Genomic DNA, 72,089 nt, shown 5'->3' on the forward strand with positions numbered 1-72,089 from the left:
AGGGACGTATTGTCAGACGCACAGGTAGGCTCCTCCTGCTAACTGCGTCTACGTCAGGTGCAAGGTTTGCGCGTCAGAGCTGAGAAGTCACAATTTGGAATTCTTTTATTGCTTTATGCCCCTGACTAATATGAGAAGGGTCAAAGGGTAAGGTGGGCTTGTATCCAATGAGAGCGTCCTACAGAAAGAACACGCGTGGGGTGGGAATGGCGTGAGAGGCTGGACAGGACCAGCAGGATGGCTGGCTAGCCGAGTCAGTCCGGGCGTGGGTGCCCAGCGAGTCTGAGCGAGGGGCTGGACGCTGTGTGGGCAGGAGGCGGTGCGGCCCCGGCCCCGCCCACTGCAGACAGGTTACACCCGCCCCGACGTGCGTCGCGTCACACCGCCTGCCCCTCGCTGACTGGCTCCTCCAGGGAGCCCCGCCCCCTCAGCTGTAGTGGGGCCGGCTACGGCGTCGCCGCCATCTTTGTTGATGTGTCAGCTCCGCGGGGGATTGGGGAAGCCAAGGAGGAGGGAGCGCGGTGTCGGCCCTGTCCCTGGTCGCTGTTTCCACCCCCGCCCACCCCCGCCCACCCCCGACCTGGTCTGCCGGACCCAGCTATGGAGAAATTAGGCCCTGAGCCTGAGCTTCAGCGGCCTCGTTAGGGGTGCGGCCTGAGGCTCGGAGAAGTGGGGTGAGTGCTCGACGGGCGCCCGGAGCCGACTGCAGTCGCTGTGGCGGCGCTGAGGGACTGCCCACCTCCCCCGCGGTGCTGCGGGTCCCGGGTCGGCTCTCCGCCTGGCTTTTCTCCCGGGCAGGGGAGGCTGGCGAGCGCTGGGGGGACGGACTTAGGAACCCCTCTCTCTCCCTCCCTTGTTCCCTGGGTCCCGGGCCGGCTGGCGAGGCGGCGGCCGAGAGGTCGGCGGGGGTCGGGGGCCGCGCCTCGGGAGCGGTGCTTGGAGAGCTGCCTAATTTGGGCCGATGGCCTGGTCTCCCAGCGCGAGCTGCGGTTAAACCCCACCTGCTCGGCTGTTTCTCCGACTCAATCGCCTATGTCTCTTTCCGTTTTCAAGTTGACTGTGTGTGTGTTTTATGTTTACGGTTGTGCTGACTTTTTGCCGTCTTACGAACTCTTCCGTTACTGGGATTTTAATGTGATTTTAAGTAACTTGAAGGCGTTTGTTTGGGATTTTGGTTATGAGAGATACTGTTACTGGTTTTTATGTTGCCTTTCTTCCAAGGACATCGGGCATTGATAAACCTTGGCGGGCAAGGATATTTCAAATTTGTGCAGACTTGTAACATGGGAAAGCCTCTTGTGCCTGTCCTCCAGCCGCAAGCGGGGGGGATAGCGCAGGTGTAATTGATGCTTAGATGTTAGCAGTTGAACCACTGTAGCTAATAGTCCCATCTTGGTTTTGTTTAAAGAGGTCTGGATTTGGAGTCGGAGCGTCTGGATTAGAATCTGTTTCACTTGATAGTTTTGTTACCTGTGGGGATTAGTATAGTAAAAATAATGATGTGCAGGCATTTGGCAGTTTTCTCCGTGTGTGTTTGTGATGTTCCTTGATGCCTGGTGGTTTTACTTCTCCCTAAATGATAGGCTGGAAGTTTTTTTTGTTTTTTTTTTTTTTTTTTTTTTTTTTTTTTTTAGGAAAAGTGTGCAGTAAATCAGTGGAACAGTATTTCAAAAGGTGTGCCGGTAGGCTTTAAAAAAAAAAAAAAAGATTGCTCAGATATGCTAATTGAGGGTGTAGTTTTCCTAACTACAAACTACACCTTCAGATTCGCGGAGTTAATCTTGTGTGGAAGATTAAGGTTCAAGAGACATTGAGGGCGAAACTGAACTGTCTCCTTGTGAATAAAGTCTCTTCTCTGTACAGATACTTTTCAGCTTTTATTCATCATTACAAAAATAGAAAAGTGATGATTGGCCTCATTCCTTTTTTCATTTTTGGTCTTTTCATTTGATTTAAAATTAGTAAAGGTGTTGAGTAATTCACAAATCTTAAAAAGAGTTAAAACTTTGCTTTGTAGTAGGCAAACATATATAAATACTCCATCTTCTTGGAAATGCCTGGCTTGTGTTTATGTTTTTTCCTGAAAATGCATGGATTGTGTTTATGTTGATGTTATTATTTTGAATCCTTGTCAAATTTAGGATGCCAGCATATAAACCTAGAGATTTCTTTAAACAGTGAAGGTTTCAGAGAGTGTCTCTCGTATTTCAGAGTCTCGTTGCTAACATGAAAGGAGTGGTATAACAGTAACTACTCTGACCTTTTAGTTCCTTCACCCGTAAATGCAAGAGTTGTCCTTTAGGGCTGTTCAATGACAGCGAAGCTGATGTCAGTTGCTTAGTATATTCAGTTTAAAAATGCCTGTTTGCAGCTACATGCTGACATCACTAAGTGCAGAATACTCAATACTGTTTGAAGCAGCCTCATTTAGAAATTTATAAAAATTGTCTTTCTCTTTGAAGAATGACTAGAAATCTGTACTTTCCAAATTTAACAATTTCATATTAAAAGTAAGAATCTGTGACCTCAAATTCTGTGGTTTTTTTTCCAATAAAATTCAGGGTTCTGTTTTTTTGTTTTTTTAATCCCATATTTTTGGCTTTAAACAAAGCTAAGTGTCTGATTTATGCTCACGACATGATCCTCAGGGTTCTGAGATTGAGGCAGCCTGGGGCTCCCTACTCAGCCAGAAGTCTGCTTCCCCCTCTTCTCCCTCTGCCCCTCCCCCAGCTTGTGCTCAAGCTCTCTCTCTCTCTCAAATAAAATCTTGAAACAAAGCTGATTCTTGAACTTCTCATAAACATTCACTGGGCTTGGGGTATTGTAAATCTTATATTTAGTATTTCAGGGCAACAGTGGGAGTATAGATCATTTAAATTTATAAATAACCCTCTATTAGTTTTTCAGACTTCTTTTTTTTTTTAAGATTTTATTTATTTATTTGACAGAGTTTACAAGTAAAGTAAGCAGAGAGGCAGGCAGAGAGAGAGAGAGAGAGAGAGAGAGAGGAGGAGGAGGAGGAAGCAGGCTCCCTGCTGAGGAGAGAGCCCGATGCGGAGCTGGATCCCAGGATCCTGGATCATGACCTGAGCTGAAGGTAGAGGCTTTAACCCACTGAGCCACCCAGACGCCCCAGTTTTTCAGACTTCTTGAGAGTTATTATTTAGCTACTTAGATTATAAAAATCTACTTGGACCAAGTAAACAAGGAGAAATATTGGCATGAAGGGGCAATACACACAAAAGTCAAAATTAAACCCACCAAGGAAAGTATTGAAGAGATTGTGAGTATATTTGTCTGTCAGTAAGACACACGAACTGATAGTCTGCTTTGGGGATGATTATGTAGTCAGTACTAATGAATAATGTTTTTAGTAAACTGTATCATATGAATATTAACTGAATGCAGGCCAAAGTTGGTTTCAAAATTTAAACATTAACCAGAACCCCTTGATAAAAGAAAGACTTAAAACTTACTTTTATAGGGGTGCCTGGGTGGCTCAGGGGGTTAAGCCTCTGCCTTTGGCTCGGGTCATGATCTCAGGGTCCTGGAATCGAGCCCCACATCAGGCTCTCTGCTTGGCGGGGAGCCTGCTTCTCCCTCTCTCTCTGCCTGCCTCTGCCTACTTGTGATCTCTCTCTCTCTGTCAAATAAATAAATAAGAAAAAGTCTTTAAAACTTACCATTAATTTTTTGTATTAGTCTCCCTTTTTGAAAAGGGAACTATAGGTTAGACTTTTTTAAAAAAAGTTTTTAATTTGGGAAAATAATAGCCAAAAATACTTTTTATATTTCCTGAGACTCATTAAAGTTTATATAGTGAGTGCTCTACAGATACATTCAAAATAAAATTTCTGTATTAATAACTTTTTGCTTTAAAACTTGTTAGAGTTCGGGCGCCTGGGTGGTTCAGTGGGTTAAAGCCTCTACCTTCCGCTCAGGTCATGATCCCAGGGTCCTGAGATGGAGCCCCACATCAGGCTCTCTGCTCTGTGGGGAGCCTGCTTCCTCCTCTCTCTGCCTGTCTCTCTGCCTACTTGTGATCTCTGTCTGTGAAATAAATAAATAAAATCTTAAAAACAAAATAAAATAAAAAACTTGTTAGAGTCATAAAATTACATTGTCTAAGAGGGGCGCCTGGCTGGCTCAGTGGGTTGAGCCACTGCCTTCGGCTCAGGTCACGATATCAAGGTTCTGGAATTGAGCCCCTCATGGGGCTCTCTGCTCATTGGGGAGCCTGGCGCCCCGCCCCCGCCTCTGCCTGCCTCTTTTCCTACTTGTGATCTATCGAATAAATAAATGAAATCTTTTTTAAAAATTGCATTGTCTAAAAGTAAACATAATATGGAAGATGACTTGATAATGTGATAGATGGAATGGCCATTTACCTCTTTTTCCTGCAATCCCGATGGATCATAATTTCTCTTTCTCCTGTTATCCTGTCATAGGATTTGGTACTATTTGAGGGGCACTCCTGCTGCATCTGTTGCCCTGAGGTTTTTTGTTTTTTTGTTTTTTTTGGTTTCTTTTAGATCGATTGGTTGGTTGATTATTTATTTAGGAGGGAGAGCGAGTGTGAGCAAGCAAGCGAGCATAGGAATGCTCAGACTCCATTACTGAGTGCGGAGCCCTATTCTGGGCTTGATCTCAGGACTGTGAGATTACAACCTGAGCTGAAACCGAGTGTCAGCCGTGTCAGCCGCTCAACCAGCTGCACAACCCAGGCACTCCCTGAGTTTATCTTTCTAACATCTTTTCTTGTAATGTAATGCACATAACTGTGAAATTTACTCTGCCCTGAGGCTTAGGTGCAAAGCTAAACAAACCCCCAAGGGGATGATTGACTTTGACTTCATACTCTTTAAACTGGTAGGATAAAGGCAAAAATTGACTGATACGTTTTACGTAAAGAAAATTCATTAAAGTTAAATTTTACCTACAAACTTAGAATATAAGTACCATAAAGAATATTTCTCCCTTTTGAAAGAACTTAGAGTTCTTTGAAATAGCTAGCTTAGTTTTTAGTCTTTTTTTTTTTTTTTTTAGGTTTTAATCTGATTTGCATGAATTCACCTTCTTTGAACTTAAGTGTCTGGTATTTTCATCATGTGAAACAAGGTTTTCATGTTATTTACACAGGTTCCTTTTTGTTCTGTTAGTTTATTCCACTTAAAAACGTTATCCAGGAACGTGTTTGTATTTTAAAGGTGACATCCATCAAAAATTACTTATTGGAAAAAAAAATTACTTATTGGGGTTTGTGGTCAGATTATGTTGGACTGTGGATGCATTTTTGATGTAATTTATTGCTTCTGATTTTAATTGCCATGTCACAGCCTTGTTAGGATTGGCCATATAAATTATTCTTTTGTTCATGCTGCTTTTAAAGTATGTGGGGAATATGTGAAAAAGTGTTTAGAGTAATTGGCCTAAAAGGACAGGGAACCATTATAGTGAAGAACAGGAGTGCTCTCACAGACTCAACTTGTTTATCTTAGTGGACATGATTTTGAGAAATACACAGGTGGTGTTTGAGATTCATATGGTATAGTTTGTAATTTAAAAATTTGTTGTTGTAAATAATATTTATGCTGCACTGAGCCAGATTTTTCTGTTGGATTTAAAACATTTATGTATATCTTACATAGCTTCTGAGGGAACTTTGACAGATGTTCATATTAAAATGCTGTAAACACAAAGAGTAAAAGATTTAAGAGAGAGCCTTTTTAAATTTTTTTTTTTTAAACATAGAGCTTTTAAATATATTGGTCCACTATACCCAAATGTAAACTCCCTAGCGGATGCATGTTTTCTTCACTGCCTTGTTCCCAACACATAGAATAGTGCCTGCACATGCTCAGTACATGTTTGGTGAATGAATTAATAGTTCGGAAATGTATTTAAGGCTTGGTACTTTTGTATAGGGCGTGTTTGATAAGCTGTTGTCAAATATCTGTGGATTAGATTCATTCGTATTTGCAGTTTATCGAGTAAGCTTAAGCTTTTTATTTATACTGCTAATTACTGAGAAAACAAGTAACTGTACTAAGAGCTGTTAAAGACAGTGTTTTTATTTGTAAGGCTCTTAATATGGAAATAATTTTGTAGAAACGTGAGTTCTTGCATTAAGAAATGAAACAGGTGGATAATGGTTGGCCTTAAGGCAAGTAAAAAATGTTTCTTGACCAGTTGCCTACAGCTGATGAGCTCCAGTAAGAGCGAAACCAATTCTCACTTCACTGAAACAGTATGAAGTGTGAATTGGTCCTGTAGTACTGTGTCAGAAACAACTTTGGAAAAAAGTGCTTAAACTGAGAGGAGTTTTGTGACTGTTAGGTTTTAAATACAGTATTTTCTCCTAATGAGTAAGAGATGCTAAAAAGTCAGATAACCTGTGTTATTTTTTTTTAACCTCAAAAAAGGAATAGATATTGTAATTTGTATAATCACTATATCTTTATACATGAGTGGGGATTTGATTTATACAAGCACTTCTTATTTAAAACAGTCTTATAAACAAATGTCTAGTTTTATATCCTTTCCCTTTAAACTACCCTGAGGTTATTGGGTCCTCAGGAATCTTGATGACAATTACCCCTGTCCCCCAAAGAAAAAACCTGGACAACAGCCAGACTGGCCCACATCTGTATGGACAACTGGAGTCCCACAAAAGGACTCAGCTGTTCCCTCCCTCCACAATTACCTGGTTAATTGAGGATATAATCAAGCTCATTGTGGTGCCCCTCCCCCCACCAATCTTTTACAGTTGAGCTACTTAATCTTTGGTGATGGCTTTGTTGCATATATGTATATGTCATATATACACGTAAATTTTCCTTAATCCCTCTACCTTTCCTTTTGTGTCCAATTAGTATTCATTTGAGCATCAGAAAGCTCAGTTTGCAAGCTCAGTGGTTACCAGGTGTCTTTTTATTTGAAGACTTTTTCAGAGGTCAGGGACTTTTAATGATCAACAGTATAGAAAGTACTTGTCTTTTGAAGTTAAATTTAGCTATCTTTAATTTACGGAAGGATAATATGTAAGACAGTCTAAGCTGAGGTAATCATAAACACAGGTTTATTTGTTTTTGTTTTTTTAATCTAAGTGAATATTCAGTGGAATGAGACAAACTTTTATTCTTCACATTACAAGTCTCAAATCATTGTATAAACCCAGTGGACCCCACCTCACTGAGAACTGAACAGCATTTAACATTTGCAAGAATGAATGCAAATGTAGTGGAGAATATATTTGTAAATATATATTTGAGAATATATTTATAAATAATGATTTATTATCATTATTGCTGGAGATTTAAGAGTCTTATTCAGAGTTAGTTCAGAGTCATGTTCCTCCTTGCTGATACAGAGATCATTTAAAAAACTGAAGACTGTTCAAAAGTGTTCCAAGGAAGGCTGTGACTGTGTGCTTAATGAGTGTAAATGCAGTATGTTTTCATTTACTGGGGGTATTTTTGTACTTAAATGAGAGAAAATTTGAAGGAAGATGAGGTGTTAAAATTGGACCTTTAAATATAATTAGACTCTGGATAGACAGAAGAGAAGGACATTCTAGATGGGAGCAAAGCCATGGAAATGTTAATGTGAAAATTGGAGGATTCTTGAGTAGACTGGTCAGGGACTGGTAGGTTATATTGAAGTCCTAGGTTTTAGGAATGTGTTGAGAGAGAAGATTGGGAAAGTAGTATGATTGGTTTACCCAGGTATTGCATCTCTGAGGTGTAAACAAAATGGTTTTAGTTTTTCTGTAGTAGGTCTCTCATCCTTTCCACTTCCTTCTGGAATATAGTCCCCTAATAGTATATTAATTTGATGTCTTATCTTTCTGCCACTTTTGATTACGAGAGAAAATTTATTCCAGAAATTAAGAAAGATTTCAATCATTAAAAAAAATAAAACAAAACTAAGCAACCAAAAACATTAATCACAAACTCCTTGTTCTACTTAAAGAAAGATTGAAGGTGTTAGTTCCCAGCTGCTTCGATTAATGAAGAGGTAACTTAGCTCAAAATATGTCCCTTCTTTTTTTCTCTAGCTAGCCCTTTTGGAGTTGGGGGAAGAAGACCAGCCAGGGGAAGTAGAACCTCTAAAGTAGGAACCTCTAAAGAGGCAAGAGATAGCCCTGGTCTCGTTCTCATTTGTCTGTTTGCATTTGGTGGTGGTCTCTGTGGAGGTATTGTGTGGCTTTTTTAGGAGCTTTTTTAGCTTTTTTAGGAGCTTTTTTAGCTGCCCCTTCTGCCATCGAGGGGCAGCCCACTTCATAGGGCAGCTCCTGTTCCCTGTTGGCAGAGCCACTGTAGTACACACTTCAACCCCTTCTCTGGATTGGGTGGCACTTGGGCTGGTTCTGTCTCAAGACACATGCCCGTTTCATGGAGTAAAATTGAGAAACCAACATTTCAAGTGTTACAAGTATGAAGTGATTACACGTGGATTGGGTTGTAAGTCGGGGACAATGGCAGTAGAAAAGAGTTGTATAATTGGAGACATGAAATTGGTAAAAGACTATGAGGGCAAAGGAAAGAAAGGATTCATGACTAGGAAAAATGATACCATTGTGGTGCCTGGGTGGCTCAGTCAGTTAAGCGTCTGCCTTGGGCTCAGGTCATGATACTAGAGTCCTGGAATCAGCCCCACATTGGGTGCTCTGCTCACTGGGGAGCCTGCTGCTCCCTGTTTACCACTCTGCCTACTTGTGCTCTCTGTCAAGTAAATAAAATCTTAAAATAAAAATAAAAATAAAAATGATACTGTTGACAGAAATAGAAAGGATTAACTGGAATTGCTCAATTATGGGAGCTATAATTTTGATTTGGGATTTATGCCATTTTGAGTTTGAGGTTTTCGTGGAACATCCATTTGAAATGTCTTTATTCAGGTGAAGATTTTAATATGGACATAGAGTGAAAGCAAACAGGTAATTTGTTATTTGTAACTCAAGAATGTCAGACTGAAAGTAACTAATGTGGATATCAGCTAGGAGTTGTTGGTTCAAATTATCAAAGTGATTGTCAACTTTATTTTCCCTTCTAGAATTCAATTGAATTGTGGAAAATATGAATGCTGGATAAAAGGATAAGTCTTTTTTTTTTTTTTTTTAAAGATTTTATTTATTTATTTGAGAGAGAGACAGTGAGAGAGAGCATGAGCGAGTCAGAGAGCGAAGCAGACTCCCCATGGAGCTGGGAGCCCGATGTGGGACTCGATCCCGGGACTCCGGGACCATGACCTGAGCAAAGGCAGTCGTCCAACCAACTGAGCCACCCAGGCGTCCCAGGATAAGTCTTGACAAAGCATGACCTACATTATCTAATGATAAAGTTTCTTCTTTATGCTGGAGAGTCATAATCCCTTTATATATTCTAATTTAAATAGATTCTTTGTTCTCTGTTTTGGTCAGCTGCTATAACATTGGTTATGATGTTTAAAACCATTCATTTTTAGATTTCTAAATAAAGATTTCAAATTCAGCAACACATTCACAAGTTATATCTTAAAGTGACTTACTTTATGAGGAACTATATAGAGTAATACCCCTATTTGAAAATTATTTTACTTTGTCCTAGATTTTGGAATACAGCATGCTTATGAGGCCTATTATTAACTTACTACATTAATTTGTATTGTCTATACCAAGCCTTTAATACTAGTGTGGGCTTTGTCTTGTATATAGGATTACATATGCGGCAAGATAATGGTAATTTCTGTTTCGTTGTTTAGAAATATGTTATACAGATAAGTAATTTGTATTATTAAGGCTAATGACTATACTAGTTGATGCCCCAAAGGAAGAGAGAGGAGGAGGAAGTCTATACTACCTTTCTTAGAATAACTCCTCCCCATTTTCTGCATTCCTAGAATAATGTTTCCCAAACACTAGTTTTATCCTATCACTTCTGTACTTTAATTCAATACTTGAGAATCTACTATGTGCTAGAAACTGTGGTATAATAAAGTATACAAATCTATCATGATTAATTGTCATAAAATTCACTTGTACATATCATTCTGAAGACCTGACAGTCTTCTCTTACCCTTTTTCACCACCCCTCGACTAGGACTTCATCACATACCAATGAAAACATGTATGTTTCTGTTGTTAAAAAATTTTATATTTGTTTTGTTTTCCAGAAGTACACCTTCCATCTGAAATTCTTTCTTTTCTAGTTTGTCAAAACTCTGATCTGCCCCCCCCCCTTTAAAAAGATTTTATTTATTTATTTGACAGAGAGATAGCACAAGTAGGCAGAATGGCAGGGAGAGGGAGAAGCAGGCTTTCCGCAGATCGGGGAGCCCAATGTGGGACTAGATCCCAGGACGTTGGGATCATGACCTGAGCTGAAGGTAGCCGCTTAATCAGCTGAGCCACCCAGGTGCCCTTGATCTGCCCCTTTATTAATCCAACCTTATAAGACACTGGTAACTCATCGACCTTATATGTGGTTTGTTGATATGATGAAAGAAGTTGACAATTTTTCATCAAGATTGCTGTAACATTTTATTTTTATTTCTTAGGATAATTTTTGAAGTTGACCAATTTTCAGAACATGGTTACTTCTACATAGTATATACTATATACTACTATACTATATATGTAGTAAGTACAGTGTATATAATACATATATATATATACTACTTTAGTATATATATATAAATATACACAACTATATAGTAGCCATCATAAACAGTCTAAAAATGTATTCTGGTTGTTGAATTAGTTTGTCAGTGTTTCCGGTATGTCCCGGGCAGTGCAAATTGGCTCCATTTGAGTTGCACTGAACATTGTTTATTCTTGATGAGAATGTTTGGAGATACCATGGTACTTCCTGGATTTTTGCCTGGATGAAAAACAAATTCCTGTCAGGGATCCAGACTTCTTTTAGCTCAGCTTTAGGTGCCTGGGCTATAGATAGTTTTATTATTATTTATTTTATTTATAGATAGTTTTATTATTTAGTTTACCTTCTTTTTTTTTTTTTTTTTAAAGATTTTATTTATTTATTTGAGAGAGAGCATGAGAAGAGAGAGGTCAGCAGGAGAAGCAGACTCCCCACTGAGCAGGGAGCCCGATGTGGGACTTGATCCCAGGACCTGAACCGGAGGCAGTCGCTCAACCAACTGAGCCACCCAGGCACCCCTTAGTTTACCTTCTTAGTAAATTTTTATCATCATTAATTTGTATTGTTTTATAATCTTACTCTTCTAGTGTTTCCACTACCGTCTTATTTCCCCAGTATTTTATTATAGATTCTTGAAATTGTCTTTTTCCCCTCATGGAGCTGAAGGTATTCTAAACAATTCAGTTGAAGTCTAACAATTTAAACTGTAGATATTTCATACCCAACATCTTGTGGGGGTGATTAAGGAATGCCAAATTGTAGTTGAAGTGAAGTTGTATGAATGAATTAAAGGAGGGAAGAGTAGGACTTTTGCACCCTGCTGATTGTGGCACACTTGGATTGTCTGTCCTCTTCAGTTTTTGGGTCTCACCCACGCCCCCCAACAAAATAAAGTCTTTTAAAAGAGTTACTAGTGGTAAAATTCATGGCCTTAGTTATTCTGCGTCATGGAGTTTGTGCTAATACATATAATGTCTTGGTTTAAAAAACTTTATTTTTAAAAATTTTGATGTTTTGACTTTGTTTTAGATGTAAAACGAAGATCAGGAGCAGATTTGAAGAAATGCAGAGAGAAGTGGTGTCAATCAGCATGTCAGAGCACATAGCCTCCATTTCTTCTGATGAAAATCTTGGGAAAACATATGAATTAAAGGAAGACTCCTGCAACTCATTTTCTGTTGATGAAAGCAGCAGCTTAGAAAATGAGTCTAAACTGTCATCATTAAACTTTGATAAAACTTCTTGTCAGCCTAATGAACATAATCAAATTGAAGCGCAGGAAAATTGTACTCAGGATCATGGTGGAGATGAGGATTCTTGTGCTAAAATATGCCCAGAAAATTCTGAACAATTAGGTAATTTTCCTGGTGGAGATTTTACAAAGCAAATTTTAAAAACAAATGAAACAGAACAGACAGTAACACAAATACTGGCGGAATTAAGGTCACCTACATTTACAGAAGCAGCGAATCAAAAGACTTATTCAGAAAGTCTCTATGATACAGACTGCACCAAAAAACTTATTTCAAAAATAAAGAATGTTTCAGCATCAGAGGATTTGTTGGAAGAAATAGAATCTGAGCTCTTATCTACAAAGTTTGCAGAAGAACACCGAGTACCAAATGGAATGAATAAGGGAGAACACGCATTAGTTATGTTTGAAAAGTGTGTGCAAGAGAAGTATTTACAACAAGAGCACACCATAAAGAAGTAAGTTTTTAATTTTGGGGGGATTTTCTCCCCCTGCTGTGGTTAAAGATTGAATTCTTTAAGGGAAGGTATCATCTTGGCCATTTTTAATTCCACAACAGACATGCATGTTGTAGTTGATCAACAAATAATGCATTTAAATAATTGAGCAAATATCAGGTTTGTCTAGTTATTCAATATGTGCCTAAAGGAATAAATACTAATGTGAGTTCATTACAGATCTAGAAATATTTATAAAGACAACTCCAGTTTCTCAGTTTCAAAAGAATATAGAGCATAATGTCAAAACTATGGGAAATTCAAAAGAAAATAAGTCATGCGATTCAGAATTCTTAAAATTCCCATTTTAAATTCATTGGTTTTTTTAAGAATGAAAAGTTAGAGAAGAGTTGGTTGGTTATCAGTAATTAATATATTTTTAGACTTCCCTTGGATTTGGGGGTTAATTTCTGTTTCAACGATAGTTTAGTTTTATTTTATCTTTTCTTGATAGTATTATATCATCCTGTATTTTAGTCTGGATTTTTATATCTAAGTGTAACAAATGTTTAGTCTTTTTTTTTCTTTTTTTAAAGATTTTATTTATTTATTTGAAAGAGAGCGCATAAGCAGGGAGGGGAGGGAGAAACAGGTTTCCCACTGAGCAGGGATTGGAGCAGATCTCAGACTCCAGGATCATGACCTGAGGCAAAGGCAGATGTTTAACTGAGCCCCCCAGACATCCCTAGGTAGTCTTTTATAACCTTTAAGAAAGGAAAGTAAAACATGCTACCCTTTATTAAAATACAGACTGATTCTCTCCTTTTTTTTTTTGAATAATACTTAAGAGATTTGGAATGGGACGTACATATACAGAGAAAGTGGAGGAGGAAGTCTATATAGTACAGGAGGCTGACAGAAAAAAATATACCATAATCCAGCTATTACTAGATATGTAACTGGCTTTTTTTTTTTTTTTTTTGGAATAGTTCATTTATTTATTTGATAGAGAGGGAGAGCATGTTCACAAGCAGGGCAAGTGGCTGGCAGAGGGAGAAGCAGGCTTCCTGAAGAACAGGGAACCTGTAGGGCTTGATCCCAGGACCCTGAGATCATGACATGAGCCAAAGACAGATGCTTAACCAACTGAGCCACCTAAGTACCCCATGTAACTGGCTTTTAATCATCTCCTTGCCTCTAGTGTTTTCTCTTCTAGACTTTCTTACTTAGTTGATCAGTCTTCCCCAAACCATCTTTGGTTTATTCAGTGAACTGTAATCTCTCAAGCATTCAGAACCCCTCTTTTTTTCTAGTTTTTGTTTTTGATTGTGACAAAATACACATAAATTTTACCATCTTAACTATTTTTAAATGTACAGTTCAGTAATGTTAGGTTAATTCATATTTTTGTGCAACGAATCTGTGTAGCTTTTTCATCTTGCAAATCTGAAACTCCATACCGTTGGCTTAAATTTTCCTGAATGCATCTATTTCCAGATGTCTTTGTATACACATCCATTGTTCTATTTTCTAACATCAGTGTGTTGTCCAGGGTCCTAACCGGAATTCTTAATTAAGAGTGATTAGTTGTGCATTGGATGTAACAGTTTGATTACTTGTGAACTGCAGCCAGGATCCTTGTGCTACAGGTAGTTTTCTGCAACAACTTGAGTGTACACCAAATCAGATAATCTAAGTTAAACCACTGTGCCAAAGAGCTTGAATAAACTTGCATGTTACATTTTTCTCCTTCCCAAACATGTTCATGATTTGCTTCCTCGCTGTGGTCCTTTGCCCACCCTGACTACCTTATCTGAGTGCACCGCTCAAAGGGTACCTGCGTGGCTCAGTTGGGTGAGCATCTGACTCTCGGCTTTTGTTCCACTGGTGGTCTCAGGGTGGTGAGATCTACCTCATTGCCAGGCTCTGTGCCCAGTGGGGAGTCTGCTGGAGACTGGAGAGAATCTGGTGGGTAGCACCCACCCCTCTACTCCCCCCACCCTTCCACCCCAGACCATGTTCGTAATTGCTCTGTCTCAAATAAATTTAGTAAATCTTTAAAAAAATAAAATCAGGGATGCCTGGGTGGCTCAGTTGGTTAAGCGGCTGCCTTCAGCTCAGGTCATGATCCCAGCGTCCTGGGATCCAGTCTCACATCGGGCTCCTTGCTCAGCAGGGAGCCTGCTTCTCCCTCTGCCTCTGCCTGCCACTCTGTCTGCCTATGCTCACTCTCTCTGACAAATAAATAAATAAAATCTTGAAAAATAAAATAAAATCACTGCTCAAGTAACTCTCTGTCCTCTTGCCCTCCTTTAGTTTTTTTTTTTTTAATAGGATGTGATCACTGTCTGATATTTTACTGTGTTTGTTTTTATTTTCTCCCTTTGAATATAAGCACCATGGGGGGGGATGGTTTGCTGACCTACTTCACACAGAAGAGTATAGGAACATAGTACGTACCCAGTAAGCATTTGTCCAGTGAATGAATGATCCTCAAAGTAGGAGAAAGATGTAGGCTATGGAGCTAGACTTAGGTCCAAATCTCAGTTGAAGCACTTACTAACTCTGTGACCTGAAATAAGTAGCGGGCTTCAGGGTTTTTTTTTTTTTTTTTTTTTTTTTTTTTTTTTAAATTCATAAAACAGTTAATTTCATAGGCTTATTTCATAAACCTGAATATTAAATAATGCACTTAAATTTAGTAGGGGTGCCTGGGGTTGCTCTTTTGGTTAAGCAACTGCCTTCGGCTCAGGTCATGATCCCAGATTCCCAGATTGAGTCGCGTCTGCTTCTCCCTCTGACCTCCCCTCTCATGCTCTCTCTCACTCTCTCTGTGTCTCTATCTCAAATTAATAAATAAAATATTTTTTAAAAAAGATAAACTTAGTTGGGGCGCCTGGGTGGCTAAGTGGGGTAGGCCTCTGCCTTCAGCCCAGGTCATAATCCCAGGGTCCTGGGATCAAGCCCCGCATGGGGCTCTCTGCTCAGCAGGGAGTCAGCTTCCTCCTCTCTCTCTGCCTGCCTCTCTGCCTACTTGTGAGCTCTATCTGTCAAATAAATAAATAAAATCTTTAAAAAAAAGATAAACAGTAAATATAATTGTGCAATAAGTGTTAACTAATAGCTATTGCTATTAATAATTCCAAAGTATTAGCTGTTAGCCTCTTTAGATGTCTTATTTATATTTTTCTAGGGGACACAAAATGAAATTTCTGCTCAAACTTTTATATTTTTTATGTTTTTTTTTAATGTTATTTTGGTTTCTTTATTATTAGAATGTTAATTGAATATTCTTAAAATCTCCCATCCAAGTACTAACCAGGCCCGACCGACCCTGCTTAGCTTCCGAGATCAGACGAGATCGGGTGTGTTCAGGGTGGTATGGCCCTAGACAGAATATTCTTAAAGTCTAAAGCAAGGAAAAAAAAAATCTAAAGCAAGGTTTTTCACCCTTAGCACTGTTGGCATTGGAGCAGATCATTCTTTGGTGCTGGTGGGACTGTCTGTACTGTGCATTGTAAAATGTTTAACATCCCCAACCTCCACCCAAAAGAATCCAGTAGCAACCCCCCAGCCCTGTTGTGGCAACCAAAAATGTTCCCAGGCAAATGCCTGGAAGGGCTTTGCCTCAGACTGAGAACTACTGATCTGGAGGAGTTCAGATCCTGAAGGGATAAAGTACATAGCTGAGATACCCAAAGTGGTAAATTTAAGAGAGTGTGGTTTTCTTTATTGTGATTATAATTCACTTGATTTGAAATACACAGCTTCATAGAGGAAGTTAATAGCCTGACTGCCAGAAAATGTTTTGTAAAGTATAATATATGATTACAAAAGGACTGCTTAGGAATGTTAATATATTAATCATAAGTATCTATAATCTGCAAACATATTTCACATCTCCATTTTTAATTATGCATTACTTATACTGCTCTTTTTATATTTAGGTTAATTAAAGAAAATAAGAAGCATCAGGAACTCATCTTAGACATTTGTTCAGAAAAAGACAATTTAAGAGAAGAACTGAAAAAAAGAACAGAAACAGAGAAGCAGCATATGAGCACAATTAAACAGGTAAAAAGACAAAAATCTTTAAACACTACACTTCAATTTCTAAAATAAATACATTCTTGAAAATTTGTATATAAATTGAAGTTCTGTAACCTAAATTGTATTTTAATTGCAGAGGATTGTTTGGTGTGTAAAGCATTCTTTTTTTATGAAATGGGAATCATAGCCTGATTTTTATTCTCTTATGAAAATTTGTATTTTTATAGGATACATGTGGTGTATTTTTCTATATATAATAGAAGTCTGAGGAAAAAGATTTGATTTGGCAGTCAGACTTCCGACCCCTTAAAGGAAGAAGAAGCAATATGTACCTTACAGGTTATATCTAGCATTAGAATATTTATAAGCTTATAGTTTAAGGTGATTCCATTCTCAGTATTATTGTGAACTCTTTATTTTTCTGAGTTGCCTTTTTTTCCTTCTGTGGACAGGATTAGAAGCATTTTAGTCTTAAGAAGACTTTTGTCTCACCCTTCACCAAAAACTAGGTAATGGGGAAAAAAACCAGTAAACAATTGATAATAAAAATTAAATCAAGTTTTAGTTGCTTATGTCTTGGTATACTTAACACACCATTGCATGGTTGGAAGGTGATTGTATTTGGAAATTTTACTTAATCCTGATTTTTATGTGCTTTAGACCCATACCACAATAAACCAAACTTAGAATTTTAAAATGTGAGGGAAGCTTAATAATGGACGGAAGCCACATTTTGGTAGGTGGGTCTCTGCTGATGACCAGAAACTTCAGAGCAAGTATATGGCAGAGAACCAGAGCTGTTCTTTTCATAAGGTTGTTAGTGGTTGTGCCTGTTCAAAGGAGAAAATAGGATTCTTCTTTCTTCTGCTAGCCAGTATAGCAGGATTTTTTTTCTTAATTTTATCTCTAGATCTCTACCTTTCAGTATGGCAACTACTAGATAGCCTTTGAGCCCTTGAAAGGTGGCTAGTCCAAATTAAGAAACACTGTAAGTATGAAATACGCACTTATTTTGAAGACTTAATATAAAAATATAATATAAAAAAAGTAAAATTATCAATTTTTCAAGTTGATTATGTGTCAAAAATAATATTTTGGATATATTAAGTTTAGTATTCATTCCATGTTTTGCTTCTTTTAAAATGTGTCTAGTAGAGGGGTGCCTGGGTGGCTCAGTGGGTTAAAGCCTCTGCCTTCGGCTCGGGTCGTGGTCCCAGGGTCCTGGGATCGAGCCCCATGTCGGGCTCTCTGCTCTGCGGGGAGCCTGCTTCCTCCCCTCTCTCTCTCTCTGCCTGCCTCTCTGCCTACTTGTGATTTCTCTCTCTGTCAAATAAATAAAAATCTTTAAAAAAAATGTGTCTAGTAGAAAATATAAATTACACATATGGCTTTTATCTTATTGGACAGTGTCATTCTAGGTAATCCTTTCACAAGGAAAATTAGTACCCATATTCTATAAGCTAACATTTAGGGTTTTTTTTTTTTCCATTTGCTTTATTGAGATATAATTTAAATACCATGCAATTCACCCATTTCAAAGTTTACTGTTCAGTGGTTTTTAGTTGTACAACCTTTACTACCATCTTAGACCATTCTATCACTTCTGCCCCTGCAAAGAAACCCCATATCCATTAGTTATCAGTCCATAGGATTTTACGTATACAAGATCATGACATCTGCAAATAGGGAGTTTTACGTATTCCTTTCCAATCCAAGTGCCTTTTATTTCATTTCTTGCCTGATTGCCTGGTCTTGACCTTCCAGTAGGGTGTTGAGTAAAAGTGGCAAGAATGGATATCCTTCTCTCGTTCTTGATCTTAGGGGGAAAGCATTCAGCCTGTTATGATTAAGTTGTGGGTTTTTCACAGATGCTGTCAGTTGTGAAGAAGTACCTTTTTATTCCTACTCTGCTTTTATCATGAAGGAGTTGAATTTTATTAAATGCATTTTCTGAATTTATTGTAATGATTACGTTTGTTCTGTTGATATGGTGCATTATATTAAATGATTTCTGGATGTTAAGCCAGCCTTGCATTGCTAGGATAAATAGCTTTGGGTCATGGTGTATATTTCTATTTATATATTACAGGATTGTTTTGCTGGTACTGTAATTTCCATTGATCAAAAATTTGTCTGTATTCATAAGAGATATGGGTCTTATAGCTCTTTTTCTTGTGATTTCTTGGTTTTGATGTCACGGTAATATTGACCTCATAGAATGAGTTGGGGAGTGTTTCTTCTTTCTTGGGGAAGAGTTTGTGAAAAATCAATTTGGTATTAATTCAGGGCGCCTGGCTGCCTCAGTCTGAGGAGTGTGTGACTATTGATCTTGGGATCATGAGTTTGAGTCCTGTGTTAGGTATAGAGATTACTTAAAAATAAAGTCTTAAAAAAAGAATTGGTATTCTTTAAATGTGTGGTAGAATTTATCTGTGGCGTCTCCTGGGCTTGACTGTTTCTTGGTAGGTTTTTTGTTTTGTTTTGTTTTGTTTTACTAATTAAATCTCTCTCTCTCTTTTTTTAAGATTTTATTTATTTATTTGACAGACAGGGATCACAAGTAGGCAGAGAGAGGAAGGGAAGCAGGCTCCCTGCTGAGCAGAGCCCTACGTGGGGCTTGATCCCAGGACCCTGGGATCATGACCTGCGCAGAAGTCAGAGGCCCAACCAACTGAGCCACCCAGGCAACCCACTAATTAAATCTCTTTACTTAACAGGTCTGCTCAGATTTTCTGTCTCTTCTTGAGCCATTTCGGTAGTTTTGTCCTTCTAGGAATTGTCCTTTTATTTTATCCAGGTTAAATTGGCTGTAGTATTCATTTATACTGTTTTTATTTCTGTAAGGTCAGTATGTCCCTCTTTTATTTCCATTCTAGAAATTTGAGTCTTCCCCCACCCCCTTTTTTTTTTACCTAAAGTCTTGTCAATTTTGTCAGTCTTTTCAAAGAACCATTTTGTTGAATTTTCCATTTTTCTATTTTCTATTTAATTTTCATTCTAGTATTTATTATTTTTTCTTCCTCTTGCTGGCTTTAGGTTTAGTTTGCTTTTCTTTTTCCAGTACCTTAAGAGGAAAGTTTGAGTTACTGATTTGAGAGCTTTCTTCTTTTTAATATAGGTGTTTTTAGCTATAAATTTCCCTCTAAGCACTGCTTTAGATACATCCCCTAAGTTTCAGTATGTTGTATCTTTCTATTTCTAATTTCTTCATATTTTCTAATTTTCCTTATGATTTCTCCCATTTATTGAAGTGTTGTTTGATTTTTACATATTTGTGAATTTCTCATATTTCTTGCTGCTTCTGATTCTAGTTTCATTTCATTGTGGTTAAAGAACATACATTATGGGGCGCCTGGGTGGCTCAGTGGGTTAAAGCCTCTGCCTTCGGCTCAGGTCATGATCTCAGGGTCCTGGGATCGAGCCCCGCATCGGGCTCTCTGCTCAGCAGGGAGCCTGCTTCCCCCTTCTCTCTCTCTGCCTGCCTCTCTGCCTACTTGTGATCTCTGTCTGTCAAATAAATAAATAAAATCTTTAAAAAAAAAAAAAAAAGAACATACATTATAAAGTTTCAGTCTTTTTTTTTTGATTAACATATAATGTATTATTTGCCCCAGGGGTACAGGCCTATTAATCATCAGTCTTACACAGTTCACATCACTCACCATAGCACATACCCTCCCCAGAGTCCATAGATTTCAATCTTTTGGGTTTATTGAGGTTTATTTTATGACCTAGCATATGTTTGGTCCTAGAGAATATTCCACGTGTACTTGATGAGCATGTGTATTCTCCCACTTGTTGGGTGTAATGTTGCACGTGTTAGGTCAGTTGTTTCATAGTTTTGCCTCAAGTCTCCTCTATTTGCTTGTCAATCTTCTGTCTAGTTCTGTTCATTATTGAAAGATTCCCAACTATGAATCACCTCCTTCATTTCTGTCACTTTTTGGTTCATGTATTTTAGTGCTGTATTATTAGGTACATATATACTTAGAATTATTATAAATTAACCATTTAATCATTAAGAAATATTCCTCTCTCTGGTAACATTTTTTTTGTGGTTTATTTTGTATATTAGTAGAGCCACTCCTATTTTTTTATGGTGGTTACTTGCTTGCTGTATCTTTTTCCATCCTTTTTCTTTGATCTGTATCTTTGAAGCTAAGGCATGTCTTACAAATAGATGGTGTATTGTTGGATCTTGTTTTTTTTACTCTAGTCTGACAATCTCTGCCTTTGATATGGTTATTTAATACAATCTAATGTTGTTACTGACAGTACATTTATGTTTGCCTTTTTTTCTATGTCTCATGTCTGTTTTGCTCCTCTGTCCCTCCCTTACTGCTTTCTTTTGTATTAAGTAAATATGTAACATTTGAATTTCTTTCATATTTTCACTATATTTTTTTGAGTTATATCCGTAGTGATTGTTCTAGAGCTTACCATGTCCATCTTATCAGAATCTGCATCAGCTTTATACTGCCTTAGTTCTGATGAGATTCAGAAGCATTATACTACCATTTACTTTTGATTTCTGTTTGAGGTGTATGTTCTCTGTGTTCCCTTTCTTTGTTTATATTTATTTGAAGTATTGGTGGTCTGTTTGGTATAGCTATAAAAATAATATGGAAATAATTTTCTCTACAGTTAGAATCAAGAATAGAAGAACTTAGTAAAGAAGTTAAAATTTCCAAAGATAAACTAATAGCTCAAGACATCGCAGCTAAAAATGCAGTTCAGCAGTTGCATAAAGAGATGGCCCATCGGATGGAACAGGTATTTTTCAAATTATTACCATTATTAACTTTATATTCTGGTGATTTTTTTTCTTGTTTAATATAAACTAATCTGTTAGACTGTTTTGGGTATCAGTGGTATAGAATAGGTAATTAATCTTTCTTAAAATGCTAAAGCAATACATAAATATGTGCTAATTACAAAAATATTTTTAATAAATTAAGGAAGCATTCAGAGGTGCTGGGTGGCTCAGTCAGTTAAGCATCTGCCTTCAGATCAGATCATGATCCCAGGGTCCTGGGATCCAGCCCCGCATCAGGCTCCCTGCTCAGCGGAGAGCCTGCTTTCTCCTCTCTCTCTGCTGTTCCCCCTGCTTGTGCACATTCTCTCTCTCTCTCTCTTTTCTGTGTCAAAATAAAATCTTCAAAAGATAAAAAAATAAGGAAGTATACAGAACAAAAAGTGAAAATCCTCCTTCATTTGTACTTCTCTCTTCCTACACCCAAATCCTTGCTATTCCATTCCTTGTTCCGGGGCCAATTATTGGTATTTTGTTTATGTATTTTAGTACATATACATGTATAAGTCCCACAAGCTTTTGTGTATGTATTCATATACTTACTCTCCTCCTACTTGATTGGAATCTTACTTTGCATCTTTTTGGGGTTTTTTTCCCTCTACTTAATACACCTTGATCATCTTTTTGAGTTGGTATATATGGATTTCAGAAGAGATCATTTTTTTTAAATTAACATATAATGTATTATTAGGCCCCAGGGGTACAGGTCTGTGAATTGCCAGGTTTACACACTTCACAGCACTCACCATAGCACATACCGTCCCCAGTGTGCATAACCCCACCACCCTCTCTTATGGTTTGTCTCCCTCCTGATCCCATCTTGTTGCATTTATTCTTTTCCAACCCCCCATGTTGCATCTCCACGTCCCCATATCAGGGAGATCATATGATCATTGTCTTTCTCCAATTGACTTATTTCACTAAGCATAATACCCTCTAGTTCCATCCATGTCATCGCAAATGGCAAGATTTTATTTCTTTTGATGGCTGCATCAGAAGAGATCATTTAAACACTGTTTTTGTTACTATTATTACCTGAGAGCCTCCTTTTTTTATCCCCCCTAAGATTTTAAGACAGCGCCTCATGTGGAAGCAGGAGCTGGAGGGGGCAGGGGCAGTACAGAGGGAAGAATCAGACTCGCAGCTGAGCAGGGAGCCGGAGGCCACGGCCCCAATCTCAGGATCCTGAGGTCATGCCTTGAGCCAAAGGCAGATGCTCAACGACAGAGCTTCCCCTGAACACCTCCTTAAGTGTGTAATCTTAGTCATCTTCATTTCCTAGCACCATGCCTGACAACTGTTCGTCTTTATGGTGAATTGAATCAGAAAGTATTAACTGATTGCTAACACTGTTAATGAGATGGATCCTGTCCTCTCTACCCTGAAGCTACTATCATAGGTAGCTTTCTTTCCTTTTTTTTTTTTTTTTTTTAAAGATTTTATTTATTTATTTGATGGAGAGATAGCACAAGAAGGCAGAGCAGCAGAGGGAAAAGGAGAAGCAGGCTCTCCCATGAGCAGGGAGCCTAATGTGGGACTCAATCCCAGGACCCTGGGATTATGACCTGACCTCAAGGCAGACATTTAACCGACTGAGCCACCCTGGTGCCCCATAAGTAGCTTTCTGGAAGGACTTTAGGAAACAGATGAACCTCAACCTTTATTTCAGTGATTCTTTTCAATATGATGATTTCAAACCTATGCTATTAGTTCTCAAACTTTTTGTACTAACTGAAGAGAAATAAGATGAGACCTTACGATGTCAGTAAACTCAAAAATAGCCGCTAACTAGAACCAATTGGTAAGCTTTTTAAACAGTATATTCTTTGAAGTTTGTTTTAGAATAAAAACAGAATAGTAGTTGGATATACACCGTAACAACTCAAAGAGTTAAAAAATGAGTCTTCTTCCAAACCTTTTCTTCCATTTTCCCCCTTCCCAGAGGTATCCATTGCTGCCACTTTCCTGTGTGTTCTTCCCCAAATGTTTGTTGCGTAGACAAGCATGTATGTATTCCCGGATTTACTCCTTCATTCCACTCCTTTTAAAAAAATGGCCAACATGTTGCATTCACCACTATGTAACTGTTGCTTCTATAATGATGAAGAATTTAGGTGAAGTTACTAATAGAGGCTAATATTTTGAGATTTAGCTATGTGCCAGGCCTTGTTTAAAAAACACTTTGCAATTTATTTCATCTTCACAATGATGCTAAGAGGTGGGTATTATTATGTAGATTTTCGAGATTATTTCATTTAAATATTTCTACATCTCCTTCCTTCTTTTTTACCCCTACCTTTTCCTCTCAACTTTTTGAGTTTTCAAGCCCATAAAAAGGTAAAGGAATAGCAAAATGAACACTAGTTTATCCTTCACGTAGAGTCACCAAACCTTATAAATTTTACTTAGAAATAGATTCCAAGTATGAGTGTGCATATTTACACACACACACACACACACACACACACACACACACAGTACATTCCCCAGTTTAATTTTCCAGCTTGAAGTTTTTCCATTTCTCAGACTAGATAGGTAGAATGAATTTGAACCTCAGACTTACAAGGGTATAAATTTATAAATTCTCAGGGAATTTATGGCATGTTCCCTTTATCTCCCCATGGCCTGGTATTGAGAAATGTCTGCAGGGCAATGAAGAGTTCAGGCGCGTAGCATTCCATTCTGGATTCCTGGTTCCTCTAGCTTCTTTGGCCCTGGGGAGTTTCTCATACTTTCTTGAGAGCTCAACTGTTTATTAAAAGGATGTTTGTGGGGCGCCTGGGTGGTTCAGTCAGTTGAGTGTCCTACTCTTGGTTTCATCTCACATTGTAGTCTCACGGATGTGAGATTGTGGGATGGAGCCTCCAGTGGGTTCCAGGCTCAGTGGGGAGTGCTTCTCTCCCTCTCCATCTGCCCCTCCCCCGCACGTGTGTGCATGGTCTCCCTGTCTCTCAAATAAATGAATCTTAAAAAAAACCAAAAGAGGGGCGCCTGGGTGGCTCAGTGGGTTAAGCCGCTGCCTTCGGCTCAGGTCATGATCTCAGAGTCCTGGGATCGAGTCCCGCATCGGGCTCTCTGCTCAGCAGAGAGCCTGCTTCCCTCTCTCTCTCTCTGCCTGCCTCTCCATCTACTTGTGATTTCTCTCTGTCAAATAAATAAATAAAATCTTAAAAAAAAAAAAAAAAAAAAAAAAAACCAAAAGGATGTTTCTTATATTTCATCTAAAACTTTTGGTGTTTTGATGGGGATAGTTTATCTGCCATATTTCATTATTTTAATTTTAACCGGCTGTTGAATCCTGTTGATTATCTTATTCATGCTTTCTTTATGTTCTTCCAAGTCAATGGTATATGTCTTAAGCTGGTCAAATCCAAAGATTTACTGGCTCTTCTTCCTTTATCTGTATGGTAAATGGACTGACTTTCTGTGGAAGCTTAAGTAGTAGTTACTGTATCGTCAGTACTCCAGCAGTTCTGGGAGGCAGGTGCTGCCATTGTTTGGGTTGAAACCTAGAAACATGAACTTTTACTCCAGGTTATTCCTTTGCAGCTGATCCATGGATGACTGAGTAACAGGACATCCCTGCTATAGTCAAGAACCTTGTGATATTTTACTTTATCTGTCCCTTTTCTGGTTTTTCTGCCTCTCAATTTCAGTGATGCCTCCATCCTGCCCCCAGTTATCTTACTAAAACATACATTTAATAAAAGTTTCCATTTTATAAATCTTTTGGCTTCCCGTTGCCTATTGGATAAAATTTCAACTCATTAGCACAATAAGAGGAGCCCTTCTTCCTTTGAAGATTTAATCTGTACTAGTCTATTTCAAACTACTTCCTCCCCAGTCCCAACTAACAGGCCAAAATTAAATCCTACGGAATGTCTTGGTATCCTCTAGAAAGTCATGCTATTTTATACCTTTAGGCATTTTCGCATTTCTTTGTACATTTTATGTATATATGTTGTGCATGTAATGTGTAGATGTTTTGTTTATATGTTGTTAACACTGGGGAGTGAGCTCTTCTGGGACAGAAACCACAACTTACCTTATTTCTAAAAGCCAGTATGTTTCTGAGCATCAGCCTATGAATCCAGACTTCTTTTTAATTTGATGTTATAATTAATTACCTTTTCTAAAGATAGCTATTCAGTTATCTAAAAAACATAGCTAATTCTTTAAACCAGTTCCAGTACAGTTTTCTCAGTCCTTGCTCACAATTACATTGTGAAATCCTCAGGGATCTCTGACGTTCCTATTCCAGTGTTTCCCTTAATTTCTCTAGAAAATTAGTAAGCTATTTCAGTGGGGGGAAAATCCCAATTGTACAATTTAAAAAGGTACTTCTATGTATAGTATTCTGTGTTGACTGGATATGCTCATCAGCTTTATAGGAAACTTCATGAGACATTATTTTCAGTTTTCATCAGAGCATGGGAGCTTTTCCTACATTCTCTTAACATTTTACCATCTTCAATTCAGTTATAGTTGGCATTTATTACTAGATACCATTGAAAATCCCTAAAGTTTAAGGTTCTATCTTTTATAATGTAAATATGTGCTCCATCATATTTGCAAATTGTGAATTTAAATGTAGTTAAATGAAGGGTTTTCTGTAAAAGTTTCATTGCATAGAACTTCAGAATATGGAGTATCAGCTTATATTAAAACAGAATTTTAAGTGTATAGATGTCACATTTAGAAAACAGAATTTTAAGAGTATATAGATGTCACATTTAGTCCAATTAGGTATTTTTTTATTAAGTGAAATACTTTTTATTTTTTCTTTTTTAGAGATTTTATTTATTTGAGCGAGAGAGCACATGAGGGAGGAAGAGACAGAGAGGAAGAAGCAGACCCCCTGCTGAGCAGGGAGCCCGCCTATGTGGGCTCAGTCCCAGAACCCTGAGATCATGAACCTACACTTAACCAGTGAGCCTCCCAGGCACCCCATTAAGTAAAATACTTTAGAAAGTTTTTCATATACATGAAGTCAAATGGTTAATTAGCATATAGTTACTTACTTTTTGCAAGGGAGCTAAGATTTTTTAGATTTTAGGAGTTGTCAGCCATACAGTCAGGGTCCTGACAGAAAACAGAAACTGCTGATTTGAAAATTTAATTAAAGGACTCTTTACAAAAGGTATAGATAAGGTATAGGGGGCCCAAAGGGAAAAATGCAGGGTCCTGTGGTGCTTGAGAAGCCATTGTTACTCTTTGAGCTAAAGGAATAAGGAGAGGGAACAGGTAGTGCTACTCAGAGTGGCTAATTGTATGGTAAAGGCACCTGACTTCATCAGTGGCCTTGAGCCAACCTGTTGTGATTTTGGAGGAGCCAGATCTCACTCTTGGTCTGTACTGGTGCCTTCTTTTTGACTGGCTGGAAGTTACAGGGGCAAGGAACCTTATTGATACAGTCCATGGTAGCCATCTTCCCAAAGCATAGTGTGGGATAGGAAGAGTAGAAAAGTAGATCTGGAGGAGTAAACAGAAAGTACCAACTATGTCAGCCAAAGTAAAAAAAAAAAAGAAAAAAAAAGTAAAAACAAGTATTAGTGATACTAATTTGTTCACTGTATCATTTTCCTGTGATTTTTAATTTTTCCTTTCATTAAAAAATTTCATGACACACGTCCTAGGAATGTTGTGCAAAAAACAGAAAATACATTGGTAATATTACAAAAAATATTTTTTATCTTGGTTTCTAAAAAATTTTTATTAATGCTGGATATTTTTCAAAGGCCAACAAAAAATGTGAAGAGGCACGCCAGGAAAAAGAAGCAATGGTAATGAAGTACGTAAGAGGGGAGAAGGAATCTTTAGATCTTCGAAAGGAAAAAGAGATACTTGAAAGAAAACTCAGAGATGCGAATAAAGAATCTGAGAAAAACACTAACAAAATTAAGCAGCTTTCTCAGGAGAAAGGACGGTTGCACCAGCTGTATGAGACAAAGGTATAAATTGTGGTGGTGTACTGAGTTGAAATTTATTCTTTTTGCTTTTCCTTATCATAACTATGTGGTTAAATTCACTATTACACATAAAGTTGTTTTTGTTAATTTACCTTCTGAGAACATGAATGCTTTAGGGTCTTATTATTTATATTATATTACATATTTATATTTTATGTTTGATATATTTGATATATTTTTATATTTTTAATATATATTTATATTATAATTTATATTATTTAGCGTCTAATTTAGTATCTTGTTACATGTTTTGAAAAGGTTTTTGCTGGGAAAAATGAGATATTGATACAGGTTGTTTATTAAATAATTTTTTCTTGATAGTTTTTAAAAACTTTCTTTTAATATCTATCTATTGAAGAAATGAGTTTCTGCTCCAAAAGAACATTTTATTTTGGTAAAATGCATACATAGTAGGATCAAGATATGAAGAGTTTTTCAGTGAGAACCGTGTATTTTGATTGGAATCTTAATGTAACACTTATTTATCATAGAATAGAATTTTTTTTTTTTTAAAGAAAAACATGTTCTCTTTAAATGCTTCCCAAAGAAATTTAATTACTGAGCATTCCAGAGTCCTTGCTCTTAACTAGCAGCCTCATGGCGTGGTCTTATTTCTAGTCAATTATCATTTCTTGATAATGTTATTTTTTTTATTAATTAACTTTTAGTCCAGGAATGTTGTCATTGTTCTCAGGAATTCTAGAAAAATTTAATTTGTATTTCACCTTAATGCCAGCCAGTGAGAAGAATCATAAAGGTGTACTTGTTCTTGCAACATATCTGGTTGTTTGAAATAAATGTTAACCATCTTATGTCTATTGATTGGATTTAGGGTTTTGCTACTCTCTTATCATTTGAACTTTGAATTAGGTTTATGGTGGTCATAGTATGCTAACCCTCAAATATAGTGTTATTAAACTGATTATTTTGAGGAGGTATAAAAGATAAACAAGTAATTGATTGATGGTTTAAATGAAAAAACATGACCTAGTGATATTGTTTTAGGAAAGTGAAACTACTAGACTCACCAGAGAAATTGACAAATTAAAGGAAGATATCAACTCTCATGTCATTAAAGTAAAATGGGCACAAAACAAATTAAAAGCAGAAATGGATTCACACAAGGTAAGTATTGTAATGCAGTGGAAAAATTATCAGAACCAGTTTTAAGAGCAAATGCAGGGGCACCTGGGGGGCTCAGTCAGTTAAGTGACGGACTCTTGATTTCATCTCAGGCTGTGATCCTCAGGGTCAGGAGGTAGAACCCCATATCAGGCTTCATGCTCAGCTCGAAGTCTGCGTGGGACTCTCTCTCCTTCTCCCTCTGCCTGACCCCTGCGTGCGTGGACATGCACTTTCTCTCTAAAATGAATAAATCTTTTAAAAAGCAAATGCAGGGGCGCCTGGGTGGCTCAGTGGGTTGGGCCGCTGCCTTCGGCTCAGGTCATGGTCTCGGGGTCCTGGGATCGAGTCCTGCATCGGGCTCTCTGCTCGGCGGGGAGCCTGCTTCCTCCTCTCTCTCTTTCTGCCTGCCTGTCTGCCTACTTGTGGTCTCTCTCTGTCAAATAAATAAATAAAATCTTTTAAAAAAAAAAAAAAAAGCAAATGCAGTAAAGATAATAAGGCATAAAGCTTAATTTAGTGACTTCTATGGGATAGATTGGGCTTAAATGTTTGGTGATTGTGAAAAGATATTTCCTTGTGTGATTTACATCTTAAATTAGAATGTTATATTTTGTCATAAATTATAAAAAAAAATACTAAATTTTATCATTCATTATTTACAATTCCAAAACTGACTTTGTTCTTTAAGCAATTCTTGGTATCTGTATTTTATATTACACATTGTCAGAAATTTGGGGGAAAGAGGAGAGTCTGTAGGTTGTCAAAATAGAAAGCAAACTCTGGAAATTTAAAAAATATCAGTGATGCTAAAAGAGTGTTTCCATATCTGTTTATTATAAATATAATTCTATTGGTATTATGCCTAATGAATATCATTAAAAAAAAAGTAATGTAATGAAAAATGATCATAAAGGCTGGTACCTTGTGCCATTTTAAGCACTAACTGAACTTGTATAAGAATTAATAAAAATCTGAAGATGATAGAATGTGAAGGAAAAGAACAACTCTGAAATATTTAAGTAGAAGAGCAATGTTATAACAGTTCCCAAGTTTTCAAAAATAGGGCTAATGGTATTGTTTCAAATCATAATCATAGATTATCTCAGTAAATACTTTTTTTTAATGTTTCCTCCAACCTAATCTTTTTTTTTTTTTTTTTAAGATTTTTATTTATTTATTTGACAGAGAGAGATCACAAGTAAGCAGAACAGCAGTCAGAGAGAGGGGGAGAAGCAGGCTCTCCGCTGAGCAGGGAGCCCGATGTGGGGCCTGATCCCAGGACCCTGAGATCGTGACCCGAGCCAAAGGCAGAGGCTCAACCCACTGTACTACCCAAATGCCCCTCATTAAATACTTCTAAGTCAGCAGAATTGTTAATAACATTTGGACATTTTTGCATATAATATTATCAGATATTATCACAGAAAACTGTAGGGAGAAATGTCTGTGTTGACAGTAATCAAAGAATAGAGAACAGCAGCTCTCCTCAAGTTCTGGACTGACTGCTGATCTCTACCAAATATTGGGGAAGGAATTGTCAGAAGGGAGTAAAGGCAAAAATCCTTGCAGTTCCCATAGAGCTATAAATCATTTAAAATTTTCCTTTACTTTCAGTTACAGAATGAAGAACTAAAACTCCCTGTTCTGCAGTATGATAATAATTTCTAAACTACCTGATTTCCTTCAAGATCAGAACATAATACTGGGTCATATCTAATATCTGTGGCACTTTTCTCCTCATCATCTATAGCCCTAAGAGACAGGATCCTGAAACCTATTAGAATGCTAGCATTGGAGAGTGAAAGACTAAAATTTGGTCTTCTGTGACCATATGTATTAATAAATGGGTGATAATAGATATTTAATAACGACTTTCAGGTCAGATGAAACCAGATACTCTGTAAGTAGGTTAAGACTAATGTCTTAAGACTGACATACTTTAAAAAAAAAAAAAAAAAAAAAAAGACTGACATACTAAGGTTACATTGTATGGATTGCTAGAAAGTGAAAATAGCAAGCATATTGCCCTAGTATGTGAAAATTAGAAATTTACCAGTTCTTGGGACGCCTGGGTGGCTCAGTTGGTTAAGCAGCTGCCTTTGGCTCAGGTCATGATCACAGTGTCCTGGGATCGAGTCCCACATCGGGCTCCTTGCTCAGCAGGGAGCCTGCTTCTCCCTCTGCTTCTGCCTGCCATTCTGTCTGTCTGTGCTCGCTCTCTCCCCCTCTCTCTCTCTGATAAATAAATAAAATCTTTGGGACGCCTGGGTGGCTCAGTTGGTTGGACGACTGCCTTCGGCTCAGGTCATGATCCCAGAGTCCCGGGATCGAGTCCCACATCAGGCTCCCAGCTCGATGGGGAGTCTGCTTCTCTCTCTGACCTTCTCCTCGCTCATGCTCTCTCTCACTGTCTCTCTCTCAAATAAATAAATAAAATATTAAAAAAAAAAAAAAAGAAATTTACCAGTTCTTTTTTTGTTTGCACGTTTACATTTTTTAAAAAGATTTGTTTTATTTTAGAGAAAGTGTGCATTCAGTGGGGAGGGGCAGAGAGAGAGGGAGAGAGAATCCTCAAGCAGACTCTCTTTCAAGTGTTGAGCCCAAATTAGATCTTGATCCCAGGACCCTGAGTCCATGACCTGAGCTGAAATCAAGAGTTAGCTGCTTAACCAACTGAACCACCCAGGCATGCCTTTACCAATTCTTTTTAAAGGCATTTATTAACCAGCAAGTGTTTTATTGGGTTTTCTCCTGTGAACAGCACTGTATTAAATAGTATGGACACTCTAAAAGTCATAGAGGACAGAGTAATCGCTTTCAGAGAGTATCTGGAATGAGATCCTGGCTATCTGTTTTATGTATTTACCTAATAGATGTGAGGAGGAGTCTCTGGATCAAAGAATACAAGATTTAATGACTAAGCAGTGTTGGCTACCTGTTAAAATGTGGACAAGAGCCAAGACTCCTCTTCTTAAATTTTTCTCCAGGTATCCTCTAGTTTCTAGTCCCTGCACACCCAGTCGTAGGTGTTTATACTGAGATTCTGGAGGCTACTGGATTTATTGTGATCATTAACGTCTGATCAGGCCTCCAGGTCTGATTACCAGAATTAAAGTCTAAGACTAAGTAGATTGGATAGCTCTGTCATTAGTAGAATCATCAGTTGGGTCAAACAATAGAAACAATTTCATTTATTCCCCTTCCTAAATTCCCTTGGAAGTTAAACTAAAATGTGTTTTTAACACCTAGCCCATAAAAATAAAGCCTTTCAGGGCACCTGGGTGGCTCAGTGGGTTAAAGCCTCTGCCTTCAGTTCAGGTCATGATCCCAGGGTCCTAGGATCGAGTCCCGGGTTGGGCTCTCTGGTCAGTGGGGAGCCTGCTTCCCCCTCTCTCTTTCTGTCTGCCTATCTGCCTATTTGTGATCTCTCTCTCTGTCAAATAAATAAATAAAATATTGAAAAAAAAAAAAAACCCAAAACTTTCATTTTGAGTGTGGTAAAGAACTTCCCCCAGTGTGCCTTATATACTTGCTCACCTAGTGGTTGCTACCTATTTACCTACTTGGTCCCAGGAAAAAATAATCTCACTGGATCATAGATAACAGCCAGAAAGAGATGTGGTAGTAAACAGTGGTTTGACTGAGCTGGGTGCTTGCCAGTCATTTCTGCTTCAGAGAAAGCTTGAGGAATAGAGTCTGGGATATTAAGACAGTATCCAGACCGGTAGGATGTAAGAGACTGTAATATGCTGTAGACCAAATGGGCAACTAGGGGTTGGTATATTTTATGATATATTCCTTCAACAAGGCACTTCTACTTATTATTTATGCTGTTCTCTGAAAGTTATCACGTTGTCAACAATAGCTTCATTCTTAAATGGTTAACTCATAAATCCCACTTATTAGAAGCTAGGGCTCCCTTTAACTATGCTATTATTTCACTTAGTAAAACTGTATTCTATGTTCAGTTCTATAACTCTCCCATGACTGTCGTGTTTGCATTATGGAATAGCAGGGTCTAGGTTTACCCTCCCACCTTAAAAAACCTAAAAAAAAAAAGAAGAAGAAGAAGAAAATAAATGAAGATTTTTAGGCTTGGGGCAACAAAGGCAGGACAGGGCAGTGATCTCTGAATGAAGGAAAGCAAGCAAGATGTAATGCTTGGAGAGTTTCCAGGTTGCAGCAAAAGAAGAGTAACCCAGACAGATCCCAGCAATCTCCAGGAATTGAGGAGACAGAGTCGGAAGTATAGAAAGTCGGGCAGAAGAGTACCACAGAAGGGGAAGATTTGGAGAGCTGCAGTATGTTCCCTTCAGTTCTTTATTTAGCTCACTACTTACTGATCAGTATATATGTGTGAGAAAGTTAGAGGTGGAAAAAAAACAATCAGAAAGGAGTAGGGACAACAGTCCCGTAGGGGGTCACAGAGGCCTGGTAGGAACTGTTCCTGTTTTCCCAGCCAAGAGAAAGCCCTCTTAACATATGGGGCATCCAGTGACCCTCAGAAGGGTGTTGTTTCAGCAATGAGTACTAATTAGCCTGAGACTACAGTCTGTTATGGACCCATCTTGCAAAGCTTTGAAAGAAAGCTTCAAATCAGATTGTTTCAAATAATGATGTTATTTGCAGAATAGCCCAAAGAGTAGCTGGAAGAAAGCCCAAAATACTCAGGTGCGTGAGTACTCCAGGACCTACGAACATAAAATTCACAATGTCTGATATCCAATAAAAAATTACCAGACATGGAAAGAGACAGGAAAATATAGCCTATAATGAGAAGTAAAGAAAAATCAACTGATAGAAACAAAGCCAGAAATGACATAGATGAAAGAAGTCGGTAAAGATGTTAAAACAGGTATAAAAAATATACTCCAGGGGCACCTGGGTGGCTCAGTGGGTTGATCCTCTGCCTTAGGCTCAGGTCATGATCTCAGGGTCCTGGGATCGAGCCCCTGCATCGGGCTTTCTGCTCAGTGGGGAGCCTGCTTCCCCCCTCTCTCTGCCTGCTTCTCTGTCTACTTGTGATCCTCTCTCTCTCTGTCAAATAAATAAATAATAAATAAAATATTAAAAAAATATATATATCCTCCAGATATTCAAGGAGATAGATAAAGGTATGACTTTGTTACAGAGACACATTGAAGATTTTAAAAAGGCCCGATTGATACACTGAGTGAGATGAAAAATATATTAGAATTAACTGAAGATTAGATGCTGCAGAAGACAAGATTAGTGAACTTGAAAAACATGTAACTTTAAACATAGGAAAACCTAGCATAGAAAACTGTGCTAGTGATTCCTAGATTTATAACTTCTACACAGAATTCCAGATTCTTACATTCAGGTGACTACTTGACATCTGGTGTCTGGGTGACTCACAGGCATCTTGAACGGAGCATGTGTAAAACAGAGTGGGTAATGTGCCTGCCCTCCATCGCTCTCACATCTCAATAAATGGTAGCTCATCCCTTTAGTTGCCTGGGCCAGAAACCTTAGGTTTATCCTTCAGTTCTCAGTCACCATATCTAGTCCCTTAGCAAATCTTCTTGCTCATTTCTTTTTTTTTCCTTTAAGATTTTTAAAAAATTTTATTTATTTGATAGATCACAAGTAGACAGAGAGGCAGGCAGAGAGAGATGGAGAAGCAGGCTTCGTGCTGAGCAGAGAGCCTGATACAGGGCTCAATCCCAGGACCCTGAGACTATAACCTGAGCCGAAGGCTGAGGCTTAACCTACTGAGCCACCCAGGTGCCCTTTCTTGCTCATTTCGTTCAGGTCTTTACACATCTCTCACCTCTCAGTGACACTTGCCCTGGCTCTCTAAATTTGCGTACCTTCCCTCAAACTTTGTTTTTACTCCTTAGCACTTGTCATTATCTAATGTAACATATTTTTACTTACGTGTTTTATGTATTATCTGTGATCATTAGAATACCAGCTTTCTGAGAGTAGAGATTTTATCTGTCTTACAGTTAAATATTTCCTCAAAGCTTAGAACAGTGCCTTATATGGCAGGTGCTTAGTAAATAAATGAAACATAGTCCCTGAACCAAAACTTTTCTTTTATTCAATCATTTACTTATTAATTATTCAGCATTATAGGAATCTCTCAGTTGCTATTTTTTGAGTGAATGAAGTGAGTACCTACTGTGTGTCAAGCTGTTTTAATTATTGATGATACAGAAGTGGGGGAAAAAAACCCATATAAATTTGGAGCACCTGGGTGGCTCAGTCGTTAAGCAGCTGCCTTCAGCTCAGGTCATGATCTCAGGGTCCTGCGATTGAGCACCACGTTGGGATCCCTGCTCAGCAGGGCGTCTGCTTCTCCCTCTCCCACTCCCCCTGCTCGTTTGCATGCACTGACTCTCTCACACATAAATACAATCTTAAGAGAAAATAAAAACCCACAAGTTCTGATTAAAGGATCAGCAACTGGAAGTACTTAATTGTGTGATAGACTTTCCAAAAAATGACATAAAAGAAGTAGTGTGTGAATATGGATGCAATTTAGCTGGTTCAAAAGATGAAGAGAAACATTCCAAGTGGAGGAACATTAAGAAAAAAGGAAAAATGGGAGATGAGTATTGATGTTTAGGAAGACCAGCCTCCCTAGACCAAAGGCTTATATTAGTGATTCTTTCATAGAGTCAGCAAATACCACATGAACAACGAGTATGTGGCAAGTGCTAAGCTAGATGCTGTCCAGAAGCTGTGTCCTCAGTGGGGGAAACATGTAAGCTGCAGAACAGAGTATCAATTATTCTGATCCAGGACTGGCCTGGACTCTGTCTGTGGAAGGCAGTATAGCAGCTTCTACCCTTTTCTGAAGGGCAGCTACTAGGAGGTGGTACCTAAACCCTCATTTCAAATCCACATGAGAGCCCAGGACCTGGGACTGGGGGGTGATCTGAAGAACTGTGGAAAAAGAGCTGCAGAGCAGGGCTTTATTTGGAAAATTGCCACAGGAATCAGAAAGCCAGTTGAGGCAGAAAAGACAACAATGGAAAGGGGAAAAACAGTAGTATGTGGTCTTGTAATAGAAACAGAGGAAGAATATCCAGCGAGTCAGGTGTGGTCAGAACTGCAGCAAGTAAGTCAAGAATAGCAAATGAGAGAGAGTAATTGAACTTGATGAGAAAGTAATCCCTAGAAAATCTTCAGATTTGATATTTTAGGGGAGTGTTGAAGAACAGAAACCAAATTGCAGCATGGATCTAGAAGACGGTTTTGAATAGGGGGCCTGGGTGGCTCCATTGTTAAGCATCTACCCTTGGCTCAGGTCATGATCCCAGGGTCCTGGGGTTGAGCCCTGAGTGGTCAGCAAGAAGCCTGCCTCTCCCTCTCCCACTGCTTGTGTTCCCTCTCTATCCCCCCCCCCCAAAAAGACATCTTCGAATAGATACCATGGCTGTAAAGCAAAGAATTATATTTTATGTGTGAGCCATTATCACTCACACATGGCTTTATGGAAGATCTATTAACAGTTTGTTCTTCTTGTCTTACCAGCTTAATTACTTCTAGTGATTTACTGAAAACTATCAAATTTAACTTAATGGCTATCGGTTAACTGCACAATCCACTTCGGTTTTTTGTCAGAAGCATTGTTATTTCTGGAATACAATCCAACCCTTCAGTAGCAGTGCCAGGACTGCTCTGGTCGTTGTTCTTACCATCATCACATTACTGGGCTTAACCTTGTCACTGTCTATGAAGGAGGAGGACAGACTGTTTTCCCTCTCCAGTGTAGGGAAGAACCCAGTTCTCCCTACTGTGTGTTTCTTCCCTGTGAATCTCGTTTACTTTTACAAGGAACACTTCATTTCTGACACTTCTGGTCACCAGTCGTGTGGAGGTTTTCCCCTGCCACAAGGAATTCTCTGCAATACCGCCTGGCTGTCCTACAGTTTCACTTGACTCTGACACATCCACCTGGAGATAGCATTGGATCCCACAGATTAAGGCTCATTCGTACAAGAAGGTCCCCCCAGATCCCTGCCACGCACATACTTCAGATGCCAGCCACAAGGCCAGGCACCTGTAGCCAGCTATAGAACAGAAGTTCTAGCAACCCCCCTCTTTGGGTTTGAAGACTTGCTTAAAGAACTCGGAAGCATTTATATTTATCATGTTATTAAAGGGTATGATAAAGGATACAGATGAACAACCAAATGAAGAGCTATGTATAGAGCAAGGTCTGGGAGGGTCCCAAGCGTAGGTTCTTCTGTCCCTGTGGAGTTGAGGGTACATCACGCTCTCAACGTGGTTGTACTTGGCAGCCTGGAAGCTCTCTGAACCCCATACTTTGGGATTTTATGGAGGGTTTATTATGAAGGAATGATCAATGATCAATCATCAACTCCTTCGGGAGCTGGATTCCAGACTGCTAATCATGAGTTGGTCTTTCTGGTGACCAGCCTGCATGCGGGAGCCTACCCACAGGCGCCTCATTAGAACAAAAGACACTCTTGCCACCCAGGAAATCACAAGGTTTTCAAGAACCCTGTGTCAGGAACAGAGGTAAAAACCAGTACTGCAATAAGAGATGGTCTTAGTGTTCTTACAACTTAGGAAATGACAAGGGGTTTAGGAACTTTGTGTAAGGGACTGGGGTAGAGACCAATATGTATCTTTTCTTATCTCACACTATCTTTTTATCAATGCAGGAAACCAAAGATAAACTCAAAGAAACAACAACAAAGCTAACTCAAGCAAAGGAAGAAGCTGATCAGATAAGAAAAAATTGTCAGGATATGATAAAAACATATCAGGTATGCTTAACTTTTCAAATAGATTAGTAACAAAATTGCACCAAATGTCAGTACTCTTGCTTCATTAATGTTTTGTATCTGTAATATTTGAAGTGTGGAATGGATTTGCTAGGGCAGTTAAATAAATGGCAGGTTATTTCCTGTGGTAAAGTACTTGCAGCTTAACTAGAGATCTTATTAGAGAAGTTTTTAACCAAATAAAAACACTAGAATATATCAGCAGAATGAAGAATACAAGGAAATGTGTAACCTAAAACCCATTCTGTATTATGTTATATATCTTAGGTGCTATTCTTGTTCATGAAGAATTGACATATTTAAAATCTTTTGAGTACTAGTAATGTTTAAATACCTAAGATATACATTTCACAATTTGCGAACGCCTTCACTTTCCAAAGTATAAAACTTTAAAAATCCAGCCCCACATTTTCATTTCCTTGCCATTAGGAGTCAGAAGAAATTAAATCCAATGAGCTTGATGCCAAGCTTAGAGTCACAAAAGGAGAACTTGAAAAACAAATGCAAGAAAAATCTGACCAGCTAGAGGTGAGTGGCTTTGTTCTTTACATACCCTGAATTGGGCAATAAATACAGAGGGAGAGAAAGAATGAGCGGTGTCACCCACTTTGAAGGCCTTTTTGAAGGAATAGGCAATAAATTTTAGGTCTTGTTTAGTACATAATGACTTGTGGTTTCTTTTAAACCTTTTAAAAGATGCATCACGCCAAAATAAAAGAACTGGAAGATCTGAAGAGGACGTTTAAGGAGGGTATGGATGAACTACGAACACTGAGAACAAAGGTAAGGAAATCTCCAGTCTTGGTTTCAGAGGAAGGGTAAATATCTTTAATTTTAGATTCCTTCTGATTTTTTTAAGTGTTGGGGAAACACTTTCATTCTGAAAGAAAGAACTCAGAGAGTGGAATACCAATTTCCTAACAGTAAAATGGACTCTTTGTTGAAATGAAAATGTCTTTCACTTTGGTCCCTTTGAAGTATTTGCCAGACATTCCTGTTTTATAGCACATTTTCTGTTTTCTGTCACTTATCCTGGGCCCCTACTGCAAGGCAGTCTTCCGGCAAATTAATTGGTGAGGTAGTTGGACTTTAGAAATGTTATGTGACAGAAAATAATAGACTTTCTATTTCTCCTGTATAGTCTTGTACAGTTTTAATTTCTAACAATCTAGAATAGTGTTCATTGTAAAAATAGCATTCCTTTTCATATGAATGTGAAATATCATTGTATATCGTGCATTTCTTTAGAAATAGGCTTTTAAGTTTCCACCTTGAATTTACCATCATTTAATAATTTTCAGAGTGTCCTTCATGTGCCTTTCCATTTGTTCTCTGTGCCAGTTCTTTGAGGTAGATGGGGAAGGTATATCTTGTTTTCAGGTGAGGATATGGAGATTCAGCAAAAATAATGTGACACGCTGAAACTCCTGTGACTAAATCACAAGAAATCAGAGACTGTTAATCAGGACTGTTAACGTCCCATTACATTTTCTTCACATTAATTAATCCTGTTCCAGAATTTAGCTTAGTTGTTTTTTGTTTTGTTTTTTTAAGCAAGAGCCAGAACGAGTGCACAGGCATGGGAGTGGTGGGGGAGGGTAGAGGGAAAGAAAAGGAAAGAATCTCAAGCTGAAAGAATCTCAGTATGGATCCCGATGTGAGGCGCAGTTTCACAACCCTGAGATCAGGACCAGAGCCAAAATCAAGAGTCTGATGCTTAACTTACCGAGCCACCCGGAGCCCCTAGCTTGGATTATTAATATATAATCACTAATGAAGTAATTAAGGAACAAGAAAATACTGTTGATAATCTACTTTGGTTATGATATTGATAGGTGAAATGTCTAGAAGATGAACGATTAAGAACAGAAGATGAGTTATCCAAATATAAGGAAATTATTAATCGCCAGAAAGCTGAAATTCAGAATTTATTGGACAAAGTGAAAATTGTGGATCAGATACAGGAGCAGCATCAAAGGTATAAACCAAGCAACTTGTGTTTTATGCTAATCAATAGGCTTTTTAATTCTATCTCAAGATTCTGTTATTAAATGTAATTATTACATTAAACAAGAATAATTTTATAATTTTACTAGCTAAAAAATTTAAAATCCCTTAAAAAAATTTAAAATTCCTGTTTTCATTTGAAGTTTTTGGGTTATCTTTGAAGTTCCTATTATTTATGGCTTCTAAAAGTCAAAGTTTATATTCACTAAGTATTTGAAGTAGCGATTTATAAAACAATGGATTTTAGTTTCTTAATCCATTCTTTAATGTTCAAATTATGCTACTTACAGTACTTATTTCTAAAAGGTAGATATATATGTATATGTGTATCTTTGTGTGTATCGTAGCGCTAGGTCAGGAGCTGACATTATTCCTTGGCTTCTTGTAGAGCCATTTAGCTAAACTCTACTCATGACATCACCTGGCAGAGCCTGGATTGAGCCTGAATCCAAATACCTTCTTTTTCATATCGTACCAAAGGCTGCTGCTCAATATTCCTAAAAATCCTCACCATATTCAGGTTGGTGCTGTGATGCATCCATGGTTAGCAACCTCAACTGGAAGTGTTAAATGACCTCTAATCCTATCGTATTTTCTAGTCACCGCCTCTCCCCCACCTTGAAGCATCTATTCCAGACATTCCTTCATTGTTCACACTTCTGGTCTCCCTCTCCTCAGTATTTACTCTTGGCAGGAGGTTACCTCTTTTTTATTTCACAGGAGAAATGGGAGCTGCAGGTAATTGTTCATACAACCTCCTTCTGTCTGTTTTATGAACTTGCATCTGCAACCATTCTTCTTTCTCTTCTGTTGTTACAGAATAAATGTTCCCGTTCCCTGTGAACGGAACTGCTCTCTCTACTTCTGTGGATCCCAAGCTCTTTTGCCTTCTCGGGGGCTTCCTGGATTATTTCTTCTTTATCCTTTATCTTTTACTTCTCTCTACTTTTTGTTTTTCTACCTTTTGTTATTAGAAATGTCAAAACTGCTGTGATGTTTCCCCACTTTTTTCTGTCCTTCAGAGCCAAACATTGTTGTAAAATCTATACCCCTCCTCCATGCTTTCACTTCCTTTGTCTCTCTTTCCCCCTTCACTTCAGCCTAGCTTCTACCCAAGATCCCATTAAAAACTGCTAATGCCTCCTTAAATCTAGCAGATGCTTCTCGGACTAAGCCTTGCTTGAATATTCAGTATTAAAACCATTAAGCCCATTATCTTTCTTAACATTGTCTGTTCCTTTGACTTCATATCATGCTTTCCTGGTGTTCCTCCCCACTTTCTGGCCACTCCTTTTCTCAGTCTCCTTGGCAGCCTTCTCTTTGTCATATACCTATTTTGTTACTATTTTGTCATACCCTGAGTGGTCCTAACTATTCCTGTAGTGTGCTACAGGATCTTCAAGTCATTATCTTCAGCCCTTTTGGCTCAGCCCCAGACATACAAGTGTCAAAAGCACTTCAGACTTTAATATGTTCCAAACTGATTCATCCGTCCCACCCATAAATACACTCCTCTGAGGTTCCCAAGGTGAGTGATGAGTGCAGCATCCACATGGTTTTCCAGCCCAGGAACCTGCGCATCCTCCTTGGTTCTCCTCTCCTTCCCCTCATACATCTAACCAGTCACAGAGTAGTATTGGTGCTAACTCTTCAGTATCTTTCAAGTTCATTTCTTTTTCACACCCCCACCGCTGCTGCCATTATCTGTTCATCTGGAAAACTACCACAGCTTCTAGGTTTTGTTGAGGTTTTTTGTTTTGTTTTGTTTTGTTTTGTTTTGTTTTGTTTTTTGCTTCCCTTGTAATCCATTTCCTACACTGCAGTTAGCATAATCTTTTTTCTTAAGATTTTATTTATTTATTTGACAGAGATCACAAGTAGGCAGAGAGGCAGGCAGAGGGACGGGGGAAGCAGGCTCCCCGCTGAGCAGAGAGCCCGATGTGGGGCTCGATCCCAGGACCCTGGGATCATGACCTGAGCCAAAGACAGAGGCTTTAACCCACTGAGCCACCCAGACGTCCCAACATAATTTTTTTAAAAAGAAATCTTAAAACCTTTCAGTGCTTTCCCATTGCCTCAGGGACTGTCCAGTAAGTTCAGATGCCACGGCATGATTTTGAAAGAGCATCAGTGACCTTGCTTCTCCCTCTGTGCCTTCCCTTTTTGCACTCTTGGGTTTCAGCAATAGTTGTTTCCAAATGTGGATTGGTTGTCTTCTGTGAGCATGTGCTGTATTAAGTGCTGGGAATATAGTGCCATCCTAATCTTCATCAGCGTAGAACATGTATTTGTTAGTGCCAACAAGAAAGTCATTCTCGTTCTCTCCTAGATCTAGCACATCCTGTTTCTTCTACCTGGAACATATTTTGTTGTTCCACTCACTCCTACTTTTTCTTCAGATCAGGAAGTAGCAAACTGTGGCCCATGAGCCAAATCCAGCCCACTGCCTTTTTTTGTAAATAATTTTTTTTTTGGAACACAGCTACTCTCATTCCTTCATGAATTATCTGTGGCTGCTTTCACACTGCAGCAGCAGGGTTTGAACGCTTGCCGCAAAGACGATATGCTGTAGAAACTTAAATTGTTTACTGTCTGGGCCTTTTACAGGAGAAGTTTGCTAGCCCCTACTTTATTCGTTTAAACATCACTTATACTAGGTTAGGCAACCCACTCTGTGCTTTCATCTTCAAAAATGTTTTATCGGGCGCCTGGGTGGCTCAGTGGGTTAAGCCGCTGCCTTCGGCTCAGGTCATGATCTCAGGGTCCTGGGATCGAGTCCCGCATCGGGCTCTCTGCTCAGCAGGGAGCCTGCTTCCTCCTCTCTCTCTGCCTGCCTCTCTGCCTACTTGTGTTCTGTCAAATAAATAAAAATTAAAAAAATCTTTAAAAAAAAAATAAATAAATAAAAATGTTTTATCACCTATGTAATTTCCTTACTTGACTAAAAGCTCTTTGAAAGCAGGGCCCATGTCAGTCCTACTTATCTCGCAGCTCTTAGTTTCTAGCGTGTATTATTAGGTAGTCCTACAAATCCAAATAAATTGGATGAATAAAACTATCTTTATAAAGTATTTTATTAGATGGAAATCCCAAGCCATTAATGTAATGTCTTTTAGTAGTTTATTTTTTCTTAAGTATAAACTTTGTTTTTTAGAGGTAAACAAGAAATTGAAAATTTGAAGGAAGAAGTGGAAAGTCTTAATTCTTTGATTAATGACCTACAAAAAGACATCGAAGGCAGTAGGAAAAGAGAATCTGAGTTGCTACTATTTACAGAAAAGCTCACTAGTAAGAATGCACAACTCCAATCTGAATCCAATTCTTTGCAGTCACAATTCGATAAGCTTTCCTATAGTGAAAGTCAGTTACAAAGTCAATGTGAACAAATGAAACAGACAAATACTAATTTGGTAAGTATACATTTACATTTAACTTCTAAAGCAACCTACAAGAAGCACAAATTAAATTTTCCTGTTAGCATTAACCAACTGGTAGTTAAGTTGAACTCTTTTTTTAATTTTTTTTAATTGGTCTGATTTTCTGGAAATTTCAAATGCTGTAAGAAGTGTCAGTTTTTCCTTCCAACTGGTTTAGAGTGTCCTTTTTCCCTCATATTTATAGAATTTATAACCAAATACCTCCTTAAAATGCTTGAAAAAGTGTTTCACTTTTGAATATAAGAAAAACATGGTTTTTGTCTTTAGTAACTGGAATTACTACATATGTGTGTGTATAAAAAAAGATTTATTCATTTATTTTAGAGAGTATGCATGTAAGAGGGGAGGGGCAGAGGGAAAGAATCTCAAGCAGACTCCCGCTGAGTACAGAGTCTGACACAGAGCCCGATCTCCTGACCCCGAGATCGTGACCTGAGCCAAATCAAGAGTTGGACATTCAACTGATTGAGCCACATAGGCACCCCTGGAATTACTATATATTTTTTAAAGTATTTCAAATTTCTATATTTTTATAGTTTAAAACAGTTTAATATTTCTCAGTTATCAAAGTATCTTCAAGTTACTCATGAAAATAATTTGAGATGTTAGTCCAAAATAGAGACCTCTGACATAGACTGTTTTGCATGTATAAAGTGGCAGATGTGTTAATATGCCCGCTCCGTTCTATATTAAGGAATTTGAGGAGGGTGGGAAACAAAACCTGGTAAGGAGCAATTCTGAAAGAATCTACCATCCTATTTTCAGGTTCTGAACTAGGAGTGGTAATGGAAACAAACAGGTTTTAAAATTGGTGTTTTTTGTTTGATCTTATTTGATATTTAGGAAAGTAGATTGTCAAAAGAGGAAGAACTGCGAAAAGAGGAGGTCCAGACTCTGCAAGCAGAACTCACCTGTAGACAAACAGAGGTTAAAGCATTGAGTACCCAGGTCGAAGAACTAAAAGATGAATTAGTAACCCAAAGACGTAAACATGCCTCCAGTGTCAAAGATCTTACCAAACAACTCCAGCAAGGTATAATATTCTCGAATACTTAGACCGTAATGTTGCACCATTTAGTCATTAAGGATTTATAGAAAAAATATATTTTACACCAGGTTCTATCACACTGATTAGTGCTGTATGTTCTTAATGTATTAATGTTTATAAACCAAATCGTTAAACCTCTTAGAGTTCCATGAATAGTTTATAACATAATCTTCTTTAAAGGACATTTATTCACAAAATCCCAAAATGTGAAAGTTGGGAATATACTTGAGGGCAGTAGTGTCTAAACTTTTTTGATCCCATACTTCAATCTGTAAAAAGTATTTAAGCATTTGTTCTCAGATTTATATATATTTATTTATAAATCTTAAATGTATCTCTCTACCTTAAAAAACCATGAAAAATAGAATCTGATTAAAATAAATGTAATAAAAATAAATAAAAATTTTAAAAAACAGAATCTTTTCAAAGATCAGATGAAATGCAAGTGGAAGTGGAAGTTCAATACTTTCTCCCCATACATGCATCGAGTTGTTTTGTGCAGCACCTTGGGTACCTGCACCCACCTTATCGACCTCTACCTTGGAGATCGTTGAGCCCTAACCTACTTCATCTCAGAGGAAACTGAGACCCAGACAGATTATGAATGACCCGAACACAAGGATTAACAGCTGGGACTGGAACCCAGATTTCTTTCATTTAAAAATTTAAACTGTGCTGTGTGCTTGATACAAAGATGCCTAAGATACGTATTCTAACTTCCTAATCTCTACTATTCTCACTACTTTGTGTTAAAATAGGGTGAAATATAATATAAAGAGATTTAGTATTTACTTAATATGAATATATTCAGATGTTTGCTATAAGGGTTCAGTTTGTTTTATAGCTATAATAGAAGGGAAATTGCAGGTATCATAGAGATCATTTAAACCCATCAGGACTCTGAACATTAGATTGCTGTGCCTAAGTGATGTCATCCTGGTGTTTCTGTGTATGTTGTATGCAACCTGTACATTTCTAAATATCATTTTATATGAGTGACAGCTACAACCTCCTGTCTAAAGTATGTATTCCACAAATTTCTCTTGTGTTTAAGCCATTTTTAACCCACTGAGCCACCCAGGCGCCCCAAAGATTTTATTTATTTGACAGAGAGAGATCACAAGTAGTCAGAGAGGCAGTCAGAGAGAGAGGAGGAAGCAGGCTCCCCGCTGAGCAGAGAGCCCGATGCGGGACTCGATCCCAGGACCCTGAGATCATGACCCAAGCCGAAGGCAGCAGCTTAAACCACTGAGCCACCCAGGCGCCCCTCCTGTTTAAGCCATTTTTGCCTGAATGATTTTAGCAATTGAAATCAGAAATGGTGGGGCAAATGGTCATAATTATCACAATAATTTGTTTCTTTTTTCTGTAGCACGAAAGAAATTAGATCAGGTGGAGAATGGAAGCTATGATAAAGAAGTCAGCAGCATGGGGAGTCGTTCTAGTTCATCAGGTAAAAAACTTCTGGTTTCAGTTGTCATCTAGTGACTGATTGTAAAAAGTAGTAGCATTTTTTGTGTTAGGAAGTATTGATATGCTTTTTTTTTTCCATTTTGAGTTATAAAAAGTATTATTTCTAGTTAAATAAGTTCTCATCATTATCTGGGGTTTCATATTTGCCAACGGGTTCTAGATGATCTGTGTCCCTACCTCCTCTTATCTTACCCACTGCTTCTTTAAAATTCTTTCTGACAATTTCCTTTTCCATTTTTAAATTTAAATTTGTATCCATCCGTATAGAGAGATTTGTTATAATATGGTCTTTCTCTTTTTTTACTTTTGTATTTTTTTTTTTTAAGATTTTATTTATTTGATGGAGACAGTGGGGAAGGGAATACAAGCAGAGGGAGTGGGAGAGGGAGAAGCAGGCTCCCCACTGAGCAGGAAGCCCAATGTGGGTCTCCATCCCAGGACCCTGGGATCATGACCTGAGCCGACGCTTAATGACTGAGCCACCCAAGCACCCCTTTTGTATTACTTTTTAACACCTGAAAACTAATGAGATGATCAATATAGATCAAGATTTTTTTATATATACATGTATGTTTACATCTTTTGGCTTTTCCCATGGTAGATATGTCTGTGCTCAGAAGTGAAATGAATGGAGTCCATAAAATTATGATTCATATCATTGTGGAAATGGTAATTAGCAAAATATTAGTGTATTTGTCATTTTGGAATGCCAGGAATCATGCCAAGCACTTTAAACATATTATTTACTCTACAGAATAGTCCTGTGAAGTGTTACAGTTTGCATTTTAGTGATGAGGAAACAAAGGTTCAGAGTGGTTCCATGACTTGCCCCAAATCCACAGTGACAGAGCTCTCAGACTCTGGAGTCCTTGCGTGCCATGACACTACACTTTCTCCCAGGAGTTGCACACTGGGGAGAAACATCAACTGTTAGAGTAGTGGGAAAATAGCATAGTAGAAAGAACATGGGTTGAAGCTCCACATAAGTGCGTAGAACCCAGGTCTGTCATTTATTAGTGTGTGACGTTGGATAGGGTATATCACTGTCTTAAATCTACAAAATGGAGTTGAAAAAAGACTTAATGTTTGTAGGATAAAGAGGATCAGAAATTCTTCTCAACTGATGTTGATGAAAGTAATAGTAGCTAACATTTACTGAGTGCTTATATGCACTGTTCTAAGCACTTCATATATAAGGATCCTAGGAGGTAAATAATAATATTCCCATTTTAAGATGAAGTGACCAAGGCACAGACAGTTAAATAAGTTGTCTGATGTCACATAGCTAGAAAGTAGAGGAGTGGGATTTGAGCCTAGGGAGACTAGTTTCAGAACTTAACCCACTGGCTGTGTTCTTTCTTCTCTGTCCGTCTTTGGCTCTCAGTTTCACTTCAGACTTCTTGTTTTTACTTTTGCTTGAGTTTCTTCTTTCTTTCGCTGCTTCCTCATCCTGTTCCTGAGAGACATAATAGGCCCTTTTGGTACTTCTGTCATTCATTTATTCAGAAATAAGAACTCAGGCCAGGTATGACTTGTGTTCTGTGCCCGACTCTGTTAGATCGTGTATTTGTAGGTTATACTAGAAGAAATAGTATGTGACATTAGCAGATGACTCTAGACTGAGTACAATATCTAAACTGATTTTTTTTTTTTCTTCAGGGTCCCTCAATGCTCGAAGCAGTGCAGAAGATCGATCTCCAGAAAATACTGGGTCATCAGTAGCTGTGGATAACTTCCCAGAAGTGGACAAGGCCATGTTGATTGAGAGGATCGTTAGGCTGCAAAAAGCACATGCCCGGAAAAATGAAAAGATAGAATTTATGGAGGATCATATCAAACAGTTGGTGGAAGAAATTAGGAAAAAAACTAAGTATGTATTATTATAACACAATCTGTGTTTGAAATACCATTACTTATATAAATTTGCTATTTTCAAAATTAATCATATCAAGAGCCAGTCTTTCAAAAAATAATTCTAAATTTAGTCATTCAGTTCCTAGTCTATTATTGTTCACTTACTATGTTCTAGGTTTTGGGAATACAGAGATGAAAGAAAACACAGGTCTTTAAGGTGATCTGTAGTTCAACAGATCTTAGTTTTGTGTTTTTTTTTTTAAAGATTTATTTATTTGACAGAGAGAGAGCGAGAGCGCGTGGGTGCAAAGGAACATAAGCATGGGGCATGGGAGAGGGAAAGGCAGGCTCCCTGCTGAGCAGGGAGCCTGATGTGGGAGTCAGTCCCAGAACCCTGAGATCATGACCTGAGCTGAAGCCAGACGGTTAACCAACTAAGCCACCCAGGCGCTCCGATCTTTGGCTTTAATAAGAGCACAGGTTTAGCTTCTGATTTTCATGACTGTGGCTCTAAGAGAGATATGGGGTTGTGGATTATCTTTCCTTTCGGGTAGGACATAGTGGGTAATTTATTGGGTACCTGGCAAGTACAAGATACTGTGCCTGTGACTTAACAAAATTTCATTGATTTCTTAAAACTCAGGGACAAATAAATAAACTGGTGGTGTTCAGGTCAAGTCATTAAATGTTCAGAGTCGCCATTAATCCAGTAGGTGACAGACCAAGAGCTGGGGATTTGGACCCAACTGGGACCAGGTCAGTGTGACCTAAAATCAAAAGCTGGATTCTCAAGCTCCCAGTAGTTGGGCACCAGGAGCCTCAAGCTAATAACTGGCCTTTTGAACGATGACCTTCTGGACCTGGGGCACCCTGGCCCCTGAGAGGGATGGTGCTGGTCTCCTGTGGGGTGGGCGGGATGCCTGGTCAGCACAGCCTGGAATCTGCTGTGCGGAGTGTCCTGTGCAGGTTTAATTTGCTCCACTGTTCTTTGTTCTGGTGCCATGCATGAAACCTTACTTCTTCTCAGTTACATTTATGAGATGCATTTTCATGCAGTTTTGTTTTCTGTTTTGTCCCCCTGCTAACTGGCCTCTGACATGGTTTTTTTGTTCATCTCACCTGCGGGTTCTCCATCCTGACCCTGTGGCCTGTAACCTTTCTTCCTCATCCCTCCAGTAGCTTGTTCTTCCCTCCTGAGAGCTGGGCTTTGTGGGCCTTGGGACTTCTTTCCTTACCTGGTAAAAAGAAAAAAAAAAGCAAAACAAAATTGCTGTGCAAAATTCCTTTTACAAATACCGTATTCTTTTAAGAGGTATTTTTTATATATTGCAACTTTTTACCCATAATTTTTATTTTGAAATCATTTTAGGCTTAAAGAAAAGTTGGCCCATGACTTTTAAAAGAAAAAGAGGGGGTGCGTGGGTGGCTCAGTCAGTTAAGTGTCTGACTGGTGATTTCAGCTCAGGTCATGATCTCAGTGTCCTGAGATCGAGCCCTGTGCCGCCTTACCCTCTCCTACATCTCCTGCTCGCACACACATGCGTGTGCATGTGCTCTGTCTCTAAAATAAATAAATCTTATAGGAAAATGAATGAAGTTCTAAGTTTAGTAACAAGAAAGTAGAAAATATTAACAAATGGAATAAAGAAATAATAAATAAAGAAAAATTACTCAAAAATATTTTGATTAGGAGCACCTGGGTGACTCAGTCGGTTGGGTGTCTGCTCTTGGCTGGGGGATGGTGGTCTTGGGATCTGCCCCGCTTCAGGCTCCATGCTCTGTGGGGAGCTTGCTTCTCCCTCTCCCTCTGCCTGCAGCTCCCCCTGGCTTGTGCTCTGTCAAATAAATAAAATCTTTAAAAAATTTTTTTAAAAATATTTTGATTAATAAGGAAAGAACTAGAAAATCAGTGTTTGTATATCTTTAATGTAAATACTATGTTGTGAACAAAAATAAGATTAAGACATCATCTGGGAGCACCTAGGTGGCTCAGTTAAGTGCCTGCCTTCACCTCAGGTCATGATCCCAGAGTCCTGAGATAGAGCCCCGAGTGGGGCTCCCTGCACACCAGCGAGTCTGCGAGTCTGCTTCTTCCTTTCCCTCTGCCCCTCCCCTCTGCTTATGGGCATGCACTCTCTCAAATAAAATCTTAAAAAAAAAAAAAAAACATGTGAATAAGAAAAATTATTTTCTAACATATTACTGTTATTAACCTAATAGGTGCTTGTTTTAATGCTAATCATCTTCATGCTTATGATTCGTTGACTCGTAAATTTTAACGTTTTTAATTCTGCAAGTATATAACTGACAGTGTCATTTTATTTTTCAGAATAATTCAGAGCTACATTTTACGGGAAGAATCAGGCACACTTTCTTCAGAGGCATCTGATTTTAACAAAGTCCATTTAAGTAGACGGGGTGGAATTATGGCATCCTTATATACATCCCATCCAGCGGATAGTGGATTAACCCTGGACCTCTCTTTGGAGATCAACAGAAAATTACAGGCTGTTCTGGAGGATATGTTACTAAAAAATATTACTCTGAAGGTATCTATATTTCTCATTCACTTACCAGCCAGTAGATAAGCATGGCATAATGGTGCCTTTCCTAGTGTGAACCAGCCCGTAAATGGACTGGTTCTGTAACGCGAGGTAGCCTTTTTACCTGGAGATAAGATTTTTGTGTTTTTCTTTAGCTAGTAAGGAAAGGAAAAAGCAAAAAAGCAGCTTAGCTATTGGACAGTTATTTATTTTGCAGCGGGTGGCCTTTGATGTGTATAGTTAGTTATAATTGATTGCTGAGACTCTATTTTAAGATTAAGACATTCATTTTCTAATGTATTTTCCAGCTTGACTTCTTGCAGCTTTTACCCAACCTGACTATTCTTTTTGTGCTATGTTTGGGCCTTGACGGTTAGAAATAAAGTTGTAAATCTAGTAACAAATCTGTGCACTAAAATTTGCCATAGCTTCGATAAAGAGATTCCAGAATGGGCAGGTCTTACTACTGAAAACTGCTGTGCACCCGGTTTATGCCACAGAACGTTGAAGACTAATCCTCACCCCTTCAGTGTCAAAATTTAAGCAAAAACAGTTCAAACTGAATCCATAGACTTACGATACTTAATAGTTCTGTTTCCTTTTCCCCTTTTTCTAATTGGTAAAGGAAAATCTGCAAACACTTGGAACAGAAATAGAACGTCTTATTAAACACCAGCGTGAACTAGAACAGAGGATGAAGAAAACCTAACACACAGCTCTTGGTCACTAAACAGACAAGCCACATAAGGAACAGGTGCCACTGCCCAGTATTGTTGGAAACTTTTCCTGCTTTGTGTGTCAGCCAGTAAAAAATTGTTTTGCTTCATCTGTATAAAAAAAAGTATCCTTTTAATACGAATGCATTGCTGTGTATACTGTAAGAGAATAAGCTTTGATGGAATTTGTGTTTGTATAGGGACAGCCTGTCACTGAATCAGAACAGCTGAAATCGCTGATAGTCCTGCGAAGTGCTCAACAGGACTACAAGGGCTTTTGAAAACCCCTTCTCCATATTTCTTCCTTTGAAAATATATGATGTCAAAAATGATTCAGCTTTTTAAAATTATGCATGAAAGGACACACGTTAATTATTCAGCAGTAATGCTGTTTTTCCAACATGAATAAAACTTGAAGTAATTAAAATTTTGTTTTACATTCCAGGATAACATTTGGTTGTATTTTAGGGATGCCAGTGAGTCCTTAAATCTCTTAATTTTCATGGAAGCTAATAGGAGAGCCAGCTCTTGGTAGCTAGCAGTGATCAGACATTGTATGCCTCTGTCAGGTTTCTTTATCCGTGCTAGGTACATTTTTTTTCCGATTCAAACTGCTTGAGTTAATGTTGAGTTTTTTTTTTTATTTTTCAGTTACACAAAATATGATTTTAAATAACATGCTCACTTAGATTTGTGGACTTCAGTTGTATTTTAAAATGTGAAAGAGATTAGTCATTTGAATAGAAAGATGAATGATGAATTCTTTTGAAACTGAAATACTTTAGTTTTAGTGACATCAAGTATAAAGATAAATGTTTAAGATATTTATGAAGACCCAGTTCCTGAGAGAATCCAGCATATGGCTCTGTTAATCATTTCATTTGAATACCATTCTTTACCATTGATACAATTATATATTCCAATGGAGGGATCTTACAGTTCCCAAAGTGATATGTTTCAGTACATTTTGTTTAAATTATTTTGTTTAAAATATAAAATAATTATATCCCTGTAACCAAAGGAATTTTAGAGCCAAATTTGTGTATCCTTGTGGATTTTTACAATAATTATTTAAGATATGCACTTAAGTGTTGCCAGTCATAGTATCAGTATTTCTACATCATTGGATTTTGTTCCTTCCTCTTGTAATTTATCACTTACCATCATTTCTGAGTGTGGTTTTTCACATTTCATTACATTCAGATCATTTCTGTAATAGGATACCTTGGCTAATATGCAGATGTTGCCCCAATTGTCACTTTTGTTTTAGGTTTTTGCATCCTTTTTTCTCTCAAGAGAAGTAAGCTTTAGGATGATGGTTTAAAAACCTTTAAGGAATTGTATGGCTCTAAAAGTTGGGCTCATGGTGGCAATATCCCTTTAATGTGTTTTAACATTTTTTAAAATCATTGTTTAAAATGATCATTTACAAAATTTTTACTAAGGATTCAATGCAGCATCTTATCTTTTCTGTATATCGAGTTATGTCTTGCCATTCAAAACCAAAATCTTTTCAGAATGAAGGTCTAAGTCCAAAAACATCTTTTTAAAATAACTGTAAGAAGTGTTAGTCTTACCATAAGGTGTCTTGTTCTTTTTACCAACAATTTATCAAAGTAAGAGGGTAAGTGCAATAAAATTTGAATTACCTTCCCATTTTTCTAGACATACCACTGATATTCATAAAGACTACTTAGAGTAGCCAACATAACTAAATTTCTTAACTTCTGTGATAGAGGTTCATACACTACAATATTTGTTTTTTTCCTCCAAGACACAAAAATGTGTGAGTGGAGACCAAATAGGGATCAGATCTATAGTGTCCTATGTCTATACACTTTTCAAAAAATAAATACATTTTATTACATACAAAAGTGAAACATTCCAATATTAACATTTGTGCCACCACCGTTCATTTGGAGAAGTCAAATGGTGGCACTACTTTAGAGGAAAGCTATTATAAAAAATATTCTGACTTGCTGTTATTTTTCAAGCTGTGGAAATTTTTGAAGAAAATGTTTTTATTTTCCTTTTGTTCTTCAGTTTCTACCATATCTTTTTGTGTATGGATTAGAATTGAGCAAAGTAATGTGCAAAGATGTGCATATATCAGATCTTTATACCAGTTCACAAAAAGCTCCTAATGTAAGGATTTAGAGATCTTCTACTCTTAATATATTGAATATATGGAGAGAAGAGTGGGTGTCTGGAAGAGGAAAATGGTCTGGATAAACCTGAGATCTGGGGCAAATTTTATTTTATATGTTCATTGTTAGTTGTACAACTCAGAGGTTGTTTTGGTTAGCACTATTTTGGTTTCTGTGAGCAGGAAATTATTATTTGTGTGTGTACATCTCTATATGCTTTTCTAGGTTTTAATTTTGAAGTGAATTCTTACTGTGACTCCCTTTTTTCCCATACACTTCAAACTTTAGCCTGCTAAGTGTTAAGGAATGAAAATAGTGGGTTTGAGCAAAGAAATGGGTTTGAACTTTGGTGTTTTGCTTTCTTTATTAACTTTCTGTCATCATCACCATTTAAAGTGATTTGTCTTGAATTAAGTTCTCTCAGGCTACCACCATGTAATTTATTCACTTAAAAAACACGTGTATTGAAAACCTGCTATTGTGAGGCAGCATCCGAGTACTGTGATTTTCTTGGTGAGCAAATCAGAGCAATTGCTGTCCTCCTGGTGCTGTGGTCTAGTGACAGTGGTGGAGAGGCAGTAGGAGCAGCTCTTGGAGCCTCTGTAGCTCAAAGCCAGCTGCTGGGGGAAGAAGGCCAATCCACTTGTGCAGGTGATGGCCCAGAAATCTCACTGTGGCATGAACTCTGGGAAATGAATCCTTGCTCTGGGGTATGCTGAGAGCAGACCACTGTTTTCACGATGGTCTACACATTCCCTAACTGTCAGAGTTTGATGTTTAATTATTCTTTAAGAAAAAAGAAAAAAAATCCAAAGACTGTCAAAAGGTATTTGATTTTTGCCATTTTAGTAAACTGTTAATGCCTACTTGATGCTTACAGAGATTAATCATGTTTTGGTGTGTATTCCTAAACTTTGTCTTACCAGTATATTATTTTCTAAAGAGTTTTTTTCATACAGAGTTAGACCAAGACTTACTGGTAGAAAGAAACCAAAACATTAAAAACCATTAATATTGTAAATGTTATATATGCTACTGTGGTGAAAATATTTTTTATCTATCATGTTGCTACTCAGTATGGTAAATTTGCCTTATGAATGTTGACTCTAGTAGGCTGTTTTTCAATATCCTTTTTTTAAAACAAAACAATCCTTTTTTGACACTAAGATTGTTAATTTTTAACACCAGTTGGTGGCACTAGAAACCTGAAATTTTTCAAGGCTCTGAACCAGAGAAAATAATTGAAAAAGTATCCAAACATGAAGAATTTTCAGGAAGATAAATGAAAAATATAATTGTATAATAAAGATGTATTTTCTGGGATGGAATCCTTTTTTAAAATGCATATGGCTGTCCATTTTGACTACAATGATGAAACTTGTTTATCTTCCAAAAGTCCATATACACACAGACACACACACATGTGTGCATGTGTGTTGTACAGATAATCTTTAATTTGATTACACTGTTCATTTTGTAAATATGTTTCTGTATAAAATGAAGCTTTTCAAGAGAATTCTATGTATATATTGTACTTATTAAATAGGTAATGCCTGTTTACCAAGTTGTATTTTAGTAGCATCTTTGATTATTTATTTACATACACCACTTGCTAAACAGACTGATTCTCCAGACTGTTGGCAAGGCTGCCTCAGATTGCTTGAATTTTCTTTTTTAAACCACAGTAGGAATTTTTGCTTTCCACGGTTATCTTTATTATACCAATTATTATTAGAAGTCCTTGAACAATAGTAAGCAGATTAAATTGAATGCCACATTCTATTTTAAATTTGTGTTTTAATTATTGGTAACAAAATTTGGCCTTTTACAAAAGGCAGATTTTCACATGCCTGTTTTCACATAGACATTTTCACATGCCCATGTGAAAATTTGCCATTGAACTTGATAAGCCAGTTATATATTCACGTGTTCCACAAACCTATGTACTCACTTGCCCAAATTATCTAGCCATAATAATAAAGATCTAATATGTTCAATATAAAGGTATCGGAATGGCATTAATTTCATGAAGTTTAACGTGTGTAGATATTTCACATCACGCTGTGTTGTTTTCCATTTCTCTCACAGTTCGGGTACACTTAAATTATGCCACGTACCTTCATGACTTCACTACTGGGAAGAATCTCCTAAAATAGGAACCTTGGAATAAGGGTAGAAATAATAGAATGGGGGAAGCTTCTGTGAGGTCCTCAAGAGTCTGCTTCCCGGTAGCCTACGGGTTTGTCTGCAAGGAAAGGAGTACATGCAGGAAGAGAGTGAGTGAGGGAAAGAGATACTGGCTGTGGTGATTTTTTTTTTTTTTTTAAATTTTTTTGTTTTGGTTTGTTGTTCTTAACTGGTCAGTAGGACCCTCAGGCATGAGATTAGAAAAACCATTCCACTGAATTTACATCCATATCTGTTTTTTGTTGTTGTTGTTGTTTTTTTTTCTTAAAAACTCTGCTCAAATGAATGTAGAAGGAGTACATACTTCGTTAGGACCAGGAGCTTAAGAGGATGCCTGTGGCAGATGAGGGCCAATGTGGTTTTTAATGATTCTCTTTGAGAACAATGTGACCAGGCTTGATGTTCCTGCCTCTGTAGAGATGCAACATTCATTCCTACACTCTACGTAAGAGACTTGATTCTTGTTTTTTGTTTTTAAGCATGGATTTAAGAAGTATGCTATTTCTGAGGAATTTTCAGCCTTCTTTTCTTTTTTGATTGCCCAACGCTGTTTGCCAGATAGACTATCAGCCCCTAGCTGCACTTCCAGAAGAAGGATAGGATGTTATACTCCAGAGAGAACTCTCTGCCATTAACACATTGCAGAAATAGTTCAATTGTCCATTTAGGGTCCACTGAAATAAAAAACTTAAGTTACTGATAGTTGACTGCTAGTTGTATTAACTTGGGGAAGATATTAAATACAGGAGTGGTTTTCCACAGCATTTCACTGTATGGTCTTTGTCTTTAATAATGGCCCGAGGGCAGAAGTAGTGTGTGTGTCTATGTTTTTAGCACCCTCTCAGTTTGCTTGGCCCAGGAAATACCAGTTAAACTTGCCACACGACCTGTTATTTCTTGGGCTCTTTTTATAAGCTCTAACATAGGTGAGACACCGGCTGCCCTTGCTGCAGGTTTGAGCTGTTCCGCCCTCGCCATGGGAGAAACACTCTCCGTGTCTGTTCTTCCACCAGAGCCCCCTCAGATCCCATCTCCCCCAAAACCAGGTCCCCAGGAGCCTGTGCCAGTGGAGGGTGCTGCTGGATTTTGTGTATTGTTACTGTGTGAATTTGGGACCAGGTTGGAGGGAGACCCTACGGGGGAAGCAGGCCAAAGAGACAGTTTCCAGTATCCTGATTGGGATTCAGAACTCACTTTGTCTTAGAAATCTTATTTTAGGGGCACCTGGATGGCTCAGCTGGGAAAGCATCTGACTTGATTTTTGGCTCGGGTCGTGATCTTAGGGTTGTGAGATCAAGTCCCATGGCGGGCTGTGCACTGGGCGTGGAGCCTGCTTGGGATTCTCTCTCCCTCTGTACGTACCTCCCCGCTCACACAGGCTTGCTCTCTCAAAATATAAATAAATAAATACCCAACTTTAAATAAGGAATACTTTGTTCAAAATTTATGGGTAAAAGGGGCTTTGAGTACTTGCCAGAAATGTTTACCTTCTTTCTTTACTTTTACATTTATGAGGTTCAGTGTCTTCTAAGCTCCAAGGCACCAACTTTCAAACATTGCTGAGGCAGAAGCCCCGCGGCCGGGCTCTGTGCTGGGAAGACGTTGCCTGTGCTACAGCTCCCGGCACCTCCCTGAGAAACCAGGAGATCCAGTTTCACAGTGTTCAACCTCCTAGCCAGTACTGGGACCTCGTGCGCCCAAAGCCCAAGATGTCAAGTGCAAAAGCCAAAAAATGGATTTTATTTCATCATTTAATTTTTGTAAGAGGGAGAAGCAGGGGGAGAGAGAAAAACTTTAGCAGACCCCCCGCTGGCCATGGAGTCTGACCTTCCACTGGATCCCAGGTCTCCTGGGATCATGACCCGAGCCGGAGGCAGACGCTGAACCGACTGAGCCATCCAGGCGCCCCCAGAAGTCACTCTTGTTGAGGTTTTGTGGTGCTTTCAAAGCAGGCTAGCTAGCTCAAATATTCCCAAAGCAAGTGATCTGTGTTTTGATAGAACTCAGGCCGTTTGGCGACACTAAGACTAGGCCATGACGCTCAGCAAGACACAGGCAAAGTCATTTCTTTTCATTCTTTCCTAGGTGTTCTGCCTGTCTTTGATTTAACTGCATGTTTTGTATGATGCAATTATATCTCTGCAGTTGGCTTCTGAGTTATGCCTCATTTTAAAATGTTTTCACGGTTGCCTTACAGTTTACGAAATATCTGTAAAATAGGAAATGCTTCGTATATTCATCAGTCCTTGTTGTGCAGGGACCGTGCTAATAATCTGGGATGGGCCCAGACTTGCTACTGATGAAGGGAACCCCTTTCCACTTTCTTCTGCCTTGAGCAGGAAAAACGGGCAGGCCTTTCAGAAGCACAGATTCTAGAGACAAAAGAGGGTTTCAAGATAGAACATCCAGTCCCAGACTGACCAGACTCTCAGGTTCCATGGACTAGTAAAATTTCCAAAACAAAATTCTGACCATGGTGGTTTTTATTTTTGCTAAGTGAGGATCAAAAATCATGAGCACTTATCAGCATAATATCATAAAAGATAAGACGTTTTATCAGTTTAAAAAAAGTGGTTGAACAGTTCAAACTTTTAAAATAAATGAGTGTAGCTCTTTGAAACACACTGTCTTTGTTTTTCTCAGCTCGCTGTAGCCTGGGTGGCAAACCACCCACCCCATGCGGCCCCTCCTACAAAAATCAGGGAAAAGGCCCGACAGTAGAATGTGATTTACCCGAGGTCACCTGTTAGCCTCTTCCTTGCTGTTCCGGGCACTGCTGCCCTGATGGTGCCTCAGCCCCAGGGAATTGAATCCACACACCCCTCCTGCTCCAGTACATCTTTGGAACCAAATGCATTCGGGAAGTCTGAGGTGGAAGATGTGTGGATTATTTTTTATTATTATTTATTGCCTCTCGGATCAATGCATTCAATACCTGACCTGAGAGAATCCCTTTACCCTTTGTCCTTTTGACTGAACATAGTGACAGGCTTCCTCAGGAGAGAACGATGGAGGCACGTTACAGGAGAAAGAGTCTTCTGGAAGTTTCGGGCAGGGGCTGGGTTTCAGACTTGGGAGAACGCCCAGCGGAGATGGCCCCAGCCATCCCTCTGCAGTCTTGCAGCACTTGGTGATAACCTTTCCGTGGCCTTCTCCACCCCACATGGCTGCACACAGTCCCTTGTCCAGAGAGTCCCACAGCGTGGTCCGTGCCCGTGCCCTCCACTGACCGCTGGCTGCGGAGATTACCATAAATACGGCTGGCGCAGGACTGCAGACCAGCTCCTGGCGGGCCAAACCACTGAACGTCCCTGCTAGCCAGTGGGCTGAACACAACTTCCCCAACAAGGTCTCAACCCCTCCCAGGGTTGTGCTTCCTCAGTTACTCTCCCTCAGTCCCAGTGTACCGCCTAGAATTTTCTTTAATTGCTTTTATCACGGGTAATAATTCTTTGTCTTAAACTCTGGCCGAAACTACTGTGCTTCTTCTCTCTCCTGACTGGACCCGGCCTGAAGGTAAGAGTGAAGTACAACTTAGAATCTCCTGAACAAGCCCAATGGCGAGAGGTTGACCTTTGATACTCAGAAACTTAATGTTTAACAGAGCAAAGATAGCACTTCTCCTTCTGTCATCTAACAATACATCCAGTACCATTATGTATGGGCAAAGCTCCATGGGAGTGTAAATACCATACTTGGAAGGAGGTGGCAAGAGACCGGCATCTGAGACCGCACAGAGGCTGGTGCAAGAGGACCCGCTTCGTGCTGGAAAGGGCGGCATCGTTCGAGAAGGGCCTTCATGGATAGGTCGCAGCATCTGGAAGGAAAGCTAGAGAATCTGGATGGAAGAAGGCACCAAGCCTTTCTGATCGGGGACACTAGGTGTCTCAGAGATGATAACAGAAAACGTGTAGAAGGAATAGCTCGTGGTTCTGTTATGCTAGAACTCGATCTGGACCATGTGCTTGGCACAGAAAGATGGAGTCTATTTTGCATTGCCAACCTTTATCATGCTAAACAGTTATCAAGCAATGGTAAGAATGGAATGGAAGGGACCTTAGGAAGGTCTGTGAATGGCCTTGAATGCCACACACAATAAACAGAACTGAGTTTGCCAGAAAAGTTGCTTCAGTGGAAGGCCACCGGTTGGGGTCCCATCCATATTAATATATTGACTAGTCATCATATTAACAACAACAGGAATCTCTTTTCTTGTGCTTTAGTAATGATACTTTCAGATACGTGCTTGTAGCCTAAGTACACAACTTGATAAATTGCTAGAAACCAAACACAGCTGTGTAGTCAACACCCAGTGTTTGCTTTGCCCTGATTGGATCAGGACTGATTCACCCCAAACCCCTCCTCATACCCCAGTGATTAGCCATCCTGGAAGAATGGCAGTCCTAACTTCTAATAGCATCGATTTCCTTTACCTCACTTTTCGGGACTTAACACAGAGGCACTGCTGTAGGAGGTATTGAGTCAACATCCTGTTTAAAGGATCATCAGAGTTGTTGGGTGTTGGTCTAAGTCATTTATTCTCTTTGCTGTATAGTATTTCATTGTGTGGGTTCGTCACAATGTATCCAGTCTAATATTGATGAGCTTTGGGGAAGTTTCCAGTCTGGGGCTCCTAGGAACAAAGCTGCAATGATAAGCTTGTATACGTCTATGGCAAAGCAAATGGATGTATATTTAGTGCACATATGCCGGGCACTAGAATAATTGAGTCACAAGATACACACATGGCTATTTTTAGTAGAAACTATCCAACTTTCCCAATGTGGTTGTACCATTTGTACACCCACTAGCTATGCACGAGTCCCACTTGCTCTACATTCTAGCAAACGTTTATTTTGCACAGGCTTAGTTTTTTAAAAAGATTTTATTTGAGGCAGAGCGAGTACGAATTGGGGGAAGGGGCAGAGGGAAGGGGAGACTCCATGCAGAGCAGGGAGCCTGACACAGGGGGCTGGATCCCAGGACCCTGAGATCATGACCTGAGCCGAAGGCAGACGATTAACCGACTGAGCTACCCAGGCACCCCTGCCAAGCACTTTTATAGGTGATTTATACATAGTAACTAATGTAGCCAATACTTCCTTTCTTTAGGGCCGAATAATCAGATCTTAGGAATTGAAATGAAGTTTGAAAAACAAGAGGTATATAGATCTCTGCGGGTATGTGGGAAGAAATGTGTAACATTTATTTCATAGGGGTTTTTTTTTTCTGTTTGTTTTTAAAGATTTTATTTATTTGACAGAGATCACAAGTAGGCACAGAGGCAGGCAGAGGGGAGGGGGAAGCAGGCTCCCTGCTGAGCAGAGAGCCCGATGCAGGACTCGATCCCAGGACCCTGAGATCATGACCTGAGCCGAAGGCAGAGGCTTAACCTACTGAGCCACCCAGGAGCCCCTCATAGTTTTTTTTTTTTTTAAGATTTTATTTATTTATTTGACAGAGCACAGCAAGAGCAGGATTAAAGTAAGTACCGTATGTGTTTATTAAATGAATACATGTGTGAGTGAATGAGTGAGTAAACTCTGTGGCTCGAGTTCAGCGAACCCTCTTTGTATCAGGGGATCTTGATGCCATTTTTCATCTCTTTTCAAACAACCTCATATTTCCAACCTTATGTAATCGTGCCCACTGCACTTCAATTCATTCAACAAATATTTGTCAAGTGCACCCAGCACTGTTCTAGATACCGGGCACACCAACGGTGGACATTTTTAGTGAAGATTAAAACATGAGCATGAAGCAATACATTCAGGCTAAGGGTAGTTTCAAAACAAGTTGAGGAATTATTTCAAAATATTTTTACCCCAAAGAGAGGAATTGTTTTTTTCTTAGTTGGAAACCGGTTGTCACCTGATGTCAAACAGAGTGCTGGCTTGGGTGGCTTTCAGCTACGGAGACGGCGTGCCAGGGAGCCGTGAGCTGTCCTGCTCTGTGTTTTCCGCAGCCTCAGTGGCACTGGAGTAGGGAGTGGAAAAAAGGAGGTTAGAATGTGAATAAGATAAGACACAAAACGACACTAAAGTGACTTGGGTCTAGACTGCGGGGACCTAGGAAACCGTGTAAGGCAGCACAGGGCCCCGTTAGGAAATCCGGTCTCTGACAACCTGCCCCCAAGCATCCTCCCACCACACCGCTATTTTAAAGACCACGAGGGAAAGGACCGGAGTCTGGGTAAACCTAGGAAGCATGGGATCCCAATGGAAACGTGTTGCGAGAAATCTTGGTGCTTAGCAGGGGTGACGTCTCCAAGAAATGGCCTAGACTGGAGTCTGACCAAACTTGGCACATTGAGAAGACACGTATCAGGCAGATCAAACAAGCCGATCCCACGGGCGCCTTACAGAGCCCAGGGCTCCTATGCTACCCTAGAAGGCTCCTGTGAGATCAGAGCTTTGGAGGTATTAATCGTGGCCTTGAACAGGTCAATTTAGTTTTTTTTGTTTTGTTTTGTTTTTGTTTTTGTTTTTGTTTTTAGAGAGAGAGCAGGTGTGAGAGAGGTTGGAGGGGACAGAGGGAGAAGGAGAGAGAGAATCCCAAGCAGGCTCCAGTGCCAGCTAGACACAGGACTGGATCTCACAACTTGGAGATCACCACCTGAGCTGAAATCAGGAGTCCGACACCCGTCGACTGAGCCACCCAGGTGCCCTGAACAGGTCAGTTTTAATAAAATCAATAAATATGACAACACTAGCAACCGAACACCCCCGACAATGGACTAGGAACAATTTCACACTTACCTATGTTTTCCGAGGGTTTACACCAGGGCAGAACCAAATGCTTCCCCTCCAACGTGCTAATTCTTGGCTGTATTCATGAGAGTAGCAGACACAAATCCTAAATCAGTTACTGTTTTAGATAACTTGTGTTTGTTAACTTATTTCATTCATGCAAAAAACAAAACAAAATAACAACCAAAAAAAACACCTATTTTAGAGAGGAACAAGCTAAGTAAGTTTAAGCAACGGTCTTGAGGTCACCGAGCTAACCAGCGGCAGAGTCAGAATTTGCACCCAGGCCCCCTGCCGGAGTGCGTGCTCGCAGTCTGGACACCACACTCCCTCCTCAACAAGATCCTCTGTCCCAGCACAGTGAGGAAACAGAAAAGAACACACCACCACCACTTGTCGAGCAAGTGAGTGAGTTATAAATTATTCAGTGTTCTCTTAGCTACTACTCGTCTAAGCAGTTGGAAGACCCAACTACACAATGCCAAGGAAAAAGTAACACAGGCCCATAAACAAGATCACAATAAATCTCTGTACTGGTCACATTTGCTCTGGGTAGTTCAGATCAAGTTGTGCAGCCTAAGGTACAATTTACTCTACAGGTTACTGAAAAAGAAAACCACATCTAGATTATTATACAAAAATGGCATGTATTTCTTGCATGTATTAGAGTCTCTAGGAAAGCTTTCCACTCCTTGCCAGTTTCTTAGCTAGGAGGATATGGAAGTAGACGCTGGCTTCCACAAAGACAAAGACTTGTCCTGGTAGCGGACTGCCTTTTGATAATTGGCTACATTTTAACTGAAAGGAAGCAGAGTTTTATTACCACATTTTTTTTTTTAGAAGATTTTATTTATTTATTTGACAGACAGAGATCACAAGCAGGCAGAGAGGCGGGCAGGCAGAGAGAGAGGAGGGAGGCAGGCTCCCTGGTGAGCAGAGAGCCTCATGTGGGGCTTGATCCCAGGACCCTGTGATCATGACCTGAGCTGAAGGCAGAGGCTTTAATCCACTGAGCCACCTAGGCACCCCTTGCATCACATTTTAATACACAGTAGAAAACCACACTGTCTTAGGACTGCTTCAAGTTATATTTTTTAAGTTATATATTCTACTTATAAATATATTTTTATATTTGAAAATTTTTTGTTTCCTCCCTTGGCAGATATTCTGCTAAAAATCATGATGACACACAAAAGATTTTTGTGTTGACTGCTTTGGTTGATTGATTTGCCAGTACCCATTTTATAATAGCTCTCTGGGCTTTAATGTTCATTGGGTAGGACAGGAGTATGGTTTATCATTTCTAAATTTCATTCCATTTTGTAAAATAAAAATATTGCCCAGGTAGACCCAAGATTTCAAGGCCAAGTAAAGTTGCTGACATATTAACATTTCATACTCTAACCTAATTAGTGGACATGGATCAATTATCTGTTGTAAGTGATGCATAGAAAGTACAAAAAATATTCAAGTAGAGAGATCTATAGATTAATCACATGAATGCACTAAATTACTGCCTGATACCTAATCATTAAAGAGGAAAATGGGGGAAAAATGAAAATCCTTTAAACAAACTCAGATGATGAAAGTACAAGTTTTTCTGGAGTGTGTTCCCCTTAATATTATTAATTTTGACCATTCTCATTACTTTCTCTAAATACAAATGAATTTCAGATGATTTAAGGAGCACCCTGAGATGACAAGAACATCTAACAGAATTAGTGACACTTAACATCAAAACTTCAAGTGGCTTTAAAAAATTGAAAAGCACAAAACTGAATCATTTTGTTTTATATCAAATCATTAAGAAACCACCCTCTGTGCACATGAAAATGTTTAAATTGAAGTATTATTTTTATGCTGTCACATTTTGCTTAAGGTTTAGAGTTTTGATGTTTGTTTTGTTTTGTTTTCTAGTTTCTAGTTACTAAAACCCATTCTTTGGGTTTTAGTAATCAGTGAAGTTAAGTTCCTAATTTGCTCGTTTACATACAAGGGGCTCAGTGTTTGTCTTCAGATCTGGGCTTGTTTTCAGGTCCTCACACCATTTCCCACTGACAAGTGTTTTGCCTGGAATGGTTCTGGGAAATCTTAAGCCAGAGCTGCTTTTCAGAAATGTGCAACAGGTCTTTCCGTGTGTTGTTTATTTCCAGGCCACTGATTTTGTGCTAGGAAGTTCTTGACATCATGTGATAGGCAATGCAAATAGGACAGCCATCTCCTGGAATAAAGCTGGCATTCTTCTGGTGCAAGAACTTGTATTTGTGGGGAGTGACACACTTGGACAAACTGACCAACATGAAAAATGAAAGAAGTTTTGCACCATCAAAAACTCTTAACAGCAGAGATCCGATATGAACTTGAAGGAAGCTGTGGTGAAATGGGTAGAGTGTACATTCTGGAATCAGACCTCCTGCGTTGGATCACTTGATCCAACTGCTTGATCTAATTGCCTCAGTTTCCTTATATGCAAAATGAAGATGACAGAGAGATTGTCATGAGATTCAAATGAGATAATGAGCACAGGGTGCTCCATGCACTGTCCCAGAGTGTGAGCACTGAACAAATGTTAGCTGTTGTAACATAGAGAATTCAGGACACCGGCATTGAATATGGCTCTTCCAAGCTTGGGAACTTTGCAAGGTCATAGGCTGTAGGCGAAAGGCTGCAATCATGCAAATGGCATGATGTAATTAAAGACTTGGCCTTATCCTTAGAAAAGAATTCCCAAAGTAGTACAAATCATAAAGGCATAGTCACAGAGTTCTTGTAGAACTCCTTGCGTCTATTTATAAAGATAACAAGAAGAGTGTGGGGTGTGTGTGTGTGTGTGTGTGTGTGTGTAGTCTTTGTGCTGTGGATCATGTTATCACGAAAGAACAAGCTGTTACCCGCTACAAGATACCAGGCACAGAATCCTTGCAAAGTGGTTTGGGTTCATCACCCAACACACCAGTACAGGCTCAGAGTCCATTCTCATTGATCTTCTCTCTGATGAGCCTCACGAGGTATTTTTTGAAATTGCTTAGGTAAAAATAAAGACAATCCATCAAAGCCTTGTCAGATTGGTTCTCATAGAAGCTCCTAGAAAGTTCGGTGGGACTGAAGTGTATGCTCTATACGCCACTAGGTGGCAGAGGAATGTTCTGAAACCAGCTAATCTCAGAGGACTTGGGTACATCCTGCTTTCCTTCTCATAGCTGGGTGGGTGTCCTGTCTGCAGGGTCCTGACAGGACCTTCCTGTAATGTGGACTTTTAGTCCTTGCCCTTCCACATACTCAGCCTCCAGAGAGTCTGTGACTTTGGACGGCAGGCCCTAGCCTCACCTAATAGATCAGGATTGTAATTCTACTGTTACCCAAATCCCTAAACCAAAAATATCAAAAGCTTTCCAACTTTTGAAAACTTTATTTTCAAGTTCGGAAGAAATGGCAACATTTTTTTAGGCACGTTGCCGGACACTTGTTAACAAGGATGAGCCCAACACACTGGGATGCCATCTTTCCTCCTGACATTGGGCAGATCCACTTCTTATGCCCCCCCCAACTCTATTTCTATACAAATCTTAACTTTTTAACCTCAGAAATCATTCTTTTGGGATATTGAGCAATGTTTCTAGTGCTCCAAAATTTGGGAGGCTAGATTGAACTAAACTTGAGAGATTTAATCAGTTGGTCTTATTTTCATTTTTGAAAAGATAAGGTCCCGAGTCTGAGCTGGAATGCATTCTTTTCATTCCTGGGGTCTAGCTCTGCTGTACTCTATCTGGAGAGAGTTCAGGATGGGTTTGATCAAGCAGCCTGTATAAGCAGAAAGGAACAATCCTTCTGGAAAAAGAGCTGCTGTAATGTCAGGTCACCACCACATGAAGCAGAAATCCTGCAAGTTCTGCCTTATGATGTGTAATTTTATTATATCCAATATAATTTGCTAATAGTAACAATACTTTCCCTCTATTATTTGTAACCATCTAATTAATTGTTCTAATTTATGGAGAGAAACCAAAGATAGCTAGTTGAGGCCCTTGGCTTAAGAATCATGTCTTCCCCATCTCTTTCCACAGGGCAGAGGTTGACTGGAGATTGGAGCATGTGGCCTGAAAAAGATTCATGTAAAGAGACATGATCAGGCCCTCACAGTCTCCAAGGACACGTTCTCGAGGTAACAGGGATTTGGGTTCAGAGGTGGCAAATAAGAATATGTTCTCCCACTGGACCCCCTTCCTCCCACCTCTGTCCAAAGACCTCAGTGTGTTTCAGATCTGTCCAAGGCCTTTGTCGACAAAGGCATGTTCTCTTACTGACCAGCCACTAGCCTCTGATGTTAGCTGAAATGCTGGCAAACCATTTTCTGTCCATCCAGCCCCATCTGCATGTGATTGCCTCAGTGGCCATTTGCTCCCTCTGTGAGTGGAGATTCCCAGCAAAGGATCTGTTTCTTGGCTTTGGGGAGAAAACCCAACTTTCTAATAAAGGACAAATTAAATTCAGGGGCTTCCAAATTAAGTCCATACACACTTTCTTCTTATTATTATTGTTATATTATTATTATTATTATTATTATTATTATTTTAAATTTAAATTTAACTAGCCGACATGTCGAATACTCATTTCCTTCCTTAAAGAACCCCTCTGCCTTGGTAAGCCGGGGGCTGGGTCCTGGGTTCCTCCTGCTTCCCATAAGGAGCCTCCCATCTCTGTGACCAGGTGTCCAGGCCCTGCTTTGAAAAGGTGCCGTGAAGTGGAGAGCGAGCTGGGAACAGCTCGCCCTAGGAGCCTACTTCATTCTGGTCCGGACGGCTGCAATTCCTTGTTCCCTCCCAGGTTGTCACTCGAAGATTCCCCGCAGCTGGAACCACTGCCCTGCCTCCTTTCCTCTTCTAGAGCCCCAGCTCCCCCTGGCTGCACTCGGAGCCAGTGTCAACCTCTGGCTGGAGTCCCTTGCAGTCCCTTTCCTCCCTGGGGCGAAAGTCGTACTCATTTCAGTGCTTCCCGTGCTGGCTGGTTTCTGGCTTGTTAGTGGGGGAAATTTTCTCAAGGAGCCATTGCCATTTCATGTATATAACATTTGCTTTTGTGGCTAGGTGCATATCTGAAGCTTTGAGAATAATATTGGGGCTTACCCAGAAATTTGCAAGCTTGTTCTCAATGGTGAGTGAAGAATAAGGTTTTTCCTTTTAAGGACTTAGTTGTGCTGCATTGGGAAGGGGTAAGCGTACCCTTCTGTGGGGGCTTTTTAGAAGATGGACACTCGCTCCCCACTCCGGGTCTCCATACCTCATTTCAGGGTGCTTGGGGACCCACAGACTTAAACTGGCTGCTGGAAGACAGAAAGAGCCCCCACGTCACAGTCGGTACGGGCTGCTGACTTCACTTGGCATGAAGCTCAGAGGTTTGAGGTTAGTCTTTATGGGCACGATTGGAATCTTTGCCAATTGGGCATGTATTGACAAAGACCCAGTAATCATCCTGGAAACTACCAAGATGATCCCAAAGAAGACACCAAGGCATACCTTTGATAAATCCAGCTAGCACGTGGCACGTACATTAGTGAACAGAAACCCACATTCTCAGAACACTCAGGTTTGGGTTCTAGAACTGCACAGGGTACAAAAATCATCATGGAGGCCCACCCGTAGCCAGAGTGGAGATGGAGAACCCAGAATGTGATTCCACCACTACCGACACCCCCCACCACGCCCCCGGCCGCCACCGCCCCTGGCTGTGACCGCACACATGGATTATGTCACCGCCACTTCCAGCAGTTACTATTTTAACCAGGTAGTGCCTGAGCTCTGCCTGCTGGAAAGTCATGGAGCGACCTTCCTCCTGTCTCCCTCTCCCTCCAGCAGTGACAGAGTCTAGCCCTTTCTGCAGGAGACGTGTTCTGCCCAGAATAGACCTTGGCTCCTGGGCCACCAGTTGCAAACCTGTCTTCATGATCGAGGGGCTCTTGTTCCCTCTGCTTTAAGAAGTGTCCCCGGAGGTCAGGCCCAGTGGGAACTCGGTGAGTGTCCCCTCCGGAGGCAGGGAGGAAAGGGGAAATGAGCTTGTCGAGCAAAACGTTGCTCCTACCCAGATTTCACTTCCGTTTCAGAATGCAAAGTGACAGAGGGTGCTCCAGGCTCTCAGAGGAGGGTAAGGGGGAGGCGGGGAGAGCATGAAGAAGTAAAAAGGTGGCCCCCTCCTTGAGCAGTGGGAGGGATGCCCTTCAGTTACCCTTGAAGGTGGTGATTCCTAGTCAAGGGTCTGTTTTAAATGGAATTTGGTCCACCTGAAGAAGTCGAGTTTTTCTCAGAATGTCATTCTTCGTGTGTGTCTCAAATAGGAAATGTGAATATTGGGTAAATCAAGGCAGATAAGGAGGGATGTTTTAGCTTTCCTCTGGGATGAGTAGAGAGTGGCTCTACAGGGGACCCTGAATCATTTTCCAGTGCTGCCTAGGATCAAAGGAACCTTTTGCTGTAAATACGAATGGAACCAAAAGGCACCTGAAATGAAGGGAACATTCTTTGTGTCTGTGTGCGTGCATAACCCCTCAGGCGATTCGACAGAGAAGAAATAGTAAGTAAATCAGAGCCCCATTACACATTAGCAGCTCTGAAGCAGGGGCTTTTTCAAAACCCTTAAGTAAATCATTTTATTTGTTAAAGGATTTTCACATTGGGGCATGGGGACTAAAGTTCACTCTGCTTCTTGACTGGGTTTTCACCACCTTGAGCCTGTCTCCATCTGCTCGGGCTGCCATTAACAAAATGCTGCAGACTGGGTGGGCGGTAAAATGACAGAATTTATTTGCTCACAGTCTTGGATGCTAAAGTCCAAGATCAAGGTGCTGGTAAGTTAGTTTCTTTTGTGAGATCTCACTCCTTGCCTTGTAGATGGCCACCTTCTTGCTGGGCCCTCCCATTGCTGTCCCTGTGAGCACATGCCTGATGTCTTCCTTGCTCTCTGTGTCCTGATGTCCTCTACTTTTAAGGACACCGATCATATTGGTTTAGGGCCACCCTAACAACCCCCTTTTTATGTAATCATTTACTCCATTGGGTATGGGGTCAGTGTAATCCATTATCTACAGATCATGCAAAATAGCAAGTTGGCCCGATGAATTTTATAGGAAATTTCGTTAAGCAGGAGAAGACTCCCTAATTTGTCTTCCTATGTAGTTTCTGGGGAGCTTCGCTGAAAATATCTCTTGCCTTCAACAACTTCCCCATGACTCTTCCTTCCGCAATCACAGACGGCTGTTCGGGATCTGAAGGTTCAGAAGTAGGAGGTCATCCTGGGTTTGAGCCTGGGGCCACACAGGCTACACCGAGTCTGGAAAAAAAAAGCAGATTCTGTCAGTTTTAGAGGCTGAACATCTGATACAGTGAGGCAAACCTGAGTTCAATGAGAAGCCAGTTACACACACCATTTACCCACACCAGTTACACACATCAGTTACACACACACCACACACACACACACACCATGCACGCACACACACACACAGGAGTGTACAGAGACCAGAAAAGTTTGTACCTGTCCTTGCATAAAGAAAGTAACATTGGGGGGCGCCTGGGTGGCTCAGTGGGTTAAGCCGCTGCCTTCGGCTCAGGTCATGATCTCAGGGTCCTGGGATCGAGTCCCGCATCGGGCTCTCTGCTCAGCAGGGAGCCTGCTTCCTCCTCTCTCTCTGCCTGCCTCTCTGCCTACTTGTGATCTCTCTCTGTCAAATAAATAAATAAAATCTTTAAAAAAAAAGAAAGTAACATTGGTATTTGTTACTGGTAGGGATTCCCAGCCTGTGCTGAAGAATGCCCTTTGTCCATAGAGGGTAAAATAATACTGTCACCACCCTTGATCGATCTCTCTCTCTCTCTCTCTCTCTCTCAAATTTTGAAACTTCAGAACTGAATGGGGAGCACAATACCCAAGTCTGCTATGTCAGCCATGGGAACCCCTTGTCTGTTGGCTTCAATGTCATGTGATGGGGTGTGGGCGAGATGGGAAATGGAACGACATCATCCTTGGGTGTCCGAGAGCTGAGTGGCAACACCTTGATTTCTTTCTGGTGCCTAGTCCCCATTCTGAAGTACCAGAGGTCCAGAAAGGAATAGGAAGTCAAGAGCTCAAGAGCACAGAACAAAACCTGGTGATAAACTGAGGCAGATACTGGCCTCTGGCACCAAGGCGGGAAGGAAAAACAAGAGAACCACAGGAAAGTACAGCTTGCTGCACGAAAAAAGCCAAATCCAAAGAATGGGAAGAAGAGGGACCTCCGGAATTTAATTTTTTACTTTGGACCAACAGAGTATCTTGTAGCCCAGAAACACTTTTCCTTTGGACTCCAACCTTGCTTTATGTCCAAAACGGGACTGGACATGGACATTATGAAGCCAAAAATATCAAACAACTCCAGATCCTTGGTTAAAAACATTAGCAGCAACACACGACAGAACTCACCTCCCCCATTCTTCACATTTCATTTTGAGAGGAAAACCACAGGCCGAACTTAGCAAATGGTGTTATAATGAACTCACAAACCTTCTTCATGTGCTTGCGAGTGGTTTCTGAGTCTCTGAGGTTCCGAAGTAATGTAAGATGGTCTTATTTAATATGCGTTGTGGAAGGAGGAAACAAAACCACATTTTTAGTCTCTTTTTGCTAAAGTCCCTTTCGTTTACTGTTTCTAGGTTCAAAGGAATCGTTTTCTGGTGATTTATCTATGTAAATTTGGGATGAAAGGAGTTAACATGTGTCAGTCGGGGTTCTTAATGGCAAGTAACAGAGGCCAAGTCTGGCCCCTTAGAGCAGAAAGAAATTTATCCAAGTGTGTTAGATCCTTCTAGAATACCAGGAGGGCTAGACAATGAAGCCTGGAGGCTATGCAGTCAACAACAATCCCCAACATCAATCCTTGAGCTGTTCCTAGGGGTTGTTCTACTGCCTTCTCCCTGAGCAAAGGGATTGTTGCTTGTACCGTGACCCCTCTCAGACCAGACCAACTTCTGAATCATCTATGACCTGATTGCAGTGCCCACCACCCTAGGCAACATGCCCCCAAATTCTAACCAGCTCCTCTGGTTCTCAGGTTGTTCCTCCTTCTCCAGAGATTCCTATGCAAATCTTCCCCAGCCCCAGTTTTTTTGGGAAACCCAACCTTGTCCAGTGGAAGGGGGCTCATGCTCTAGAACTATCTGCCCCAATGCACCCTCGTTGCTTTTGCTCAGGTTGGTGTTGTTCTGTCTGGAGTAGCACCTGGGTGGTCCAGACCCCATGATCTCTGAATCCTTGAGGCTGGACCCCTTTTTCCCAGTTCTGCCATGAGCATGGCAGGCACTCTGGATTCTGTGACTACCTGGCCCTTAGAGCGAGCTCATGCATAGCTCCAAAGGAGGGACAAGAAGCCTCACAGGGTAGCCTAGTGTAGACTCATATCGAGGGAGACAATTCTCATGTACATTTTAAGATTCTCTTCCGACACAGCGAGCCTTATTTCTATGCGGAGTGGTCCCACCTTGGAGTAGTCCAAGCTAGTAAAGAACCCATGGTGCTTCCTGTTGGCTAGTCCCACTGACATCCTGGGAAGCTCTCCTGGCTGACCATTTATGGAGAGGACTTATCCGTCTTTTTGTTCTCCATCTCCCTCTTAGGGGTGGAAGGCAGTACGGGACCTGGTGCCACTTCTTCCCATTACCGTGTCATGCCATATACTGAACATCTAATGGAGCAGAATCACCAGCTTGAGAACGAACTATGTCTATTTTTCTCAGCTATAAGCTCATCGGAAAGAGTGAGAGGTATTTTTTTTTTTTCCTTCTCCCAAAGAGGGACCAGGTTCTGTGTTCTGGATGTCTGGACTTCTGTCTCAGAGGAGCATTAGATGCCTTTGTTTTCAATCATCTAGGAGACAGGACTCAACCCAGCTAGGGTAAGGAGGGCTCCATGGGTTGAAGGGGAGGGGAAGAGGGTGGTCGGGGTGGAGCTCTAAGGCTGGTTGGAGGGAAGGAGGGGAGATCTTGAAATAGTGAAGACCCAACCCAGTTGGCAGGCACTATCTGATGAACGGTGACACTTTGGACCACCAGGGCTGGTCACCTGGAGGACAGAGAATGATCAGGTACTGCTGTGCGTGACTCTAACAGCCCAGGCAAGTGACCCCCCACTACTAAGCCTGGCATGCAAGGAGGGGTGCACAGGGCATTAACTGCCTGCCAGCACCTGGACCGGTTGGCCTAGACTCATGCAGCTAGCCAGGCTCACTTCCGATGGAACTGCAGCCCGGGGCAGATGGCTGGGGACCATACCCACACGTCCAGTTGATCCTGGAACAACACAGGTTTGAATTGCTCGGGCCCGTTGATTCGTTATACCAACTAAACCCCCAACTTTATTTGGATGTCTCCAGTTTTTCCACTAATGCCCTCTTTCTGTTCCAGGATCCAATCAAAGGGGCCACATAGCATTTAATCAGCCTCTCCAGTCTCCTCCAGTCTAGGACAGCGTTTCTGTCTTCCCTAGTTTTCCATGACCTTGACTGTCCTAAGGAGTAGTGGCCAATTATCCTGTAGAATGTCTCCCAAACTGAGTTTGTCAGATATTTTTCTCATGCTTGGACTGGGGTTGTGGGATCTGGGGAAAAAAATCCCACAAGGGTGAAGTGCTCTTCTCATCACATCCTGTCATCAGACGGTCCGTGACACCCACATGGCATCACTGATCATGTCAGCCTTCATCGCTCAGTGGACGTGATGTCTGCCAGCTTTCACCCCTGTCAAGTTACGAATCCCAGTTCCCTAGTCTCTTCTTCTAAAACCACCCAGCCCTTTTTTATTTGCAATAGAAAAATAAAGAAATAGGATGCTGCTTGC

General features: G+C 39.7%; 1 protein-coding gene and 1 long non-coding RNA gene across 6 annotated transcripts in view; both read left to right on the forward strand.

The window, feature by feature from the left end:
• Positions 1-447: 447 nt before the first annotated feature.
• On the forward strand, positions 448-54,296 carry CCDC186 (coiled-coil domain containing 186). The gene is made up of 16 exons (XM_004763822.3): positions 448-674; positions 11,670-12,350; positions 16,277-16,403; positions 21,024-21,152; positions 26,931-27,143; positions 28,167-28,286; positions 36,950-37,054; positions 37,502-37,600; positions 37,769-37,855; positions 38,908-39,050; positions 42,234-42,489; positions 43,360-43,549; positions 44,937-45,017; positions 46,697-46,907; positions 49,221-49,440; positions 50,060-54,296. Exons 2-16 carry the CDS (start codon positions 11,704-11,706, stop codon positions 50,141-50,143), a joined length of 2,712 nt encoding a protein of 903 aa, XP_004763879.2. The 5' UTR covers positions 448-674; positions 11,670-11,703; the 3' UTR covers positions 50,144-54,296.
• Positions 54,297-65,180: 10,884 nt separating this feature from the next.
• LOC106006972 overlaps positions 65,181-72,089 on the forward strand; it is an 8,001-nt gene continuing 1,092 nt past the window's right edge. The window contains exons 1-6 of one of the 5 annotated variants that reach the window (XR_001181387.2): positions 65,181-65,395; positions 66,318-67,240; positions 67,668-67,797; positions 70,872-71,149; positions 71,307-71,557; positions 71,658-72,089. The exon at positions 71,658-72,089 is cut by the window's right edge and continues 1,092 nt beyond it. This is a non-coding gene — a long non-coding RNA (uncharacterized LOC106006972). Of the gene's footprint in view, positions 65,396-66,317; positions 67,241-67,667; positions 67,798-70,871; positions 71,558-71,657 lie in introns of all 5 variants that reach the window. The other 4 variants (XR_001181385.2, XR_001181383.2, XR_001181386.2 and 1 more) reach the window with 4 other exon arrangements.

This window comes from Mustela putorius, unplaced genomic scaffold (assembly GCF_011764305.1).
Source record: "Mustela putorius furo isolate JIRA1106 unplaced genomic scaffold, ASM1176430v1.1 tig00003909_pilon_pilon_pilon, whole genome shotgun sequence".
In the NCBI taxonomy this organism is placed as follows: Eukaryota; Metazoa; Chordata; class Mammalia; order Carnivora; family Mustelidae; genus Mustela; species Mustela putorius.

Coding starts and splice junctions, on each gene's coding strand:
- CCDC186 (XM_004763822.3), top strand. CDS start 11,704: ATGCAGAGAGAAGTGGTGTCAATCAGCATGTCAGAGCACATAGCCTCC. Junction 43,550..44,936: donor TACCAAACAACTCCAGCAAG/GTATAATATTCT, acceptor TTTTTTCTGTAG/CACGAAAGAAATTAGATCAG. Junction 45,018..46,696: donor GAGTCGTTCTAGTTCATCAG/GTAAAAAACTTC, acceptor TTTTTTCTTCAG/GGTCCCTCAATGCTCGAAGC.